The following is a 72,089-nucleotide window of genomic DNA, read 5'->3' as shown; positions in this document are numbered from 1 at the left end:
AACAGCAACAGTGCTAGCTCCTATTGATTAACAAGAGTAATGCCTATATTTTTATTGTTTCTTTGCAAGTCACTTTGAGAGCTTTGAATACATGTATACAATACATGCATAAATACATCTCTGCTTGTGAGCTTCTAGAGGCATCTGGCTGGTGGTCAATGTTAGAAAAAATGCTGGACTAGATACCCTTATGTGACCCAGCAAGGCAATTCTTACATCCGCCAAGCATCCCCAGGAGAGGTTTATGGGGTCTCCTACTATCATCACTGTAAAATAAATGAGGTCCCTTATAAAATACTGGCAGCTATAATGAATTCACAGGACTTTGCTAAGGGGTGAAAAGATAACGAGACTGTTCTCATGAGCAGCCAAGTCCGGGCTGCCCGCGGGAACTGCCAAGAGCCAACCTGCTCCCTGTGGCACCTTGGCGAAAAACCAAGAAGAAGCCGAGCTTTTAAATGAGATTAAGGGAGCAAGTGCTCCCTTAACCCCTTTTACCTGACTGTTTTGTTGGGAAGAGAAAGGAAGAGGAAGTGGCCAGGAAGTAAGTAAGTCCCTAAGAGTAGCAATCTACATACCAAAGAGATAGTGTCAGAGCAGTAGAGAAGGGATGACCAATGTCTTGACCTCTCTAGCCCCCTGACTCACTAGTCTGTCCCCCTCTGTCATTGAGACAGCGTGGTGTAGTGGTTAGAGTGCTGGACTAGGACTGGGGAGACCCAAGTTCAAATCCCCATTCAGCCATGATACTTGCTGGGTGACTCTGGGCCAGTCACTTCTCTCTCAGCCTAACTTACTTCACAGGGTTGTTGTGAGGAGAAACTCAAGTATGTAGTACACCGCTCTGGGCTCCTTGGAGGAAGAGCAGGATATAAATGTAAATAAATAAAAATAAATAAATAAAGTATTTCACTTCTAACACATTTGTCAGCTCCTGCTGCTTTTAGCCAGCACTGAAGCACTGATGGGCACCCGCCCATCACTTGGGAGATCCCCACAATACACTGCACACTTGTGTGGTGCATTGTGGGATTTTCAAGGGCTGGTTTGATGTATCCAGATCCTGCATCTCTGCACTGCCAGTGGCAGCCACAGACTGGTGCTCAATCCATGTGCCCGGACCCCCACCCAGATCACCTGTGGGGAAGGCAAGCTACTACTGCCTTCCCTGCCGCCTGCCCTCACCTTCCTCACTGCCCTCCCTCAGCCCTCTCTTGCGATCACGAGAAAGGGCTCGATGTTTTATTCCTTAGTGTGTCTAAGGAAAAGCTCTGAGTAACATGCGAGGTATCATGTTCTTACAACTGTAAGGTGCTTTGGACAAGGACCTGCTTGTTTCATGCTTTCATGCCCAGTAGCCTTGTGCATGTTGCATAAATAAATAACAGATGTTGTTCTTTTAAGAAATATCTCCTTAGCTGTGTTTTATCTCTTGGAGTTTCCCCCTCAGCCCAGAAGCACTTTTGTTTATTGCCCCAGGTTTAAGAAAAGGAAATCATGTCCCTAGTTTCTGAAAAGGTTATGAAGCATCTGATATAATCCTGTCCAGGAAAAATACAGCCATATCTTAAATCTGCCTGTGTTGTTAGATAGAGCAAATACATTGTTTTCTTTTCATAGTTTGACCTAGTTAATGGCAAGAGTTTTTAAAGGTATATAAAACTTGTACTTCAATAGTCCTGTACTCAAAAAATTCTGAAATATAGTTTTAAATTTTTTTCAAGACTTATATTTCAAGAAATGTTTTTTTGAGCCCATCTCTGATGGTATTAAAAGATAATCAAGCTAAAGCCATTTTAAGGATGCCTGGGAAACATGGTATAAAATTCTGCAGGTCTCTTTGGAATTCCAGATGAAAGTCACAGCAGGCTATTGGGTAAAAATAATTTCCTCTGCAATTTCTCAGAAGGGTTTCATGCATCTCAAGCTTATACGTAGCGGACTGCTTTGGCTTTCCTGATGAGTCTTCCCCAGTTCTTAGTTCTTATCGCCTTTTGCCTGCTCCCTGCCCTCCCTCCTTGGACAAAAACCTCTGCATTCACTTTGCCTTACCCCGAAACACATGTAATACAACTGTTGGTCTCCAGCGACCATGGGTTAAATTTCTTTCATTCAGCTAGCCTCCTGAGAGTTGTTTATCTGAAGATCCTTTTAAGGCCAGTATTATCAAACAATGTATATGTCCTAAAACCAAGCATCTAAATCAAATTTGCATAATTTAGGATCTAGCAATATGAACACAGCTCATTCACTCTGTCTTAGGACTGCATAACTGCGGCTCTCCAGCTGTTGTTGGACTACAATTCCCATCATCCCATCCCCTGTGGCTGGGGGTGATGGGAGTTGCAAGAACAGCTGGAGGGATGAAACTGTGTGGCCCTGTCTCAAATATCCGTGGCAAAAACCCTGTTGCAATCCCAGGCAGGCAGAAAAAGGCAGTGAGCTGTCTTTCATGGCTCATGGGTCGTGCTTGGTGGGTCCCAAATGCTTGGTGGTGGGTCCAAGTTCTGCTTGTCTGATCTAACCATTCATATCAAAGTCGAGGTTGGAACAAGCAAGAAGGTTGTGTTCACTGTTGTCAGTAACACTTATTTTCCACATCACGTTTTATTTCTTGGTTTGCTAGGACCATTACCATTATTCACACAACTGTTAACATTCAGAGCTGCTGTTGCTGCAAGCAATGCATTAGATGCTACTTAGATTTTTCTCAGATATACAGAAATTCTCTTCCACTTCATTTATGTTCATATTTTCTATAGGGGGTGGGGGGGAAGCCAGTGTGACAATTTACATTTCAAACATGGTTGAGCAGAAACTGAATGAAGCAGCCTTTCATTGAAAGAGGCAACCTGCTGTCTCTTATTTTGTAGAGCACACAATGACTAGGATAATCATCTTGCAAAGCTGGAGGGTTTGCTACCTACAACTTCTGCTGTTCTAATAACACTGTGACCCATTGCTGCCTCCCAGCAGGGCCCCTTGCGTTTCTTATCTAGCCAGTGCCCGTCAGTAGCAGAGCCCAGAAAACAGCTGCAGTGTGGTGTATGATTTGGAGCTATTTTATATTTCTATCCTGCCCTTCCTCTGAGTATATGCGGCTAACTTGTTATACTCACAGCAACCTTGGAAAGTAGGTTGAGTTACAGAGGTTTCCAAAATTCTCATCATCCAAATTTCTCCATTAGGAATTCCCCATTGTTCTGTTTTTTAATTTCTGAATTTTGTTCAAAGTTCCGTGTGGTGTGAGTGCAGCTTGCCATGGCATCCTCAGCATATGTATCTTTCCCTCTTCTCTGCATTACCAAAGAGCATTGCATATTGAGAAAACACTGCAAAAATGATGTGATCGTAAGTGTGATTGCATCAAGATTATTTTATTTTTGTGCAGTACTGTACAAGAATACTGTAGTATTCTAAGTATCCCTAGTATCTAGTATTAATATTCAATATTTAGTATAGTATCTAGTATTTAGTATTCTTTAGTATCCCTAAGTATCCCTAGCATTCTGTACAAGGCAAAGTGGATGTGATTGTGAATCTTTTGAGTGGTGTTTTACTGCATTGGAGCAGGATACATCCATTGACCTGTCCTAATCAAATGGGGAAGAAGTGTGGGCATGCACATTTCCCTACATTTGGTGGAATGATCCCTCTTTTGCAAAATATTCTATCTATCTATCTATCTATTTATTAATTACATTTATATCCTGCTCTTCCTCCAAGGAGCCCAGAGCGGTGTACTACATACTTAAGTTTCTCCTCACAACAATCCTGTGAAGGAGGTTAGGCTGAGAGAGAAGTGACTGGCCCAGAGTCACCCAGCAAGTATCATGGCTGAATGGGGATTTGAACTCGGGTCTCCCCGGTCCTAGTCCAGCACTCTAACCACTACACCACGCTGGCTCTCTATGCTGTTGGGGGCGGGGTGTTCACCCAAACCACTCCATTTTAAAATTAAATATACACATTGAGGGAAAGTTCAGACAACCTCCCACCAACCACATGATTAGGTGATAATAGGACAGTGCATCAGATGGGGGGAGGCATGCACATTCACGCTTCTCCTCTAAGTGAGAGCTGGTCAGAGTATCTCTCTGAACCAGTCCTTAGTTAAATAAGGATTCAGGTGGAGCAGACTATAGGGCATAGTGGCTGACATCCCAACAAACAAAGCAGGCACACTGTGAGGGACTGCAGGGACATGCTGGGAGGAGCTATTGCACGACTCCCCCAGTCGCGTCACATGCACACTATTGCACTAGAGCCCTTACCATTTGAAGCACTCTCAAGGGGCTCTGCAAGACTGGAAACAAGTTGTTGACCTTCAGATATGTGTTTCCAGTCTTACAAAGCCCTTCTAGAGTATGGGGACTGCTCTGAATTCCAAGGACTCTGGTGCAACAGTGTACATGCAGGGAGATGTTTTCCCTTTGCCAGCACTGGAACCGGCTCTGGCCCTTCTCCCATGGCCCAGTGAAAGATCCCATCCTCGTTTCTCCTCCTCACTTCAATCCAAAGATCTGTGGATTTGCTGCAAATGGTCTCTGGATTTGCTCATAAGAACATAAGAAAAGCCTTGCTGGATCAGGCCAAAGGCCTATCTAGTCCAGCATCCTGTTTCCCACAGTGTCCCACCAGATGCCTCTGAGAAGCCCACAGACAAGAGGTGAGGACACACCTTCTCTCCTGCTCTGGCATCTTGCCTCTGAGGCTGGAGATGGCCTATAGCCACCAGACTAGTAGCCCTGTTTAGGCCTCCATGCGGTAACTGCAAAGCGCACAGTGGGCTTCCACGCACACCCAGAGGCTATTGGAATATATATCCCGGTGCTCTTGTACAAGAGAGCTAGAGCTATCTATTCTAATGGCTTCCACGTGTGTGTGGAGGTGCAGTGCATACTCTGCAGTTACCACATGGAGGCCCGAACTGGGCCACAGCCACTAGCCCAGGCTCCTACTGGGGAGGCCAATGGGGGGTTTAGAGGAGCTCCCTCCTCCATCATCCCACCACAACTGGGAAGATAAGTTTCGCTCTCACCTCCCCGCTTTGGGAATCTCCCTTTGCTTGTAAAAGGGGATCCTCAGTGGATTCCTCTTTACATGCAGTGACCCAAACTGGTTTGGACTGGTTCTATTTAAACCAGGGCTGGTCCAATTCAAATTCAGACCGGTCAAACCAACCTGGTTTGACTCAAACTGGTTTGCACACCCCTACCCTAATAATCCTGTTTGCCCTCTTCTGCACCTTTCCCAGTTCTACATTGTCCTCAAGATACGGTGATCAGAACTGTATGCAGTACTTCAAATGTGACCACACCATAGATTTGTATAATGGCATCTCAACCACAAGTCTTCTCATGTTCTAATCTATCCATAATCTCTGAGCTGGGATCTGTATTTGGACCAGTGCCCTCAACTTATTCATAAATGATCTAGAAGTTGGAGTAAACAGTGAAGTGGTGAAATTTTCAGATGACATGAAACTATTTAGGGGTGTGAGATCCAAAACAAATTGTGAGGAGCTCCAAAAGGATCTCTCCAAGCTGTGGGAGTGGGCGACAAAATGGCAAAAGTGGTTCAGTGTAAGCAACTGTAAAGTGATTAATATTGGGGCAACACCTACCCACCCCATTCACATATACACTGATGGGGTCTGAGCTGACCAGGAGAGAGTTCTTGAGGTCATGGGGGACAGCTCATTAAAAGTGTCGACTCAGTGCGTGGCAGCTGTGAAAAAGGCAAATTCAATGCTAGGGATCATTAGGAAGGGGGTTCAAAATAAGACTGCTAATATTATTATGCACTTATACAAATCTATGGTGCGGCCACATTTGGAGTACTGTGTACAATTCTGGTCACCACATCTAAAAAAAGGACATTGTAGAACTGGAAAAGGTGCAGAAGATGGCAACCAAGATGATTAGGGGCCTAGAGCACCTTCCTTATGAGGCAAGGCTACAGCATCTGGGGCTCTTTAGTTTAGAAAAGAGGCGACCAAGGGGGGACATGTTAGAGGTGTATAAAATTATGCATGGAGTAGAGAGAGTGGACAGAAAGAAATGTTTCTTCCTCTCACACAACACTAGAACTAGGAGTCATCCCATGAAACTGATGGCCAGGAAATTTAGGACCAACAAAAGGAAGTACTTTTTCACACAGCACATAGTTAATCTATGAAATTATCTGCCACAAGATGTGGTGACTGCACACATCTTTAAAAGGGGCTTAGACAAATTCATGGATGACAGGTCTGTCAATGGCTACTAGTCTGATGTCTATGGGCTACCTCCAGACCCAGAGGCATGGGCCTTTGAATACCAATTGCAGGGGAGCAACAGCAAGAGAAGAGGGGCATGCACTCCCCTCTTGCATGTGGGCTTCCCAGAGGCATCTGATGGGCTACTGTGCGAAACAGAATGCTGGACTAGTTAGGCTTTGGGCCTGATCCAGCAGGGCTGTTCTTATGGGGCTGGAATCCTCAAAGAGAAAGGAACACAGAGGCTTGTCATATTATCCAGCTTTCGAATGGCTGGCAGCAAAACAGACCAATTCTAGAGTTCGATGCTGGAGTGTATAGTGTAGGCCATGGACATGTAGACAGATCAGGTCCAGAATGCAGGCTTTAGACACAGGCTCGACCCCATCTTCTCCTCCGCAGGACATGACCAAGTCTTGGTGGAGCTTTACCTAGCAGGGTGCTAGTAAATTCAGATGAGTTTGTAAACTCAATCTGCTCAACTGTCTGAGAGAGAAGTTCTCAGAGCAAGCTGTCTTCTGTCTTGTGGCCAGCCTTTTTATCCAGTTTTCAATCTTTGATCCGGCCATAAAGCTCTTTGATCCAAAGCATGTCTGTTATTGATCGCTCCAAATTGTCCTGAGCAATTTCAAATATGCCAATAGGTCTGGTCATAAGATACATATCTTACATACAGATTTAAAGAGGTGACAAGCATGTATTTTCTCATCACATATTACAGTGCTCCTGTTTCTTCCCCCAAATGTGTTTTCCCAGTAGTGAACAAACCTGCTCTAGTTGCAATCTCTTGCTAATTACCAGTTCCCAAGTGCCAATTTCTTCACAGGAAAAAGGGGTGAGAAAGGAGATGATTGGGATTCTTTCTCCTCTAAATATCAATATTCTCAAGGCCATCTAAATATCTAGCCTGCCAGCATACAATACTACATATAGGTTATATGGTAGATATTCTAAACAAGTTGTATCTCTAAAGGTACAACAATTCCATTCTCAGTAATGGTTTAGACATTTTACAGAGGAATACCTTTCTTTGAGAATGCAAGCAATACAACTGCAAAACAAGCTAAACTTTCAAAAGGGCAATAAAATAGAACTATGCCAGAAAAAACAAAGCAATAAAACCATAAACATTCTAGAGCTGCATCTTGCTGGTCAATTTTTTCCTGTTGCACCACAACAGGAGAAGGCAGTCCTTTAGGTACCGAGGTCCAAAACTGTTTAGGACATTAAAAGTAAGATCTAGCACTTTGAAATGAGCTTGGAAACAAGTAGGTTCCCAATGTAGAGCACATGGTTAGGGTAATATGATTCCATCTGTTAACAGTGGCGTAACTAGGGAAAACGGCGCCCAGGGCAAGCACTGAAATTGCGCCTCCCCCCCCCCCCCGCCACCCCCCCAACATACATCTGACTGACACACATATTTCAGAAAACTTTTATTTTAAAAATTTAAAAAATTACAAAAATTACAAATATCATACATGTGGTCAAGCTCCTATCTACCACTTCAGATTTATTTTTTAAAACTATCCAAATTGTGGGGCTATCATTAATTTATTTGGATAGCTCAGGTTAAAATGCTGGAAAACGACAAATTTCAGTATGCTGGGGCTCATGAAATACCCAAATATTATGCAGAGTTGTACTTGGAAAAACTAAAAGAAGTGCCTGTCTAATTCTCTGCTATGCATTGTAGCATCACTATTACATAAGTTTTAAAAATCAATGGAGAATTTGACTTTTCCCAGATACGCTGAAAATAATTAAATGATATGCAGAGTAAACTGTGTCACTGCGTGGAATATATTCTAGTATTTCAGAAAGACAGTAAAAATGAGAGAAAGAGCAAGAAAGTCCCAGTGGGCCTTAATACTAAGGATTTCACATTGATTCAAAGACAAACTGACCATTAATAGCCATATTATTAAGACATCACATTTAATTCACTTATCACAAGAAGCAAAGTAAGAGCAAATGGATACAATCTTAGCTCATAAACTTCAGCTCAGTATTCACAAGCCCTTATTCTCTGTACATAGTGCCAATCTGAATATGTGTACAGTGACATATTATATTAATATTTTTTTAAAAAAATTACCTGTAGCCCCTTTGGGGGACATCTTAAAGGCTGTGGGGGGTCTGCAAAGTTCCCCCCTCCTCCCACTGGCCTCTAGGGCCTCACAGGCACCATTTGAGCATGTGCGGTGGTCATTTTAAAAAATTTTTTTTAAAAAAATATGGCCGCTGAAAACAAAATGGCCACTGTGCATGCTCAAATGGCCTCTGCGAGGCGTGGCATGCCCTAGGGCCTCACAGAGGCCATTTGAGCATGCCCAGTGGCCATTTTGTTTTTGGTGGCCATTTTAAAAAAATTATTTAATTTTAAGAAATTGCGCCCCCCCCTTCGAGTGGCACCCGGGGCACGTGCCTCCCCTGCCCCCCCTATAGATACGCCCTTGTCTGTTACTAAGCAGGCTGCAGCACTTTGTACCTGTTTAAGTTTCCAGACTTTTCAACAGCAGGCCTGTGTAGAGTACATTGCAATTGTCTAATCAGGAGATGGCCAGAACATGGATAAGTGTGGCTAGATCACAGCTGCACGGAAGCCTGCAAATGGAAACCAGCCCAAAACCAGATAAAAGAAGCTCCTTGTCACCACTGCCACCTAGACCTCCAAAAGAAGCCCTGGATCAGAGAGCATCCCAACTGTGAACTTCATTTTATGGTAGAGGATATGTGTAGGCAACTATCATACTTTGGACACATTATGCAAAAACCCAGCTCCCTTAAGGAGTCCATAATGTTGGGAAAAGTTGAAGGAAAGAGAAGAAGAGGACGACCAGCAACAAGGTGGATGGACTCAATTACGATGACAACAAATGCACCATTGAGAGATCTTAAAGGCCAAGTTGAAGACAGATCATCCTGGAGAGAGTCCATCTATATGGTTGCTAATTGTTGACACCAACTTGATGGCACTTAATCAATCAATCAATCAATCAATCAATCAATGTGTAGGTAGAGGATATGTTTGTGTTATTTTCAGAGTATAAACTCATTGTCGTACAAGATAGTGCTCCATTCAGAAAACATATGAAATTTTGGTCTAGGTTGCCTAACTGAACTTTTCTTTTTCCTTACATATAATTCTAGCATCTTTCAGACAAAAATAAAGCCTAGCAGAAATGTGTTAGTGTTAAGGAGGTAATTTCATTTTCATTTTAGAGGCTGACATCCTGACCAATGGGGTGTGTGTGTACTTCTAACAAAAGCACGCACATAGTGCTAGCTTCCCTGCAAGAGTGCAACCCTCAGGGATGTGAGTAGTAGAGGTACATACCTGCTGTCAAAAGCCATGTGCTTTTGTTTACAAACAAATGCATGTGGCTGGAGGATGGTGTCATAGTGACGTCACGGGGGGCATGCAGCTGTCAAAATGCACTGACATCACCGGAAGTACATCACCGGATATGTGTCAGCAGAAATACATCAGTGGAAATGGCCAGAGGAGACCCCCACATGGCCGGAAAGGGTCAGAAGTAGGGGTACGCCCTCACCCCAGAAGTTTGGCCCCCACCCTTCCACTCCTACCCCCAGAATATGTCCAGACTTGTTCCCAAGGTGGACATGTGACCCCTCTATGAACACGCCTAACCAACCTGGACCAATGGGAACAGGTTTCAGACCCCGGAAAGGTCCGAGTGCGCAGGTGTGATAATGGTTGGGCGGCCATTTTGTGTAATTTTATTGGCTAAAATGGGGGTCAAGTGATCCCTCTATGAACAGGACGAGGGGTGGGATGTTTAGAGGGAAACCATTATACAGCTGTACAGAGATGATGGCTGATGCTAGGACTCCGCTGCGTCCAACTGGTCTATCAATGCCACAGGCACCCACGAAGATTAGGCTTATGCATCCGCAGAGTCTATCCTTCCCTCCTACTGGTATGAAAGCCCACCAGATGGCTGACCTTATTGCTGGTGAGGTTCCAGAAACTAACTTAGCAGCAGAGCCAATGGATGAGGATGGTAAACTAGAATGTGATTGCGGTCTCTGTAACACCAGCCTTGCAACCCCCATGGAAACTGAAGATGGAGAGCTTCCAGCTACTGCCTCCAAAGTGGGAAGCATGTGTTCATCAGATTCTGAAACAGAAGTGTCTGTGAAACAAAAGCAGCGTAGGAAAAAGAAAAAAATGGGTGAAGAGCAGACCCCAATATACATGGTGCGACGAGCATTGTGATAGTTCATGTGGAGAGTATACTTATTCAGAGGAGTGTGGCTGCGAATCTTACTTGTCATCCAGGCCAAGGGTATCCTATTGTGAGTATAAGTGCTGCAGGTTGAGCGAAGACTGGTCATCTTGTGATTGTCTGACCCCAAGCCCCGGCAACCCAAGGGATGCTTACTGTGGGGCTGTATGCTTTACCTCATCATCTGAAAGTGGGGAGGGGGAGGAAGCCATGGACAGCATTGTGCTTACAAAACCCGAAGAGCCAGACCCAGTTGTGGAAACTGACAAGCTGGTGAGTTGAAGGGGTTTTAATCTGCCTTGCTTTATTTGCCTGTGTTTTTACCCGTCAGTATTAAAATATTCCCCTCTTTTGTGCAGGTACGGGCCTTTGAGAATATGCACCTTGGGGATGTCAACGTGTCTTGCATTTCCTGTGCGTGTACTGATGGGGACCAATAAAAGAAATTTGTTTTAAATATGTGTGTTCATACCTGTGTTAAGCAGAACCATGGCAGGGCCTGAAGAAATTCCAAAGAAAATATATTACACCCCTGGGAGAGTGGGGAGTTTCAGTGGTGTAAACCCGCTATTTCAAGAGGCCAGGCAGCACAGTAAAGAGCTGAGTAAAAGGCATGTTGAGGCATGGCTTTCAGAGCAGGATGCTTACACTCTACACAGACCTGCAAGGATTTATTTTAAAAGAAACAAGACTGTTGTTTCAGGGGTGGATGCACAATGGCAGCCAGATTTAGTAGACATGCAACAGTATTGTAAATACAACAATGGCTACAAGTACATTTTGACAGTGGTGGATATTCTATCTAGATATGCCTGGGCTGTACCTCTAAAAGATAAAACAGGGGGAGAAGTGGCCGATGCTTTTAAAGCTATTTTCAGAGAAGGCCGAGAGCCTGGCAAGCTCCAGACAGATAGAAGGAGGGAATTTTTAAATAAGCCTGTAGGGGCACTGTTAAAGGAGCAAGGTATTCACCACTTTGTCACTAACAATGATGTCAAAGCAGCCCTTGTGGAGAGACTGAACCGAACCTTAAAAACACATATGTGGAGGTATTTTACTGTTCACAACAAATTCCGGTATATTGATGTCCTGCCTCAGCTCCTAAAGAGCTATAACAACAGATTTCACAGAACCATACAGTGCAGGCCCGTAGATGGTCACAACCAGCAACGACCGGTCTGTTTGGAGAAAAGTCTATGGCGGCAGTAGCCATTAAAAAGCCAAGTCTCCAGTGTTAAGAAAAGGAGATCATGTCAGGATTTCTAAAATTAAAGGGTTTTTTGAGAAAGGTTATGAACAGAACTACACCACAGAATTGTTTATAGTGGACCAATTCATCAGAAAAGCTGAATGGCCGGTCTATCTGCTAAAAGACTACATGGGTGAGCCAGTTCTCGGGAGCTTCTATCTTGAAGAATTACAGAAAGTTAGAGTGGGAGAGGACAAATTGTATAGGGTTGAAAAAATTCTAGCTACAAAAGGGCGTGGTAAAGTAAAATGACATTTAATGAAGTGGGCAGGGTGGCCTGACAAGTTCAATAGTTGGGTGCCTGCTTCAGACCTCCGCAATGGGTGATAGGGGGTTTTACACTATGCTCCCTAGTAATGCCAGCAAGAAGGCATTTCCACAGAACACTAGCTCAGACTTCACCATCCAACTAGCCAGGCTGCTGGATCTCCCCGGGAAGTGGGAAGTGGGGCTCTCGGAGATCCAGTACCCATACACTTGGGACACCATCATGGCAGATACCCCCCTTCAATATAGCAAGGGGTTAAAGAAATGGATCTTCTACTTACGAAAGGGGTATTACTCCTGCATTGCAGATTTGCTGCATGATATGAATGAAATCACCGGCACCCAGAATGCTCTAGAGGGGGCATCCCTGCTTTATGACCCTGTTACCAGAAATATTCAGTTTATGAGTCCTAACAATGCATTCACCTTTTCTGCAGAGGCAGAATTAGCACACATATTAGGGATTCTTCCTGACACCCCCCCAAAAGCGCTGTCTTGCCCATCAAGTATAGCTGGTGGGGTCAAAACTCTGTTTGTTCATGATACACCCAGCAAAGGATTCCCTTTCCCTGCTGACGTAACGGGGGTGGGTGGTGGGTTTCAACACTCTATTTGTTTATACAGACATTGTATAGTATCAGATAGTGGGAGATCACCATGTCCCCCTTTTGCGAAGTATTACCGTGAAGGGGAAGAACGGTGAGTGTGTTAACATTGTTTATGACAAGCCACATTGCATCTCTGGGAGCAAGCACCACATTGACACAATCACAGTCCAGATAAAGTTGGACCAGGACAAATGTGTGCCATTCTGTTTTGGCAAGGTGATTGTGAAGCTACACTTTCGCCCCAGGAGAGGACTATATCTTTAGAGAACAGAAAAAAGAAAAATGCCAATTCTGAAAAGTTATGGCGACCCTGTCCTTTACAAGAGCTATTACAGGGCCCAGGCTGGAAGCACCCTTCCTGGCTTCATGGGGCCCCCGGTCATGTATGGGGCTGGAATTGGTGGTATATTTCGGATCCTTTTCAGGAAAGCTTTCCCTCTTTTGAGATGGGGATTGGAAATCATTAAGCCACACACCAAAACAGCAGCGCGAGGCATTGCTAAAGACGTGGTGAGGCACGCCTCCCAGGCTGTTCTGAACAAGATGGATCATGCCTCTTCCTCACAAGGGGGGGGTCAGGACTGATGTATATCAAAAGAAAATGAAGAGCATCACGTGTGCAGCTATCAGGACCTCCCCAACCTTTTAAAAGAAAAGGGGTGAGCCTGAAAATGCCTCAGAAGCTTCAAAGGCATCCTAAGGGGAAGAGGAAACGTGCTCCTGGTGACATCTTTTAAGTCATAATGGCTTTTATACACTGCAGCTCTGAAGAATGCATGAAATCGCAACTGGACCTTTTCCAAATCGCACCAACACAAACAAGTATTGAGAGAAGCATATATGTTGAGGTGCCGCCGCTTACTGCACTAACAGACATGGCACCTCTGGACTTTTTCATTGCTGGGGCTGGAGATTTTTACCTGGATTTGAATAACACGCTTTTATATGTGTGTTGTAAAATTGTCAAGGAGGATGGAACCAACTTGGCACAGGATTCTGCTGTGAGGCTAGTGAACTACCCAATTGCTGCCATGTTTAGCCAGGTGGATGTGACCCTGGGAGACCATCTTGTCAGTCAGAGCAGTAGCACCTACCCCTACCAGGCTTTTATTGAAGCGATGATGAATTACAGTGAAGCCACTTTATCTACACAATTTTCAGCTGGCTTATTTTATAAGGACACCCCAGGGTTCCACGAGACAACAGTGTTAGATGGAGCGAACAATGGGTTTGCTGACAAAGCAGACTTTACATCTGAAAGTCAGAAGGTGGACCTGTTGGGACACCTACACACAGATCTTATGTTTCAAGAAAAACTGCTTTTAAATGGTGTAGATGTGAAAATTAAACTAACGCGTAACAAGGAGACATTCTGTCTGATGGCAGGTGGAGCTAACCCCCGCTACAGGCTGCAAATCTTGTCGGCATCCCTCTTTATCAAGAAATGCTCCCTGAACCCCGCTGTGTGATTAGCACATGCTGAAGCGTTGCTCACAGCCAATGCAAAATACCCGGTGGACCGTGTGAGTATGAAAGTGTTCAGTATCCCCACTGGAAGTCATGTCTGCAACCAGGAAAATTTGTATTTAGGACAGTTGCCAAAAACTGTCATCATTGGATTTGTGGATAACAATGCATTTAGTGGGTCATATACCAAAAATCCCTTTAATTTCAAGCATTATGACATTAACTTTGCCTGCCTCTATATGGATAGTACTCCAGTTCCCATGAAACCTTACCAGCCAGATTTTGCAGCGCATAATTATGTCCATGAGTATATGTGGCTGGTACAGGCCACTGGCAAGCACCTAGAAGACAGATCCCTGCTCATTAATAGGGAAGAATATGGGAAAGGCTACACACTGTTTGCATTTGATCTAACACCTGACCAAGAATGTGGGGGCCACTATTCCCTGATTAAAACAGGGAATCTGAGGGCCAAAATATGCTTTGCCAGACCTCAAGTGACCATCAATATGATTGTTTATGCGGTATTTGACAACCTCATCGAAATAAACCACAGGAGGGATGTACTGTTCAACTATATGTAATATGGATAGCATACAGTTAACATGCATACTGTCTGCAAGCCCCTGCACCCAAAAGACTTTCTTTGGAGTTTTCCCTAGTGACTGGTTACCTAGAAAGAGACTGCTACAAAGACCTGTGGGTCTTGTAGTGAATACACACACCCATAACCTCCTGGGAGAGCACTGGCTAGCCATCTACCTGACAGAGGACAACCTGGGAGAGTTTTTTTAAATTCTTATGGACACCCCACCCCCCAAATTGGGGATCTCCCAAGTGACAGGTTGTTTTTTTTTGTTTTTTTTTAAAATGTATATCTATCTATATCTATATCTATATCTATATCTATATCTATATCTATATCTATATCTATATCTATATCTATATCTATATATATCAGGTTACAACTGGAGCCAGTGAGTTCTCACGGGTATTTTAGAAGTCCTGGGTGTAGGAGTTAAGGGTAGAGGACTAGCTGCAGGGGTAGGGTTCTTCACATGCTTTAAAAACTCCCTGCTGGTATAGTTTCCTGCAACAGAGGTAGGGACATTTAACTCTGCCAAACTGCTCATGAACAGATACCAGACTTTAGGGAAGCGATTGGAATGCAGTGCATGAACTTGGGTGAATGCTTTGATCAGGTCCACCATGTTGGAACCCTCAACAGCGGTCCCCTTATAGATGAAACGACCCCTCTCATCCCACGCTGTAACTGTGGCATTCTGCCTCAAATCTTTGCAGAGTTCCTAGAGTGCACAGGCAAAGTATCCAAGATCTCTTGAAAGGAGGAGTCAGAGCTATGTGGAACTTCAGCAGCAGGCATCTCGGGTTGTGGTAGAAACAGGTTTAGTTTTCCCTTTTCAGCATCACCCAGTCGCACATGTGTTAAATATTTTTGAAATAGACCCTCATAAAGTTTAGCCTTTTCATATTCTGTTAAGTCAGACCTCTGAAGAACACCTTGCATTTCAGTGTCTAAAGCGTAGATTGTAGCCAATCTGATATTTTCCTCCTTAGGAGGAGGGTTCCCTTTTAGCAGATCTAGCTGGTGTTTGGGGACCAAGTACATCTTTTCCGCATACTCCATTATTGTTTGGTTAAAAGGCTTGTTATCAAAGGAATTGCAATGCTTAACAGCGGTGCAAGAGACCCTCCAGACTGCTTGACCAAAAGCTTCTTCTTTCTCAGCTTTTTAATTAATCCATGTTTTTTTCTTAGCACACGCACTTGGTGTAGAGACAATGGAACATTCCCTTTTAAGGTGTTCAGGGCAATCTCGGATATGGCTGGTATTAAGTCATCAGAAGCTGCATATAGTATGGCCTTCCTCTGACGTGGTGAGGCCTTAATACTGAGTTTTAAGAGGGCGAAGTTTCTCTTCACGCGGGTAGACATGTCTCAATGCAGTGGGTTAACAGGAATACCTGTGAAAGCATCAGTGTATGCCCCTTTTGTATCCCCCTGTGGTTTTTTCTTGATGTGTACAACAGGCCAGTCAGGAGGGAAAAGACCCGTTCTGACCCTATAATCCTCAGGAGTTCTAGGGTTTAGATCCACAGCTAAGTAGCCATAAGGTTCCCGTGTGGCATCGTGGTAGGCCTCTGTGAAATAGCTGACATTCCCGGAGAAAATCTGGTGTGCCAAATTAATGATCTGTAATTTATCCTTCGCGTTGTTAAAGAGCACCATAGACTTGGCATTAAGGCTTATGGTATGGGCAGATTTCCCTTTGTAGAAAACATTCTGTATGATGAAAAATACACTCAGATTCCTGTGGTGAACAAACTCTGTGAAAGCACATTCAATTTGTTGACTGTCAGATTAAGCACTCATCAGGTCATCCAGAACAAGAAAACAGATTTTATTTGGGGGTAACAACTCATCATCATCAATTTTCTCAGGCATACCTTCTACAAACGTTATCATAGGGTATTTACAGAGCATTTGTTTGTACAACGGCTGCCAACAAGAGTAACACCACACGATTTTTTCAGGCATCACAGATAGCACACTGTGTGCATTGTCCAGCCTTTTTTTAAAGAAAAAAAGTTTTACCACTGTTACTAGGTCCTGCAAGGATGGCAGAGAAGGAGTGTTGCCAGCGACCATCCATTTTTAATACTCATATGGTATAGTCTTAAAATCCTCAATGATGATGCGCTTATCAAATACTAGGGATGTGCGAACCGGTTCGGATCCGAACCGGTTCGGGTCCGAACCGGTTCCGGTTCGGAGGTTCGGATCGAACCGAACCACCCCTGGTTCGGTTCGAATCCGAACCGAACTGGGGGTGGTTCGTTTCGAACTGGTTCGGACCGGTTCGGATCGGTTCGGAAAGCTGAAAATTGGTCAGATAGTAGCTGGCACCCAGGGGTACCTGTCACCCAAACCCCAAAGCAATCGGACACTCGTACGATTTTTTATGAATTTTTGAAAAATATTTTTATTTTTCTCTCATAGGATATAATGGGACCCGAACCAGGCCATTATTTCTTATTGTGGAGCACTCATGGGTGCCAACAACCATGCAAACCCTGAAGCAATCAGACACCCCTATGATTTTTTATGAATATTTGAAATATTTTTAATTATTTTTCTCATTGAGTATAATGGAACCCGAACCAGTCCATATCCCCTGTTGTGGAGGACCTAGGAGCACAAAAGCAGGGTGGGTGGTAGACAGGCATGGGTGCCTACCACCCAAAAAATCTCAAGGCAATTGGACACTCCTCTGATTATTGGTGAATTGTTAAGTGTTTTTGAATTCCTCATAGAGAATAATTAGGATTGCAGCAAATGTATAGCTTCACGTCGGGGGGAAAGGGGTGTCGTAGAGTGCAGTGTGGTGGGTGGTAGTTCCTAGGGTGGGCAAGGAAGCTATCAGAATTATTTGAAAGGAATTGGGCAAAGAGGTGATTTTTAAGTGATTTTTGAAGTTTACGCGTCTTTAAGGTTTTTCCTCATAATAAGTTATAATGGAGCTTTCAGCAGCCCTATAAGTGCACATGGGGGTGCTGGGGTGGCCCAGAGCAAGTGGTGGTGTAGTGCACATAGGGTGCCAACCACCCCCATGGGTTTCTAACCCATGGGGTACAGGGATCTCTGGTAGGGGCACCCCCATGGGTACAGGGTTCTCTTGTTTCTGAGGTATTGAGTGTGGATTCTATGATAGCAAATGAGATTTTCAATGAGACACCATCAATCCACTCTAATATGCTATCATAGAATCCACACTCCGCCTCCTGCTTCTTCTCTGTGTGTGTGCTTAGTAGGGGTGTGCAATTTGGGATTTCGGGTGATTTGGCTCGGACCCGAACCGAATCACCCCTGTTCTGTTTTGTGCCCGAATCTGGGTCACCTGAATCACCCTTGATTTGGTTCGGATTTGGATTTAATCCGAATCTGAATCCGAATCGATTCGGGGGGGTAAAAAGGGGCCCAGGGGCAAAATTTTGGGGTGGGGTGGAAGTGCCCAATGGGTAGAGTCTACCACCCCAATTTCAGGGGGATTGGGCAAAGGGCTGATTTTTGGTGAATTTTTAAAGTTTTAGTGACTTTGGGGCAGTTTGGGGGCATAGCATGGGATCTGGGCAAAAGGAGTGGGGTGGGGTGGTAGTGCCTAATGGGTGCAGGCTACCCCCCCAATTTCAGGGGGATTGGGCAAAGGGCTGATTTTTGGTAAATTTCTGAAAATTTCATATCTTTGGGGCATATTGGGGCATATTCGGGCAGAAAGTGGGGCCTGGGGCAGAATAGTGGGGTGTGATGGTAGTGCCTAATGGGTGGAGGCTACCACCCCAATTTCAGGGGGTTTGGACAAAGGGGTGATTTTTTTAGAATTTTTGAAGTTTTAGTGACTTTGGGGCAGTTTGGGGGCAGAAAGTGGATCTGCCCCAAAATAGTGGGGTGGGGTGGTAGTGCCTCATGGGTGGAGGCTACCACACCAATTTCAGGGGGATTGGGTAGAGGGCTGATTTTTTGAGAATTTTTGAAGTTTGGGTGTCTTTGGGGCAGATTGGGGGCAGAAAGTGGATCTGCCCCAAAGGAGTGGGGTGGGCTGGTAGATAGTGCCTAATGGGTGGAGGCTACCACCCATCCCCAATTTAAGAGTGATTGGGCAGAGGGGTGAATTATGGTGAATTTATTTGTATGAGGTTTGTCTTCATAAGGTGAAGTGTGCTAAATTGATTACTTCCTCATATTATTCATAGTAAAGGAAAGTGTGAAAAAGTGAAAGTGGGGTCATGAGAGTTGTTTAATTGAAAAATATCTCATTTGCTATGATAGAATGAGAATTCACACCTTTTCTATTCACCATAATTCACCCCTCTGCCCAATCACTCTTAAATTGGGGATGGGTGGTAGCCTCCACCCATTAGGCACTATCTACCAGCCCACCCCACTCCTTTGGGGCAGATCCACTTTCTGCCCCCAATCTGCCCCAAAGACACCCAAACTTCAAAAATTCTCAAAAAATCAGCCCTCTGCCCAATCCCCCTGAAATGGGGGTGGTAGCCTCCACCCATGAGGCACTACCACCCCACCCCACTATTTTGGGGCAGATCCACTTTCTGCCCCCAAACTGCCCCAAAGTCACTAAAGCTTCAAAAATTCTCAAAAAATCACCCCTTTGTCCAAACCCCCTGAAATTGGGGTGGTAGCCTCCAACCATTAGGCACTACCACCACACCCCACTATTATGCCCCAGCCCCCACTTTCTGCCCCAATATGCCCCAATCTGCCCCAAAGACATGAAATTTTCAGAAATTTACCAAAAATCAGCCCTTTGCCCAATCCCCCTGAAATTGGTGTGGTAGCCTGCACCCATTAGGCACTACCACTCCACCCCACTCCTTTTGCCCAGATCCCATGCTATGCCCCCGAACTGCCCCAAAGTCACTAAAACTTTAAAAAATCGCCAAAAATCAGAGGAAGGTCCAATCGACTTGAAATTTGGGTGGCAGGTAGAACTCAAGGTCCCCTTTCAAACCAGCTATTTTTTGAGATCCGAACCGGTTCGGTTCGGATCCGAACCGGTTCGGATCCGAACCGAACCGGGGGGTGTTTCGGCAAAACCAAAACCGAACCACCCTGGTCCGGTTCGGACCCGGTTCGGATCCGAACCGAACCGGGAGAACCGGTTTTATGCACATCCCTATCAAATACCACTCTCTGTGTCTTCCTCAAAAGCCATGTTTCTATCTGCCACTTTTTCTTATTTCTAACTATACCGTTCTGCTGTACCACAATCTTGTGTGCAGGACCCTGTTCTGAAACATAGGCAAAAACCAGACCTTTAAGACTATCAAAGTTAATCTTTTGACAGATACTCACATTCAGAGTAATCCCCTTGACTTTTATACAGGATGCACTCCCAGACAGCTTGTGGCTGTAAGATTAAGGCCCTGTGCTCAAGAACTCTCTAATGTACTGGTCTGATGGTAGTTTGTTTGTCAGCTTCCCTAAAAAGTTTCCAAGGGGAGGGTTGTACTCCCCCTCATGAGACACATAGATCACAGAATCTGTGCCATGGTACAGGCATCGTTCCTCTAGTTTCTCCATGATAGAGTACAAATGCAGGTGTGCATATGATATTGTAAAACATTCTAGAAAAACATTTGTGTTACCTGGCGGAACTATACAATCTTTTGCATCTTTCCAAAACACACAACATGTATCACCAAGGAATTCACACATAGAGACCTCATAGCTATCTGAAAAGAGGTATTGGAAAAGCTCATCAGGTTTTTTCACTATGGAGGTCCTAGGGAGGTTTGTCCTCTGAGCAAATTTCCCCCACAAGGATTTTAAGAAAAGCTTGGCTATTCGGCGTTTAGCAGGGTTGGCTTCAATTAGCTCGGGGCGTAAACACACCCCTTCTTTTTTTATAATACTCATCAATGTATCTCTCTCTGTCTACCCTGCTAACATACTCTGCGGGATAGCCAGAAGACTCCTGCTTCAACCAGGGAAATATTTTGACGTACTCTGAAAAGAGTCTGGCAGACCTCCTTTCAAAATGCCAAACCTCATAGATCTATGCCACCCTGTACCCTTTAGCCACAGCAACCTCCAATTCCACTGTGCACCATGTGCCCACCAGCGCCCTTTCCTCATCATTGTGGCTACAGTGCTCCAACTGTTGTAAGTCTGCACAGAGGCTGTACAGGGGAAACATGAGCTTCCCGTTCACCTTGACAGAAAGGATGGGGAAAAAGAGACTGTGTGGTGGGTAAACCTTCTTCTTGGCAATTCCAAAATACTCAGAGAGTGGCCTAAAATTATAATAAATTACTTCAGGATGGCCTATAGGAAACTGGTGATTTCGCATAATAAAAAGATAGAGAGAGGTAAAGTCTGAGTAATGAATGTTTTCCCTCCTTAGCCTCATAATACAGACTCACACAACCAGTCCTGCCCAAACAGCACATCTCTAGCTTCCAGAGGTTCTGGAAACCCCCGCTGCTTCAGAAAATCTATCACCTTCTGATCCTCCTTGACCATATCAGTCCACTCATGTTCCCATATACAGTGGACTTCAAACCCCAATCATTTTAGGACATCTGTCTTCCTCTCACTAGCATTGTAGAGAAAACCATAGGTTTCTGACAACATAGGGTGCTGTCTGTGTGTGGGATAGCAGGTTAGACACCAGTAATAAAGACCTCTGTTAAATTCAAAGGCAAGTTTCTTTCCCCCATTCACATAATAGCCATCTAAATAATATGCCTTAACACCCCCCTGATGCCTCCTGCAGCTCCTGAGGAATATCAACCTTAAACTCACCCCCTTTCAGAGCATGCTGAATAGTGTATATTTTCCCTGTGGGCCATGTATTCCAACCACTGAATAGACGGAGTTGAGAATCTTTTGCACTGATGATGGTAATTATCTGGGGCCGGTATGGCGATCTCTTTATCCTTCAGATACTTGTAACGGTACATTCTTAAGCACACACTAGCAAGTATAGAGTATTGGAAGGGGTCAATACCCACCAGCACCCTGACCATTTTCTTCCCCTTAGGTTTATCAACTACATCCCATGTCATCTCAACCAATTCATGTCTATATTTTGTACAGGCCTGCATCAAGATGTCTACATCTTTCTGACAGTAATAGGCCAATTCCTTCTGCATGTCAAACGTCTTTGTTTTGTTTTCCTCATACCACTTCATGAATTCTTCCCTATCTGCAGGTTTCATAGTGTCCACAACATAGTACTTGGGTTCTGGCATATTCCCAATATATCTCTCATTTTCTTTTTTATTAAAGAAATGTGGGAAATAACCCTTACAACCCTTACAACCCATAGCTTTGGGGAGCTTTTCTAGAGCCATGGGTAGATGGCATAGGGAAAATATAAATTTTATGTTATTATTTTTTACTGTTATACATAGTAGTCCCCCCCCCAAGTGAGCAGATCTACATTGAGACCTTCTTTGATTAGCTCCTGCAAGATGAGAATTCCATCATAGTATCTCGAATTATAGGCTATAAAACTACAACCCTTAAAGCTACTGTCTGATGAAAATTTTATTACAAACTCTTGCAAACATGAGTCCCCCTTAAATTCCCAATCTTCCCCTTGGGGGCCCCACTTTTTCCAACCTTTCTGTCTCTCTTGATAGGCTTTAGCAGGCTCCACTATCTCCCCTTGAAAAGCCCTGGCATAAATATAGTTTGGCATGTGGACCCCATCCTGCCTGCCTGCATTCGCCGTCATAAAACACATATTTTATAGATAGCTCGGGGTACTGTAAACATGAAATGTAACACTCATGTTCTTCCCCATGGCAAAGGTACTCATAGCATACACGACACTGTTTTCCCCTAAAGGGGCATTCAACTTCATGATCTGCCTCGACATAATGGAAGCACTTATCACATAGTTCACGTGGGATGCATTCTACCCGCCCCACTGCAGAGAGCTTCTTATGCCTTCCTAGACATTCTTGTGATCTACGCTGCATCTTGCATTCAGGGCATCTGATTATTCACCCTGCACTTTTTACACATCCTGTTTCCAAACAGCGGTGGCACTTCATCAAGCAGTCATGACTGTGTGCATAGGGTGTGTAACAGACATAACAAAAATTTCTGGAGGCAAAAAACCCTTTGATGTTCTTAACCTCATAATAGTGAGCATTATGAAGTAACAGAAAACACGTTTTGAGGTATTTCTGTTCAGGAGTTTTTAAAACACTCCATCCAGAAGTTTCCCATTGTACAACCACAATATTGACCTTCATGTGAGTCTCTATGGTTTTCACATCTGCAAAAGACACTTCTTTTTGCTCACCCCACCCAAGATCCCTGTACAGTTTTTTTGCACCTTCTTTTATCTGTGTAGTGGTAGCTCTCTCATCTAGAACAGCCATGAGACTTGCTGAAAAGCAGAGTGCTGTATTAGGCATGGGTACATCTATCAGGTGCAGCCTCTTTTTCTGTATAATGCTGTTATAGGGTATTGATTTTATATGCCTGAGGCCGGCTCCTCGTGGGGGTGTAATGACAATCACAGACAGTGTTAATGCCCCATCAGCTAAAATTTGAGCATAACTTTGAAGCAAGTTAGACATAGCACTTAAGAAAGTTGCAGCATTCAGATGCCCTGCCTGCCTCCTTGCAGAGTAAAGGGGGTTTGAAATTCCTGGCCCTCACAATCTGAGCTGAACAAAGTCCCCTGGTTCTATATGGTTGTTTATATTGTCCAGAACCCTTTGAACAGCAGAATACATCCCCAATAATGCATCACGAAAGGAGTGTACTCTGTCCAAATTCACAAACCTGAATTCATAATACATTTCAATGCCATTAAAGCGTGCATAGTTCCTATTAGAATATCGAATAAACTGTAGATCCACGGGTGGGGGTTCTTCAGGACTGCCTGCTGATTCTTCAGAAGAGATTGGCTGGGAATCCACTACAGGGCCAGCATCAGATGCCATGCCTCCTTCTGAGGACCCATTGTGGGTACCACACTGCTCAGGGGCTGTAATCTGACAGCCGGCAACACTATGTGGCTCTACAGCGGGTTCAGACACCGTATCAGAATCAGGAGCATTCCTGGAACCCTCTTGTTGACTGGGTGACATGTTCCCTCCCCCCGCCTGTATGCAGACAGGGTAAGGTTGATCATTTTTATTTCTGTCTACAAAATCACACATTGTGGTTCCACATCTTATTAGAGCTTGCAGCTGATGTGTAATATCCCTAATCATGTCTTTTTCTTTTCAAATGATGCACGTTGCTTGTTCACGATGTTGCTCAGCCTCTGTCATGCGTTCTACGGCATCTGCCTTATCCCTTATTAATGTTTGCATGTATTCTGTAGCCTGCGCCATGCTGGCCAAGAACTCATTAGCATGGAGATTCAGCGCCTGCTCATCATGGACCCCAGGTTCATGTTCTGAAACAGATAAATCAGAGGCAGGGGTCATCAGGCATGTCTGGAGTAAAACTCACACTGCTAGGGGAGGTTTTGAACTCACAAACGTGTGTGTGTGTGTGTGTGTGTGTGATATGGTGTGGAAAGGACTTGCCAGGTTCTAGGCGGACCCTTCTGGGCTTCTTGTAGGGTGGCTGGCCCTCCACGTTGGAGCCTCCAGGTGTCTTGTTTTTGGGTTGCTGCTGTTCTTGGAATTCCACATCTGCAGACAAGGGAATCATATGGCATTATTAATATTTTTTTTTTTAAAAAAAATTATTTACAGTCATTGACCAAACAGAGAGTAAAAACCAGTAAACATTAAAATATGTGTATACATATATACAGTTTAAGATTGGGGTGATATCTCACTATACCTTTTAAAAGCAATATAACTAAACTTAGCTACAGGAATAGAAATTAAAGCATCTTTGTCTGAAAGCAGATGTTTTACAAGGTTAGCATCGGATTGATCTGCCAGTTTACATATTAGAGGAGCAATAAGGCGTTCCCTGGGATACAAATGAAGATTACAGTGGAGAAGGATATGTGCGACAGTTTCTGTATCTCCTGACCCACAACGGCAGTGTCGTTCTTCTAAAGGCACACCTTGAAACCTCCCAGCTAGAAGTGCGGATGGAAAGGAATTAACCCTTACTCTTGTGAATATCCATCGAAACTTAGAGAAAGTAATTGTCGACAGATATTTTGCGGGGGAAAGATCCATATTAGTTCTTATAGCTCTATCAAACTCTGGAAGCGCAGCCCAGTTTTCTTGGATCTCAATATCAACAAAGCGTTGTTTCACTACTCTTTTCGCGTTCACTAGACCCAATTCCAGCAGCTGGGCTGGGTCTAAGCCTAGAGAGGTGAGCTTCGTACTTACTGTAGTACACCATAATGGCTGGGGACTAACTGAAAGAAACTCAGGAATTAAACCAACTGGTTGCAGATGTATTTTCAACCAGAAATAAATAATCAATAGCCAGGCCTGAGATTCAATTTTTATGAAGCCAGCCTCTGTCCTTAAAGTCACATTTGCTGTACATTTTGGTGTACCAAATAAATTCCTCAAGAACCCTGATTGGGTTCTTTCCAAAGTGTCAAACCTTGAGTATGGACCTAGTTGTATGCCATACAATAATTGCGGAATGACCTTTGCAGTATAAAGCTTTAAGGCAGCTGGTAGGTAGCCTGCACCCTGAGTTCTGAAAAATCTTAAGATTGCTGCTGTGCTGCGTTTTGCCGAGTCTGTGACCATACTAATATGTGCTGATTTCCCAGCATTATGTTGAAAAATTACCCCCAGGTATTTTATTTGATTTACCTGTTCTAGTCGGTGTCCATCTAGCATCCATACAATTTTTTTAACTTTATTGGTGAAACACATGATTTTAGATTTGTCGTAATTAATCTGTAGATGCTCATCTCTGCAGTAAAGTGCTAAGGCATCTAACGCTCTTTTGAGCCCAACCCTGGTTTGAGATAGAATTACTGCGTCATTGGCATACATCAGGATTGGGATTTTCTTGTTGGCTAGTTTTGGTGTGTGTGTGTCAGATGTCTGCAAACACTTTATCAAATCGTTAATGCAAAGGTTGAATAGGTAAGGGGCTAGTACACACCCTTGTCGCACCCCTTTCCTAATGGGTACTAAGTTTGTAAGGTTACCAGCATGGTCTAAACGTACTCTTAAAAAGGAATTTTCGTGCATTTTGATGAGCAAGAGTAGAAGCCTTTGGTCCATAGAAGTAGCCGCCAATTTAGACCAAAGATGGCCTCTAGAAACTGTATCAAAAGCCATCTTAAGGTCTATAAAAGCGGCAAACAGGGGTCGCTTATTCCTTTTTACCTGTTTGTCCACAAGATGTTGTAATATTAGACAGTGGTCTAATCCAGATCTGTTAGCTCTAAATCCTGCCTGCTCATCCTCAATAATGCACTCCTGCTCCATCCAAGCACATAGTTTGACACATAAGTGCTTGGCATAAAGTTTACTTATGATATTTAAAAGGCTTATTGGTCTATAATTAAAGGGATCATCCCTTCTTTTCTTATGGATGGGAACCACAATCGCCATTCCCCAATCCTGGGGGAATTGTGCTGTTTGATCAATATGTGTGAAGAGAGCAGCCAGCACAGGAGCCCACCAATCTTTGTAGAGCTTCAGAAGTTCCAGTGGGATACAATCGTTTCCAGGTGCTTTCCCGCATTTCAGTTGCATGATTAATTGCTCTATCTCTTTAGTGGAGACCGGAGACCAGTGTGGTAATGAACCTATTTGAAGGGGGCCTTGGGGGGGAGATATCATTATAAAGTGCCCGAAAATGAGTTTCCCATAATTCTGGGGTTATTGAGCAGGCCTGAGTGGAGTGTATCTTATTATTTGCTATTGAAATTAGTCTCCAAAAGCTCATCGAGTCGTTGTTCTTCACTGCACTTATTAGAAGTGACCACTTCTTTTGTGTATCAGCCCTTTTTTTTAATCTAAGAAGGGCTTTATATTCCTTTTTCTTTTTCGATATTTCTATAACCAGGTCTGCAGAGGGATTAGAGCTAGCATGTTTTGAAAGAGTAACAAGATGTTTTTTAGCCCTAATACACTCATAATCGAACCATTTTTTAGGGCGGTAAGATTTTAGTTCTGATCTGACGTGGTCTGGTTTGGTTATTAAAGCTTTGATTGAGCAAATAAGGATCTCATAGTTCTTAGTGACACAATGGTCTCTATCCTGGTTGGTTAAAACACCGAGTAGATTCCTCCTAGTCACTTTGCCAGTCTCTGAGTTGATCCAATGAGAAAAGAGTTGATCCAATTTATAATTCCACCTAACTCTGCCACATTAATAAAATGATCCACAGAGCAAGTAAAAAGCTATACATAAATAAAATAAAAGAGTCAAAACATTTTTTATTTCTTTCTACTACCCTTACTCTTTGCTTTTCTCTTCAACCTATTTAGCCGTATGGGGGCAGATTCAGATACTTCTTTAGAAAAAAGTAGCGGGGGGAGATAGAATTAATCAGAGGTTTCCACATGCTGAGTTCATTTGCAAGGTTAGTTTAAAAAAAATTAAAATCTATTTTACTCTCTAGAGCATTCCCAGCAAGATTCTGCACCCCACCCTGGGTATTTGTCAGATCTACTGTGAACAACATAGGGCTGTATTAATCAATTTTAGGATGATATAGTACAGAGAGAGAGAAAAAAGCCCCTGTTCTTACCTATGTTATCATCACATCTCTGTCCTATGCCGCGTGCAATAGATAGATAGATAGATAGATATAGATAGTCTTACTCAGAAAATCCTTCAAACTATGTTCATCTAGATTTTATTTTTTTAAATGTATTTTACCAGGTACTGTGTTTCTAACTGCCTGAGTTGTGAGAACCTCCTCCTTTGGGATGAGATATGGGTCCAAAGCCTTTGAGAGCGAAAAAGTGGCTCTCCCAGCCTGACTGGGTTGAACAGGCCCTTCTGCAGAACATCAAATATAAATCAGACATGTATACATCTTCATAACATTTTTTCAAACAATCTAAAAAGAGAGAGAGTAGAAAATATTCATACCATTATCTTCAGAGGTCTCGAGGGCACTCAATTCTTCATCCCTAATGCTCATCATCTTTGGTGGAACCTCCTTCCTTCCTTCCTTCCTTCCTTCCTTCCTTCGGTGAGTGCTGTTGAATATACAAAAAGAGGCAAGGACATGTTCAGATAGATCCTCCCCAACCAGAACCATAAATGGCAACCAACGGAGTACCATCAAATTTATGCTCTGGCTAGGGAATGTATAGAACAGGCCTGTGGAAAACCAAAACCAGAGGGAATAGGCCCTTTGCTACTTAAAATGGAGGCCAATTTAAAGCCCCACATGGCTTCTCTACACCCTAACAGCCTGATAGATATTGAGAACTTTTTCACTGCCGTGATGGCTGCAGAATTTGAAGATGGAAAAATCAATAAGGGTAGACTTTTAACAATATTTCTCTTTGGTGGATTGCTTACAAAATGGCTATGAGCCTCAGTGAACCAGCAAATCAAGGACAGGATGGCCCTTTTTATTACAGATTATATTGTGAGGACTGGGTGGATTGAACATGTGTGCTGGGTGAGTGTATTTAATTTAAGCAAACATGATTGTGATTTGTGCATGCATGACCCTGTTTGTTTGTTTGTTTGTTTGTTTGTTTAGTTGCAGGAGAGTTGTTTTGCAGAGAACAGAATTCGCCCTCGGAATACTAGATTTCTACAGATCTTGAGGAATACATTAAAAATGCTATATATAATACCGCCTGTGTAAATATGTGCTTTAAGAATAAAATTTAAAAATAAAAATGTGAGTGCTTTAATTTTAAAAAGACCCTGTGGCTAAGATTTCCTACAGCTTGGGATGGTTGTGAATAGCTAACCCTTACCCATCAGAGAAAAAAATTAAGAAATTGCTAAAACTAGCAAAGAGGTTCAAATAGAAAAATAGATTTGCTTACATTGAAGAAGCACATAAACCTCCATTTAAAGAGGAAAAGAAATTGCTAAAACTAGCAAAGAATTTCAAATAGAAAAATATACAGTGGTCCCTCTACTTACGGAATTAATCCGTTCCGAATGCACATTTGTAAGTCGAAAAGTTCATAAGTCGAAAAGCGGTTTCCCATAGGAATGCATTGGGAACGGATTAATGCGTTCCGGAGCCTAGAAAAAAGACCCAGACCCCCAGTAAGGCTTGCAAACTGCACAGGAACATTTCTTTTCAAGAATAAACAGGCAGTAAACAGGCAGGCAAGTCAAGGAAACCGCATGTAAAATTCGTAAGTCAAGGAAACCGCATGTAAAATTCGTAAGTCGAGGAAACCCCATCTAAAAATTTGTAAGTCGAAAAAACCGCATCTAAAACCGGATCTAAAACTGCCGTTTGTAACTCAAAAAATACTTATGTCGAGTAGTTTGTAAGTCGAGGGACCACTGTATTTGCTTACATTGTAAAACCATATAAACCCTCCATTTAAACTATAAACAAGGGACCAATTTTAAATTAATACTTTCCATATTGTTTCTTTTTTAACTACAAATGGGAGTGTTATTCATACCTTGGCGTTCTTTTTCTGCTGCTCCTGCTGGAGTTTTCAGGATGAAAGAGGTGGATTTTCTGCCTCACAGTAATTTTATCAGTTTGACTCATGCATGGTCTCTGATTGCCTCATGCATGCTGATTGGCTCCTGCATGCTGGTGAGAGGTGGTGTCTGATCAACCCCTGCCTTATCTCTTCTGACTCATCTTTGCTTCTGCTGCCTTATCATCTGATGAACTCATCTTGCTGGATCAGGTCCCTCAGAAGAACCCCACCCTCCCTCCTTGTAAAATAAGATGGAAATAAGCTATCACCAACAAAAATAAATCAGACATTTATTTAGAGTCATGCCCGTTCTTATTTTTATGAAATGATACATAATAAAATAGCATTTAATAGAAAAACAGATGGAGTCTGAAGCTGTGTTTCTTCTGCATAGAGACCATGTTAAGGATGTGTTGACAAAAACAACACACCACAGGAATGCAGCTGTGTTAAATACTACATTTATACTTTTGCAAGGGAATTTATACAGCAACCTCCGGAACAAGAAATTGTCTGTACTCTCTTTTTTCGAGGACACAGTTCACAAAAGAGAGCATTCTGGAATCTTTCTGGTGTGGGATAGCTTCTAACACCACCTTCGGGTCATCAGAATCCTTAACACTGGTGATGAGATTTAGAATCTGATCAACTGTTTCACTAGTCAGCATTAGCATTTTCATACTATAACCAATTATAATGATTATGTGGAGCACTGCTTTCACACACATCCTTGAAGACAATATTCTAATGAATCTGGAAATATTTCTTTCAGTCCAGGTGACACATTCATGTGAGTCTTGACCCCCTGCTTGAACCATACACCCGTAGCATGAATCATGCATGTAATTCTTCAGACAGTATTTTAAAACTCCATATACCCCCACTCTCACGAGCCCCTTCATAGCAGACCTCCTTTTCCTTGCTGGTATGTAATCTGAATCATTCACTTGTAGTCCTAGGAAATTCTGCATAGTAACATGACTGGGTTGATGCATTCTCACAGCAGGAGGGTTCTGCAGGAGGGGAAGGTATGCTGTTATAACCTTTCTTTCTTTCTTTCTTTCTTTCTTTCTTTCTTTCTTTCTTTCTTTCGATATTCCGACCCAAATTCTTCATACGCACCCTGATATGCATGTTCTCGGGCTCTGTATAGTTCCACATTGCTAGAGGGTGTGTGTCAAGACATCGGTCCTCACCCTCCTGGAAAAAATAAAAGAACACAGTTTTAAGTTGCAGCCCTGAGGAACTCTCTCATACTCCCAGTCCTATAACACCAACACTCCTTATTTACCTGGGCTCCAAAAGGTTCTGCAGCTGCAGCCTCCAAGATTCCCTGCCAGATTTCATAAACTTCTTGGTCTTCTTCTTCAGGATGCTTGGCAGGTGGGAGTTTCTCATCATCAGAACTTGTTCTAATATACCGCTTTCTTAGGCTAGGCTTTACATCTGTTTGTTGTACAATAGTCTCCAAGGATCTCTCTGGGGAGCCCAAGGCAGGCGCGTAACAACAATCGGGCAAGGGGAGACAGTTGTCTGGGGGCCCCACTGCCTGGAGGGGCCCCCCAGAGGCACCTCACGTGACTCCCCATTGCCCCCTGCCCAGCCCCAAGGCCCCTCAGCCACTTGCCCTGTTCGCCGTCTCTCCAGCTTGTTCTCCTGGCTGGCAATCGAGGCAGCAGACAAGCTGCAAAGAGCTCCTTTTCTCCCGCCTCTCAGCTGATCAGTGGGTGGGCGGGGCTTCCACGGAGGCCTCCTGTAGGCCTCTGTGAAGCCTGAACTCCAGTAGGGCCCAAGCCAGCCAGGAAGAAGGAGGCAGCCAGAGTGGCCACCACTGTTCTCTGCAGCAGAACACCCCCTGCTGCCCTGCCGAACCCAGCATTTGCCAGGTAGAGTGTGAACTCCTTTTTGTGGTTTCCTCCCCCCCCCCGATATATAGGCATCTGCTTGCCATAGGGCTTTGATATGGGGGGGGGAGGGACTGAGAAGTCTCTGAATATTTATTTTTAAACAGCTTGGAAAATTTGCTGGCTTAAAAAAAACTATCTAAAAAGTCCTATAAGTGGCTTGTTTCATGGCAGAAAATTACAAAAACTTCTGGAACAAACAATATTATATTCATTCATTCATTCATTTATAAATGCACTTATGTTCAAGTTGTTTTGCAACCCAGAAGGTCTGAGTGAGAACTGTGAAGCATGTCTTGTGCTTTTATTTAATTTTATTTTTCTTGTGTGTGAACTGCTCCCCAATAACTTGCAGGGACTTCAGGGTAAATCTGGCCAACATGTGAATGCAGCACCTCTATTCCAGAGGAGATGTGTGTTAAAGGGCTTTAAAAGCCTCCTGTGAAAAACCTCCTGGAATCAAACTTGACTGAATTTGTTCAGAATTCTGAGAAAACAAACATAGGCTCACCCTGCATGGTTGAAAGTCTCCTTTGCTAATCTGCAGCGAGGGGGCCATTTTAATCATTCATCTTTCTAGTGTGTTCTAGGCATTAAAACTAAAACAAATGTATAGTACTCAATGTATATCACTATATATTGTGACGTGTGCGTGTGTGTATTCAGTGAAATATATTTCCAGGCAGCATACTTATTTTGGAATATCAGACTTAAATCCTTGGGGGCCTGGGGTGTGCGGAGGCCCTGGACTTTGAGTGGGGGGGGGCATTTTAAAATCTCGTCTCTGGGCCCACTCCAACCTTGCTACGCCCCTGGCCCAAGGATCTCTCTGGGGAGCCCATGGGGAGCTCAAACAGTGAGTCTGCAAAAAACAAAATGGCTCAGAGAGACACAGGCTATTCCTAAAGAATCAGGATGGCCAAGCATGTTCGTAGAGGGATCACTTGACCCCATTTCAGCCAATAAAGTTACACAAAATGGCTGCCCGACCATTATCACGCCTGCACACTTGGACCTTTCCAGGGTCTGAAACCTCTTCCCATTGGTCCAGGTTGGTTAGACATGTTCGTAGAGGGGTCACATGTCCACCTTGGGGACATGTCTGGACATATTCTGGGGGTAGGAGTGGAAGGGTGGGGGCCAAAATTCCAGGGTGAGGGTGTACCCCTACTTCTGACCCTTTCTTGCCATGTGGGGGGTCTCCTCTGACCATTTCCGCTGATGTATTTCTGCTGACGCATATCCGGTGATGTATTTCCGGTGACGTCAACGCATTTTGACAGCTGCATGCCCTGCTCCCTGTGACATCATTATGACGTCATCCTCCGGCCATGTACATTTGTTTGTAAACAAAAGCACATGGCTTTTGACAGCAGGTATGTACCTCTACTACTGATGTGTTTCCACTGTCAAAGAGCACTTCTGGATCTAGGGGAGAGTGGCAAAAATAGCTGCTGTCTTGCTTGGATGCGGGAAGGCGAGTGCATGGTTTTGTTAGAAGCACCCATGCACCATTAATCAGGATGTCAGCCAATGTTTTTTTTTTTTTAATTAATTTAGTTTTAGTTTTCCATTTTGAGAATAATCCAAGCTGGCTCTCTGATGTTTTCCCAGCCCCAAAAGATAATTACCAACTTTTTAGTAACTCCCATTCATTAGATTGGCATGCAGCAAGTGGACATAGCACAGAAGGCCTCTAGCACAAGCATCCAAAAAGAGTTAAAGGGAAGGCATCTAATGTCCTAAAAAGAACTGGTAGACAGTTATGTCTTCTTACTTTTCTGCCTGCCTGTTTGAGGAGAGATGAAGCTTGCATTTGAGAGGATGGGAGAGCAAGAAAGAGAATTAAGAAACATTGTCATTAAAGTATTTACCAACATGGCACCAAGACCAATCTCTCTCTTTCCTTCAGGTAGACAACAGCTTTAGAAGCACTGACCAGTTTCTCCCATGACACATCAGCATGAATGTGCTCAGTCTTTCTCCTTAGGCAGCATCTCTCTCTCTCTCTCTCTCTCTCTCTCTCTCTCTCTCTCTCTCTCTCTCTCTCTCTCTCAGCTGCACCACTTAGGGACAATGTTTTTCACAAACACAAGGCAGGCATATTCAAAGTATGTTTCCACAGTTTCTCTTATTGAGATTGGCATCAGCAGGGTGTGGACACAGTGACCACCAATGTCTCTCACATGGAAATGAACAACAGCATGTGGACAAAACAGCAGCAACTAAGCAGAAGAGGAGACACAGGAATACCTAAGTTATTATGAGTGTTTCTGTTTACAGTGAGTACCCCAGGGTGGTCTGGCACCAAAAGATGTAGAGATAATAGAGTTGGGCATAAGAGTGTTGGTAGCACCCCAGAGATGTTATGTTGGCAATTTAATCTGCTAGAAATGAGCACAGCTTGAGACAAACTGGCAAGCTTAAAGGTGGAAGAATTGTAGGCACTAGCATGATATTCGAGGTATAGTAGGGCTCTGCTTTCCATGGAAGTAGCAGATTAGGAAAGAGAGATCAGATGGCAGATATGCTATGAGAAAGAGAAGAAAGAAGATAAGGAAATTGACAGGGGGCAGCCAGCATTTGCACAGGAAGAACTGGGATCACAGTGCTAGTGTATGTGGAGCAGAATCTTCACCCTGGACTTGTCAGTGTGCCACTCATCCAAAGTCACAGGGCAGCTCAGACAGCCTCAACAATGTGGATTCTGTAGAATCCAGAGGAGAGAGTTGTGGTATGCAAGGGCAAGACAGTGGATTTGAATCAGGAATATTAACAGTTTAATGAGATAGATATTATTTACAGAGAGACGAGAGCAGTCTGCCTTCAGTTCTCTTACTGCTGTCTGTTTGTCAGCTCCACTTCTACTCCAGGACTGGAATAAAAGTAACTAAAGCACCATTCAAAATCTGGCCTGGATCAATGAACAGATTAACCAAAACACCGCAGACACTTACTAAGCATTGACTGGTCAAAGAAGCCTGGTGGTGGTCTGAGCTGTTAGAACTTGGTTATCAGTTCATTGAAATGATGATGAGCATACCTACTTGAGGCAAAGTGTTGAGAGTTCCAAAGGGATGGAAAAGCTGAATAGGATTAAGAATGTTCACATGTATAATTTAACATATTCCAGTAAACATTAGTAATATGCAGGAATCCAGACTTTCACCTATCATAAACCTCTGTATTTTGTTTCTCTCCCCACCCCCCAATGATTTTTCCTACCTGTTCCTTATCATTATAAATGCTGCATTGCAAAACCAAAACCTTTCAAAATAAAAAGTAACCCCTCCATACACAGAAAGAATGTTCATACTGGGGGGGAAGGAGGAAGTTAACTCCTAGAAGGATTCAGTGAGAAGAAAAATAGAGACATGCTTCTGAAATTCTTTTCATCCAAATTTATCCCTAGATGTCAGAATTCCAAATTACCTGGTCTCATTTCCAAAGCGGCACTGATGCATTAGGAATTCTTTCTTCCGTTTCATTTTTAGTTTGCATTTTGTACACAGCTCTGTGCATGTGCAATCTGCCAAAGCTTTTACCTCGTTTCTCTCCTCCCTCTGAGTTAACAATGTATACATGCACAAAAGCAATCCTTATGTGAATGCATGAGTGATTACTTCAATGTTCTTTTACTGACGTGCACATGCTTTTTGGGGCATGGATAAAACATCATCAAAAAGCAATCTGGGTGTTAATATATATGGTTATATCAAGAAAATTATTTGTGTGTGTTGTACTAACTTGCAGCAGTATGCTGGCCTATAACTAAAACACTTCACAAAAAGCATCTTGATGCAATCTCACACATGACCAAGATTTAAAACTGTTTCTGCCCCCTGCAGTGTTCTCAATGAACTTCAGTAATTTTGAGGAGGGGAAAAGTTGTAAATGAACTGAAGGAACTAAAAGCTATGGTAAACTGTGCATTCTTCAATTTAAAAGTTCTTCTAGTTCAAATGGAATTCAAGAGAACTGAAATATTGAGGAAAGTGAATTAGAGGAAAGGAAGAGAATGGGGAAATCCTCTCTTTCCTAAACAACAACAACAAGCATTTAGAAAAGCACTTCACAGTAGTGCAGACTAGGGATGTGCACAAACTAGTTTGTGCACTCCCAGGAGGCAGGGGGAGGGTTTCCTTTAAGGGGCAGGGAGGGTACCCTTACCTCTGTTGGGGGTCATTACTTATATAGCAGAGTATTTCAGGAGCTAACTCATTCCCATTACAGCAGATATTAACAGGGTCTCAGGGGCAACAACTTGTAGATGACAAGCATGGAGATTCATGTAAGGTTAAACGAATCTACTTTATTCAGAGTGCATGATGATAGAAAAGACCTATATCTAACAGCTGGCTACATGTTGGTCAGAGAGAAACCTATAGAAGCATAGTGCTGCTCACAGAAAGAGGAAGAAGCATTCTGGGGAGAAGAAGGAAATCACTCCCAGGAAGTTCCTGAGTACATTCTATCAATAGAGGAGTCATAGAGGCAGATATAAACAGGAAAGAGAAGGGACCCTAACTATCTCTACTCCCAATGCCCCTAGTGGTCATTAGGGTTACTGGTGTAAAAGGTTGATGCCATCTGGAGCTGAATCTGGAACAACCTCTCCAGCTTCTGAATCTGGAAAAACCTCTCCAGTGGCCGACATGAGTGCACATGGCACACATGTGCATGCACATTGGCCACCTCCAGTACAACACTGACCAGGGCTGCAAGGAGGAACGCTGCAGCTCTGCACTAGCGGTTTTCGGGAGAGCTCTAGTGGGGGGAAATCAGCAGGGGAGGTAAGGGCATCCTCCCTACCCCTTAAAGGAATCCCTGACTCCAAACTGGCTCAAATTCCAGACTTCCAAAATGGTTTGGCTCTCCCTAAAAGGAGCACTGAACCAATTTGCGCACATCCCTAGTGCAGACAGAAGAAAAGCTTGAGGAGCAACACCACAGGTACTTTTTGGGGGGTGGGAGAAAAGACACATTGAGGGGAGGAGATATGGGTTATTAAGTTTGATGGAGGTGGGAATTCAGTAAAATGAGTAGGGTACTCCTTAAATGTCTAGAGGGGGATCTGCACCCCTGGGACAATTGTGGGGTTTTTTTTGGGGGGGGGGTGTTTACTAATGGTTCATTGCCAGTTGACTGGAAGAAGCAGTTTGGGAGGAAATGCATGAAGGATGGAAGCCTAATTGGCAAACAGAAGCTGGAAGCAGCACCAGCTAATATTAGTCTTGCCAGAAGTTATGAGCACAGTGGCTTACAGATGTAGACCCTGCATGTCCCAGGGCCTTATCAAGGAAATGCCATCTAACTGTCAGGACTTGGTAGTGGCTTTATATTAATCAAGGCCGGACTATTAGAGGTGTTCATGAATCAGATTCTGCAATTCAATTTGAGTTCGAATCCAATAGCAGAATCACCAAATTGATTCTTTGAAAACAGCCCACTTGGCAAGCTCTCTCGATGAGGGAGTCACTCAGGCCTCACAGAGGCCAACTGCACTAGCACGGTGGCATCCAAAATGGCTGCCGTGCCTCAGTTTGAAGGCCCAAATGGGCTGCTGGCAGCAATAAGGGAGGCTGGCAGGGGGAGGGGGAACCTCCACGGACCCCCCACTGCCTCAAGGAACTCCTCTGAAGGGAGTAAATGATTTAATTTAAAAAAACTCACGACCCCCCCCGACCAAACCAAACCAAACCATGGGGCGGGGGGGGGGTGCCGGGCTGAAGTGGCTCGGTCAGGTTCGAGTCCAGTTTGGACTTGAACCGAACTGGGCCAGCCGGTTCCATGTACATCCCTACTACAGATTATCTTAAGTAGTAGATATTTGGAGGTGGAGTTTAAGAAATCTAGGAAGGTGCCTGAATCAGTGGTTGCTGGATATATTTATAGATATCTATTTTAATTTGCTCCTCCTCAACCAGCCTGAGCAGGCCCTGACTATTTTGGAGGGGCTGTGTTCATGATGGCATACTGATCTGCAATGCCATCTTCCTAGAATACCCCTCATCCAGTCTCCACTTCACTTGTATATTGGTCAGTACCCCAGCAAGGAAGAAGAAGAAATGAGAAACCAACACTTGATCTGTCGTAAACAGAGCTTGAATGAACCAAGGCAGTGTACATAGATATTAATTAATGCCTACATTGCTTTAGGCAGTGTCATGGGGCAACTTGAAAAGTTTGTTAATGAGATCAGGAAACTGGAAGCATATTGCTTGTCTCCCTTCCTAGATCTTTTGAAGGAGCCATATGTATGATAAGTAAGTTGACATTTTCGAGAGACTGCCTGGAATATTTATAACGAACTAGAGACACTGAATCCCAGACAGATCTCAGACAGCTGCTCACTTATTGATACAATAGTTTTAGCCACAAGTAATAAAAATTTCAGAAAACACTCAGCTACAGAAGGGTTTGCAATTACGTTTGACATTTCATTTTAGTTTATACCCCATGCCATGGACTTGCTTCTGTCAAACAGGCTTCTGAGAAAATTAGGGGGAAATAGATAAAATAAACCTTCAATTTCATGCCAAATGGTGGTGTGTTTGCATTTATTAGTTTAATAAATTAACCTAATTTAATTCAATTTATTAGGTTTAATAATTTAATAATTTACGTTATTACTTGCATGAACTGTCAAGTCTTGAAAGGTGGGGTGCACATTATTAAAATAAAATTAAACAATCTTCGAGACAAAGAAGAAATTTAGCATTCCCAAATAAAATGTCAAAAGAGATATTTAGAATTCCAAAATAAATTGTCAAAAGAGATATTTCCAAATCCAAACAGTAATAGCAAAATTCCTTAAACCTGGAGAGGTGTATTAACTTCAGTGGTATCACAACTGGATACTGAATGTAACAATATTAAAAGATCTAGTGAAGCCAGACTAGTGAAAGTATAGGGAATGGAAGGAACCAGGAAAAAATGAAGGACAATGCCGACTTCCTGCCTACCTGTAGAGGAGAGTAGACACAAACTGAGAGAGCTCTGTGAACATGTTTATCTTAAATAAAAAATATAAAGTTTGTTTGAAAGACACTGGCTGCCTTTGGACATAACTTCAAATTTCAGGCAAACTCACCTCAAGTTTGCCCCCTGTGTTGTTTGTGTAGGGGAGGAATGGTAGTTCAGTCCCCAAATAGCAAAGAAAAACCAGTTTGGTGAGGAAGCAGCAAAGCAAGAGGTCTTGAGACAGTTATTCAAGAACTACAGGGATTTGTTTAAAGAAAAGCTTACAAACACATGTGAAAGAGCCTGTAGCATATTTCAGCTGTAGCTCAGCTGTAACTCTTGTGGTCACTAGGACACATTGCAGCTGAGAGCGGATGCTGCCAGGGTCCTAGCTCCAATACGCCTTCTCATTGGCTCGTGCTGCTGTCTGTAGATCCTAACTTCTCCCTTGAGGTTTTGGAATGATCCCTTAGCTAGCACAGCTGCTATCATTTGTTCACTTGGACAATACATCAATTTTACAAGTCCCTTTTCTTGTGCATCCCACACATAATGATATTTTGTTTCAGTGTGTTTTGTTCTAAATTCAATTTTCTCCATATGTGAGATCTGGATGCCGCTTTGATTATCCTCAAACATCTCAGTGGGTTTTGGGAGGAGAGCTGGCCTTGTGGTAGCAAGCATGATTTGTCCCCTTAGCTAAGCAGGGTCTGCCCTGGTTGCATATGAAAGGGAGACTTGATGTGTGAGCACTGCAAGATATTCCCCTCAGGGGATGGAGCCGCTCTGGGAAGAGCAGAAGGTTTCAAGTTCCCTCCCTGGCTTCTCCAAGATAGGACTGAGAGAGATTCCTGCCTGAAACCTTGGAGAAGCCTCTGCCAGTCTGTGAAGGCAATACTGAGCTAGATAGACCAATGGTCTGACTCAGTATATGGCAGTTTCCTATGTTCCTATCTTGAAATTCAACATTAGCTTGTGCAGCCATGCAACCTGTTGACATGCTTGAGTGGCAGATACATATTCTGCCTCAGTAGATGAGAGAGCAACTATTGATTGCTTGCAGCTATGCCAACTGACTGCTCCACCACCATAAAAGAATATATAACTGGTTGACTTCTGATCTGTTTGATCCTCAGCCCAGTTTGCATCCATAAAACCTACTAATTTGTTTCTGCTTCTTGCAGGCAACTTTAATTTTAGATGGATTGTCCCTTTTAGATAGCTGCTTAGTCTCTTTACTGCAGACCAGTCATCATTGCTGGGTGTGCTTATTACTTTCCTACTCAAGATTCCCACAGATGCAGCTATATCTGGTCTTGTTATCATAGCTACATATAAAGGTTTTCCAATAGCTGACCTGTACTCACTTTTGTCTGGCAGTTCACTCTCCTCCTTCTGTTTTAGGTAACCTGTTTCCATAGGTGTAGTTGTTTCTTTGGTCTCTATAAGTCCCTCTGTAAGTCTTTGGCCTCTGTAAGTTACAGCTGAGCTACAGCTGAAATAAATACTCTAATAAATCATTTATTTTCTGTTTTTGGTTAAGCAAATAGTTTCCATCCTCTTCTCTCCCTATGTGTATCCCAAGACAGTGTCAGTCAGTCAGTCAGTCAATCTTTATTCGGTCAGTTGACCAGAAAAACAAACAAATAAATAAAACAGCACAAATTGCGAGATACATTCAAACAATCCCACAGATCCCACCACGCACCAGGGAACTCAGAATTCTACTAGCAATGTATGAGATACTAGAGTCTTTATCTTCAAGTAAGAAGTTCACTAACAAATCATTAGAAATACAAGAACAACCAAGACACCAGAGCACAGAGACAGCAAAGGTGCAATTAAACACTTCCTAACACCTTTATAGAATTCACAATAAAGTAAAACATGAGCAACCATCTCGATCTCATTAGCATTACAGGGGCATAATCGCTCCTCTATCAGCCACTGATGGAATCTGCCATAAAGTAAAACAGATGGCAAGGCATTAAAGTGAGCTCTAGAGAAGACCCAATGAAACTTAGAAAAGGTGTTAGTGGATAAATATGGGGCAGTAGAAAATCCTGTCCATGATTTTAAGGGCCTATATTATTATTATTATTATTATTATTATTATTATTATTATTAATTCAATTTCTATACCGCCCTTCCAAAAATGGCTCAGGGCGGTTTACACAGAAAGATAATACATGAATAGATGGCTTCCTGTCCCGAAAGGGCTCACATTCTTTAAAAAAAAAACACAAGATAGACACCAGCAACAGTCACTGGAGGTACTGTGCTGGAGGTAGATAGGGCCAGTTACTCTCCCCCTGCTAAATAAAGAGAATCACCATGGTAAAAGGTGCCTCTTTGCCCAGTTAGCAGGTCTATATAGGTTTGGAAGGAGACCTATCTTATTCTGTAGTTCAGTGTTGAGAAGGTGTTGGCATACCAGAGCCTTTGCTCTCCGAAGACCCAGCTCCAGCAGGTGTTCAGGATCTAAACCTGTTGGAAACAATTTATTAATTACCCCCTCAGACCAGGTAGGCTGGGGGAAAATAGAAAGGAAATAAGGTATTAGGCATGCCGACTGCAAGTGAATCTTCAACCAATAGTTAATGATCATCCTCCAGGCCCTGGTTTCCACCTTTGGAAGCCCTGCCTCTTGCCGCAGCACTGCATTAGCAGTATATTTGGGAGTATTAAACAGGGCTCTGAGAAAACCCGATTGAATTCTTTCTAAAATGGTACAATTATTATAAGGGCCCAATTGGGCTCCATAAGTGAGTTGTGACAGGGATTTAACTATTAACAATCTGATGGCCCCTGGGGTAAAACCACCATCTTTAGTTCTAAAGAATCTAAGTATAGCAGCAGAGCTCCTTTGAGCGGAATTAGCTGCTGATTGAATATGGGCAGTCAATTTCCCATTGTATTGGAAAACTACGCCCAGATACTTAAAACATTTCATCTGATCGATTTTATGACCATCAACCTGCCAAACTGAGCTTTTAAATCTGTTGTTAAAACACATTATTTTAGTTTTGGCATAACTGATAATCAAGCGCTCTTCATGGCAATGGTGGGCAAAGGTTCTTAGAGCTCATTTAAGTCTGATCTTAGTCTGTGATAAAATTGCCACATCATCTGCATACATAAGAATTGGTAGTTTCCCCCCTGCTAAATTAGGTGCATGAGTGTCTGTGAGCTGAAGGCATTTAATAAGTGAATCAATATAAATATTAAATAAAAAGGGAGCCAGAAGGCAACCTTGTTTCACACCTTTCTGTGCAGAAATTACATTTGACAGATGGCCTCATGGCTAAATCTTACTCGAAGACTTGTATTCTCATGAAGTTTACCCAAGACAGTGTGAAATAGGCCCAAATTCTTTTACTTCTCTCTCACTATTCAGATGCTTTATTATTTCAAGCCTGTCCTCTGTTTTCATAACAAATCATCAGATCATCAACAAAAGTAAGTATATCGGTCCATCTGTTGTCTTTGAGCCTCGAGTACAGGCAAGGGCCAGCCTTTCCTTGGGTAAATCCCTCATTGTCTAGCAACTGGTTTAATTTGACATTTCAAGCTCTTAAGCCTGCTTTAGTCCATAAATACTTTTTTGCAACTTACATACAAGTTTTTCTTTACCAAGTTCTAATTATCCTGGAGGCTATACTATATAAATATCTCTTTGATGTCTCCATGAAGAAATGCAGTTTTCATATCTATGTGATCCACTTGACTTTTCTTTGCTGCTGCAATGCTTAGGAGTGTCCTTACTGAGGCGTGTTTTTATAACGGGAGCAAATGTCTTGCCATAGTCTTCCCCATATATTTAAAAGAATCCTTTTGCCACCAGTCTCACTTTGTAATGCTGGACATCTCCTTCTGCATTTTGCTTAATTTTAAAAACCCACTTACACCCCACAGTCTTTCTTCCCTCAAGTAGCTCTGAGTGTCCATGTGCTATTTTTGTGCAATAATTCCATTTCTTCTTTTGCATCTCCTTTCAGTTTTGTGCTTCGGTTGCAGGTAAGTTATCAATTTCTTTCCACATGCTTGGTTCTTGAAACCTTTCTCCCACTGCAATGTAGGAAAGTTTCTTAGGCAGAACTCCTTTATTTTGTTGTGTTGAATACCACAACCTTTGTTTGGCATTAACATCCTCTTCTGCTGAATCACCGCCAGGTGTAAAACATACAATGGATCCTTCCTTTTAGTCATATTGCCTTGATTTCTTCTCCAGCTGAAAATTGGGCTCTATGTTTGGCACTTCACTAGTGGTTGGTATTTCATTTTCACTGAAGTATGCTATATTGCATATTTTAATTGTTTCTGTGGCAACATAAAAAACCTTATATCCATTAGCCAACAAGTATTCCTTCCTCAGATCTACAGCTGAGTTTGGTTCTTTTGGCTTTGGGTACATAGGTGTATGCTTTAGACCCAAACCTTCTTATATGACTCAAAGTGGACTTGTTGCCATGCCATAACTCATGTGGCGTTGTTCCTGTGGCCTTTATTGGCAATCTGCTTTTCAGGTAAGTAGCAGTCATCACTGCCTCTCCCCAGAATGTAGTAGCCAAACCAGCATCTACAAGCATGCATCTGATCATTTCCATAAGAGAATGGTTCTTTCTTTCCACCACTCTATTTGCTCTGGAGTATAAGGAACAGTATTAGAAAAAGGAGTTACAGTAGAAAAAGTATTGATGCTTTTGAATTTTGGTGCTGGAGAAGACTTTTGAGGATACCAGGGACAGCCAGGAAAACAAACAAATGGATCATAGAACAAATCAATCCAGAATTTTCACTCGAGGAGCAAATGATCAGGCTCAAACCATCATACTTCAGACACATTATGCAAAAACCCAGCTCCCTTGAGAGGCCCATAATGCTGGGAAAAGTTGAAGGAAAGAGAAGAGGATGACCAGCAACAAGGTGGATGGATTCAATTATGACAGCAATGAATGCTCCACTAAGAGACCTTAAAGGCCAAGTTGAAGACAGATCATCCTGGAGAGAATATATCTGTGTAGTCGCTAAGAGTTGACACCAACTTGACGGCACTTAATCAATCAATCAATCAATCAATCAGGAACAGTCTTTTGATGTTCAGTGCCCTCTTCTTTTAGGAATCGTATGACATCATTCTCAGTGTACTTGCCACCATTGTCAGTGCGGAGGATCTGGCTTTCTCCCAAACTTGTTGCTGACTCTTTCAACGTATTCTTTTAGTCTTTCTAGTACTTGTTCCTTTTAGGTATGTATATGTGTATCTAGAATAGTCATCAATGATAGTAAGAACATATTTATTCCCTCCTGATGTATCAACTTGCATAGGTCCACGAACATCACTATGAATCAGATCCAAAGGATGCTGTGTTTCTCTTTCTTTGCATGCAAGAAAAGCAGGCCGTGTTGCCTTTGCTCTTATACGGCATGTACACTTTGATTCAGTGCAGCATGGGGCTATTTTTAGAGCCTTCACCAAATCCAGCTTTTCAGCCTGACATATCGTTTTGGCATCTCTATGGCCTAACCTTCTGTGCCACAAATTCAGACATCCTTTGTGTGTGCATCCCTTCATAGTTTTGGTCTTTTCAGTCACAAATTCTACTTCAAACAATCCATCATCTTTCATAATCTATTCCTGTTTATGAGGAATGAAACAGTGCCTTCCTTTAAATTTTACTTGGCAGCCCCTTTCTGTAGCATACAGACATCAGACTTGTTTCTAGAGTAGGCACATACAAAGCTTCTTCAATCGTTAATCCAGTGGTTTTTCCTTTCTGCAGTTTGCAGAGCAACTGTGAAAATCCTTTCCCTTCTGCATACATCAGTCTTCCATCTGCCAAAGATATAGGGAATTTTATAACTTGTATCTAGGTTTATAAATCTCTCCCTGTCTCTAACCAGGTTGCTCATAGCACCTGAGTCAATGCACATGCCACAGCTTCATTTCTCAGACTTTGCTTCCAAAACTTTATCTGTCCTTGCAAGGTATATCTCTTGCTTATTAGCTGTAGTCCCTGATCACTTGTAAGTTCTGTACTCTATATTCCCAGATGACTCACTCTCTTTGCAACTTTGTTTTGCTTGCCTTTTTCCTACAAACTCTTTATTCTTGAGACATTTATTCTGCAAGTGTTTGGGGCTTCCAGAAATAAAGCATTTCTTATTTCTTTACAAGGTTCTAGATGCATTTTCTTCACTTTCTTTTGGTTGCCTATCATCCCTGTTGTGCAAAACAAAGTCTCTACAGTTACTTACAAATTGTAAGTCTGTATCCTCCTTGATTTCCAAGGCACTAGTCACACTATCAGAGTAATGTGGCAAACTAATCAACAGTGATCCTATCAAAACTGCATCTGTCATGATTACTTCTTGAGTTTGCAGTTGCCTGGATATTCTGACATTTCATTTATGTGCTTGGACAGAGTTTCTCTTTCTCCAAGTCTTTTATTGCTCAGTTTTCTTACTAGATGCACTTTGGAAACCACAGACTTCTTTTTATATAATCCCTTCACAATTTCCCATATATTGTTTGTATTTTCTTTGTCTCTTAGATGCACTAAGATTGGGTTACTCACCACCAAGCAAATCATTCCTGATGCCTTTTCATCTGCTTTGTCCCATTCTTTCTGCTCCATTCCTGCATCTGCAGGATGCTGGGTGTGCAGAACACTTCCAAGTCCATGACTTTTGAGGAGCATCTCCATCTTGAAAGACCAGAGCTCATACTTAGGACCTTGCAACTTTTCAATCATCTGGAATCCTTGTGCTGTCTCCATTTCCAAAGCTTTTCTCTTTGCTTTGCTTTCTATTTAATTCTCTTTGTAGAGAGTGTTGACCAGGCCTTGGGCTGATAAATTTGGTTTCTCTGTTGCAAATATTTATGAGAGCAAAATACAGCTATCAGTCTGAAGCTTCTAGAGAACAATTGTCTGGACAACATTTTCCCATCTTAAAAATCTCAAATGTGAAATTGTTCATCCTTTAGCTAAAAATTATTGTTAAGCTTCTTTTTTGGGCGGGGGGAGGGTTGTATTGTTGTACACTGCCTCACGTATCAGATGGAAAGATGGTAAATAAATTGTTGAAAAACAAATCTATAACCATTTTTCAAAAGGATCCAGGCAGGCAACAAAAATATCAATTGCCCAAACATGCAAAAACAAAAAAACCCAAGCAAAAATGCATGTTCTACATTGCACTTGGTGGTGTTTAGAATCTGAGACATGATCAAATTGACTACCTGTGAGACATTAAAGTAGGGATTTCTAAACTTTCTAAAGAAGTGCAGTGCTATTTCAAACCTTTAGCTCACCATAGAGTTTTTATGTATGTATGCATACATAAATTCAAATGTTACATTTATGAGAGAGGCTACTCCCATCACAGGCTTACATCCAGACTAAGTTACTCATGAGTATTCCCACTAAAATAAACTTTTTGAAGTAAACTTGTCCTATTAATTGCAAGTTTGCATATGAGCAGCATGGGGAGGCAGGAGGGGTATAAAACGTGCCTTTGGTATATTATCTGATTTCTGTAGGGAGGAATCCATTGAGGTCAATTATCACAAAACAAAAATCTTAGTGTTCGCCAAACATCCAAGATATCACAATTGGGTTATGCAGGAGCACAAAATCGAGCAGCTCAACTCGTGTAAATATCTTGGAGTTGTTTTCCAGTCTTCTGGCTCACATAATGCCACTTAAATTTGTCCATACAAAATGCTCAAATTTCTACAAATAAAATCAAATCATTACATTTTACAAGAGGGGCCTCATTTATCCCAGCGGCGATTAAGTTATTTGTTGCTAAAGTCTATCCTTTTTTTTTTATGGTGCCCAATTGAGGCCTCCTACTAATTTTGGCCTGCTGGAAGCTGTACAGTCTAAATTTATTAGAGCTATTCTTCAAGTTCCCCGGTGCCTTCCCAACTCTCTTACCAGACGGGAAGTTGGTCTCGCTAGGGTTGAATCGGGTTACTGGACCTGTATTATAAATTTTTGGTTAAAACTGGTTTTTGCCAATGTAGGCCTGGCTTCCTTGGTAATGATTGATGACTTTAATTATAAGTGGAAGACCTTGGTTAAAAAATAAACTTCTTCAATTTGGGTTCTCCCATGAGGAAATTCTTAGATTAGGACATGATCAGGCCTGGCAGGTTATTAAGCAGCGTATTGCTGATACAGAATTACAAGTGGATACAGCCTGTCTAAGGAGTGGTATTTATCTGGGGAAATAACTTTTTAATTTCAAACCAGCACCATATTTAGATAATATTCTTATCCCTAAATTTAGGCATCCATTTACTCTTGCCCGCCTAAACACCCTTCTGACGGCAGTTAGGGATGGTAGATATAAAGGGATTCCATTTAATTTAAGAATTTTTCCCCTGTGGAATAGGTGCTATAGAAACTACCCCTCATGTTATTTTATATTGTAAGTTTTATAGTGATGCTCGTTTAAAACTAATTTCTCCTCTTTTGGGGAAGTTTCCAGGTCACGCTGATGAATTTTATTTAGGGTTTTTGTTATCTAACTTTTGTAAAGAGATCACTTCCAATGTGGCTAGGTTTTGCTACATTGTATTATATGCTCTAGTCTTATGTAATGTCTATTGTTGTACAGTCTGATCTACGATCATAATAAAGTTTATCTATCTATCTACCCTCTGGGATTCTTTCAAGTACTGCTAGGAGTACTAATACCCCCTGTTCTGAACCCCAGCATTAAAGAAAGAAAGACAGATAGGTAGTTTGTTTCTATGGAAGTGGATTTATTTCGAATGTCTGGAATGATACAGGCTGACATCCTGACTATCAAAATGTATATTAGCAAAGGAGGCATGAGGGCTGTGTGACCCTCAAGGACAGATTTTGGGATGGCACAGAGTGCTTCAGTGGGAAGGGGATCTCAGCAAAAATCTCATCCCCCAGTGCAAGCACCCATGCTGCTTTAGTCTGGAATTCAGCACCTGCGTGCACATTTCCTTTGCTGCATGTGCACGGTTATCTGGGATGTTAGCTGTTGTACTGACAGTTTGTGGGCCTTATTGAAACTGTTATCAATTGTAGTAATTATGGTTTGCTTCATAATTTGCTTTATCATTGTTTTGTATTTTACAAGTATAAAAAAGGGGGGAGTTCAGTTTTGTATTCTTTTTTAAAAATTTCCACTATTTTTTAATTATGTCTATATATTTCTTTTCGTGACCTCTCATTTAGTACTTGAAATGGTAATCCATCATATCTTAGACTTGTTTTTCTTGTGATGTATTTTTTGCTTTATGTATTTTCTTTTGCAGGTTCTGTCACAAACATCTGGATGATGCCTATATCATTTGCCATTAGTAATGTTTGCCAAGACTGACTGCAGTCAGCATCTAAATAGGATGCTTCTCATTAGTTTCCTTCCATGTTTCCATTCAAATATAATTAAACTTTTAATCCTAAAGTGCTCCGACCATTAGTGGAATGATTTATAATGAATGCTACTACTGCTGTTTTTAATGTGATGTTCCTAGCTGCCTTCCTAGTATTTGAATATTAAACGGGGGTGGGAGGGGGAAGGGTGGCCTCAAGGGAATAAGAGAGCACTGGGAATTCATAATAATAAGAAATAATAAGAAATATAGAATTCATCTATATTCTCTGTCTAGCTTACTACTTTCAAAATATTGACGCAAACTGGAAGTTGCAGATTATGCATTTGTAAAATTGATCATGCATATATCAGTGGGATAAATAGAATTGAAATTATGTGAAGAGGCAGGAGTGTTTGTGTGTGTGTGTGTGTGTGTGTGTATTTATGTAACATTAGAGATGTAACAGAAGTCCTACCTACAGTCTTTGAACCCTGTCTGAAAAATGCATCTAAATTCTGAAGGAGAACATGAACATGGAGAATCATGAAATACTGAATATTTGTTTGCTTTTATACCAAATGGGAGGAAAGATATAAATATGTATCTCAAAATCTTAGCAACTACATGGAAGTCACTCCCATGGCCCTGAAAAAAGTACAGGCTTTGCTAAGGTGTTTCTGATCTAACCTTGTGAGGTAGACTTCTATTATTGCAGTGTTAACAGATGCGGAAATGAGGCTGAGAGACTTATTTGTCCAATACTGCATTGCTGAGTTTGAACATGGGATGTTAGGGATTCAGTTCAGAACTTGATGCAGAAATCACCATAGCTCACTGTATTGCTAGCCTTCAAGGTGGATAGCAAGGTGATATGGAGAGAGAAGGGGAATGACACGGTATAGTCAGAAAGGTACTGCAAAGTTCAAAGTCATTTATCAGGAAACTTACCAGAGTGGTTTAGGGCACTGATACTGAAACCAGGGCCAACCAAAAGTGGCCCTCCATATTTTGCTGCCCCATTGTGGTTGGAGAAATGGAGGGATTTCAGCAATTTTTAGTGTGTAACTTACCAAATGGTTCCAGTTCTCCTCCTGACAACTGGCTACCATTTTTCCCCTGGAATGCCCCTCAGGAGGATGCTATATGATGACACAGCATCCTCCTGGGTACATTCTGGGGTTGGGGAGTGGGAATGCAGCTGTCTGGAGCTAGGTGGATTTAGGTAGTTGCCTAGGACACCAATTCTTAGGGGTTTGGACAGACACTGCCCTCTGCCCCACCCCTGCAGTGAATTGTGGCTGGGGCAGTAGTGGATGGGATTGCTTTCCTCTGGGTCCCCCCTTCTCCAGCCAACACTAGCTGCTAAGTATGATTTTGCCCTTGCATTCAGTTAAACTATACTCTTAAGTTATAGCATATAATTTTAACTGAATGGGGTGCTGGTCAAACTTCACCTAAGGTAATGGTAATGTGTTCCATCAAGTCGATTTCGACTCCTGGCACCCACAGAGCCCTTTGGTTTTCTTTTGGTAGAATACAGGAGGGGGTTACCATTGCTTCCTCCTGCACAGTATGAGATGATGCCTTTCAGCATCTTCCTATATCGCTGCTGCTGAATATACTGTAGTACCAGCGCGGATTCAAACCGGCAACCTTCTACTTGTTCAGAAAAACCTTAGGACCGACCCTGCCCCAAATGCAGTTGAAAGTTCTTTTGGGGGAACTTTCAGTCCATCCTTAATGTATTTTAAACTATGTTCCTTGGGGTTCCTTGGACTGTTAATATTCTTCAGTAAAAAGATCAGTAGTGATAGAAAATCCTGAAAAAATATCCTGCCTGCCAACTAAAACTGATCTTCTCCTGCAATACACAATACTTTCAGTTTGTGCAGGGCAACTGTGAAGCCAAACAGACCTGGCTTCTATTCTGTATCCTAGATGTACTACATGAAATCTGCATTCTAGAAGATATTCCAGGATCCACTGTTATGCGTTGGATTTTTGTAGCAGATGGCCAAGGGTTCTTTGATTTGTTTTCCAATCTCACAAGAGTTTGCTGTAGTTAGAAAATTTGAAACCACAGATTTAAGGAAATGCCTATATACTAGGAAGCTCATTCCTGGCATCATACATTTATATGGATCTAAATCAGAATTCAAATAAATTGTTCATCCAGTTTGTTGAAGAGCAGTACTGATCTCTCCTCAGCTGATCAAAAATAGCAAGAAAACTGATGATGAACCTTAGAGTTGATACTTATAGTTGATGATGAACAAGCTATTTGTTGCTAACTAGAACCATCCTTTAAAGATCCATAATGAATATTTTATTTCTTAGTTAAATAAATCTTATAGAAGAGAAAATCTCAAGTGATATTAAATAGTTTGCTTTGGGGATTTTTTTTAAGCAGGAATTTTGAATTTCAGTGTCTGAAGTTTGACACATTATTGAACATTTTGTCATGAGCTACAAAATATATTCATCATTTTAGTTTCTGAATATAGCATGAATATGACTTTTACTCTAAATATGTAGTTATCAAAAGACTAGAACAGAGGTGCAGAAAGCAAAGTTTTTCTACTCATGTATGTATGTAGCAAATTTATATGCCACCCAGAACTTGTCTCTGAATGGTCTCTCATATAGCTGACAGAGCAATAACTTCTGTCTGTTGCACTTTGAGGCTCCTTCTTTTTGCGCACAAGCTTCAAAACGCCAGCTCCAGTAATAGTCCATGCAGCAGACCCAACATTATCACCAGCAGTGATGAACACTGTGGATAGTGACTTCTGGCAAGGTCCACATTCCAAAAGATGGGTGGGGGGTGGTAGAGTAGCAGCACTCACACAGTTTTGTAAATCCATTTGTTTTGGATTTGAATAGAATATCCATTCATTTACTGAGTTCAGTGGGGACCTACCCGATGACACTGATTTCAGTGTCTTCTAACGAGCTTTTATGAAGAAAATTCAAGCATTGCACTTCCTATTTATTTATTTATTTATTTATTTAATACATTTCTATACCACTCAAAATGCAAGTTCTCTGGGCGGCTTACAAAACAATAAAAACAGCCAATACAAGATTAAAACATTTCAACAATTAAAATTAAAAAGTTAAAACTATTAAAACACAATTAAAACAGTATCTAATTAAAAGCCTGGGTGAACAAATGCATCTTGACTGCCCTTTAAAAAGTTGTAAGAGATGGGGAGGCTCTTATTTCAACAGGAAGTATGTTCCAAAGCCTTGGGATGGCAATGGAGAAGGCCCATCCACGAGTAGCGACCATATGAGCTGGTGGCAACTGCAGACTATTTGGCATCATACCCGCCAAATTTCAGAGAAATTCGATACAGGGAGCCCATTTAAACACACATTAGGATAATATTTCCATTGATTTTGAGGAGACACTCAGGAGCGTATAAACATATATAAATTTGTGTGAAAGAAAGTCATACTTCCTGATGACCACAGCTACCAAATTTTCATACACAATCCTGCCACTAAAATTAGCTAAATGCATTATTTTTACATCCAAGTATGCTCAGTGAAAGTTTCATTTTTTAAATTTTTCGATATTCTGAATATCATGCTTCCTGATGACCTACAGTTACCAAATTTTGCATGAACAGTCTTGTCACTTAAATTAGCTAAATGCATAACTTTTTATACCAGAATGTGCTTGGGAGAAGGTTTATTTATTTATTTATTTATTTATTTATTTATTTATTTATAAGAAATTCTGAATATAATCATATTTAACTGTGATTCTTCTCAACAGATTTTTAACACTCAATAATCATATCAGTAATTCCAAAACAACATCAAGAAACAATCTTTCCCAAATGCAACTTTACTATCATTCAAATTTACCAGATATGGTAATTCAATAAAATGAGTACAGTTTGAAGTTGAAATCCTACAAATTTGAAAGCCTTTTCTACTGAATATCTTTAACTTATTGAACATTTCTGTAAGTGTAATCTATGCAAAATGATTTTTCCCAGTCAACAATGGGCCTCGTCTATGTGTGTGTGTGTAGGCAATTAAATAGTGTATACACACATTTTCAAACTGCAATCATAGAGGGAGCCGCACAGATGTGCCCGGGATTGCACCCATTCCATGCTGCAGTGCTTCTTGCTGGCCTCCTCTCTGAACAGCAGCCCAGCCTCTCCTGTCTCTGATCCAGCAATGCAGTTGCCCAGCAACAGGAATGCTGCCACATTCCATCCCAGGCTTGTCAGCCTGTCAAGCAGCACAGTCACATAGGGGCATTCTCTCTTCCCACCCTGTCCCTTGCTCATAAGTGGAACTGGGCGGGCAGGCAGGGCACGTGCCCTAGGCGCCACTGAGGTGGGGGCACCACGCCAGTTCCTGCCACCCCCACCCCATTGCCCACCTGCCCACCTGCCCAGCCCCAGGGCCCCGCAGCCACTTGCCTCCATGATCGGCCAGGCCTAGGGTCGGCAAGGCCTGCAAACTGCAGAGCTCTTCTCTCCCCGCCTCTCAGCTGATCGGCGGGTGGGCGGGGCTTCCAGAGAAGCCTCTGAGTAGGCCTCCCTGAAGCCTGTACTCGGCAGGCCAAGCAAGCCAAGAAGGAGGAAGCAGGCAGAGTTCTCTGCAGCAGCAGCAGACCCTCTGCCCAGACCATCCAGCACAGCTTTTGCCAGGTAGGCTGTGAATTCCTTTTTGTGGTCCCCCAACCCTATAGGAATCTGCTTGCCATAGGGCTTTGATATGGGGGGTGGAGCGAGACTGAGAAGCCTCTGAATATTTAATTTAAAACAGACTGGAAAATGTGCTGGCTTTAAAAACAAAAACTATCTAAAAAGGCCTATAAGTGGCTTGTTTCAGGGCAGAAAATTACAAAAACTTCTGGAACAAGTATATTTTATTTATTTTCATTCATTCATTCATAAATGCACTTATGTTCAAATTGTTTTGCAACCCAGAAGGTCTGAGTGAGAACTGTGAAGCATGTGTTGTGCTTTTATTTCATTTTATTTCATTTTATTTTATTTTATTTTTCTTGTGTGTGAACTGCTCACCAATAACTTGCTGGGACTTCAGGGTAAATCTGGCCAACATGTGAATGCAGCACCTCCATTCCAGAGGAGATGTGTGTTAAAGCGCTTTAAAAGACTTGTGTGAAAAACCTCCTGGAATCAAACTTTACTGAATTTGTTCAGAATTCTGAGAAAACAAACATAGGCTCACCCTGCATGGTTGAAAGTCTCCTTTGCTAATCTGCAGTGAGGGGGCCATTTTAATAATTAGCATTGCTAGTGTGTTCTAGGCATTAAAAGTAGCACAAATATATAGTACTCAGTGTATATCTCTATATACTGTGAAGTGTGCATGTGTGTATTCAGTGAAATATATTTCCAGGCAGCATACTTATTTTGAAATATCAGACTTAAATCCTTGGGTGTCTGGGGTGTGTGGAGGCCCTGGACTTTGAGGGGCTGGGGGCCCATTTTAAAATCTCATCTTGTCCCATTCCAACCTTGCTATGCCCCCGGCGGTCACTACACATGGGTTTCTGCACAGCACCTGCACAGAAGAAACTTACATGTAGAAAATGTGTCTCTTGTTAATTAATTTTCCATCCATGACTGGGATATCTGAGAGTTACAGTCAATAATAAAAGAACAGCACACTGCTTGTGACAGGAAGGGGCAAATTACAATGATTTCTTAGTCTGGCAGGGGCTGGTTTTGGCCCTGGCAGAACTTGGCTGTCTGCTCCTGTTGCAAATGCCTCTATCTAGTGTGGCAAACTAATGTATCCTCCTCCCTCTTGGTGTCAAAGTAAGCACTAGTGTGTTGAATGCACATATACCCCATCATGAGCTAACAGTCATCATAGGACAAAGGCTGGCAGAAATCATTCACTGGTTTATACACACACACACACACCACCACCACCACCACCACCTTCTTCCCCTATTTTGCTAGTGGCTATTTGGGCAGGTGATCCTCTAGGACAAAGTCATGTTTTTTAAAGAATGAGATGAGACATAGAAAATGACACTTGGAATCCTCACATAACTCCTGACTGTTGATCTAAGTCTTTTACAGAGATGGCTCATGTTTTCAGGTTTTGATCAACAACCATGTCTAGATGGTACAGTGTTCCTTTTAACAGAGATTTCCAGATATTCTTGACTACAAGTCCCATCATTCCTGTTTGGACAGAGGCACAATTTCAGTGCTTGCCCTAGGCGCTATTTTCCCTAGTTACGCCTCTGGCCTTGCTCCCTCCTCCTGGCAAGTAGAGGAAAAGGGGACCAAATGACAGTGATGGGCACTAAGTGCTTTGCTCTCAAGAAGGAATCATCAAACACTCCAGGTGGCAACAAAAAGCAGGGCATCCCATCACAGCTTTTGGAGTGGAACATTTGGCAGGGGTGTGTGCCAGGGATTGGGTAGAAAAGGCAGCTCCAAGCAGGGATTCTCCAGCAGCTAAGTCCTATTTTTTTCATAGAACGTTTGGGGCAGTGGAGGCCCAGCCCCTTCCACTTTGGAGTTTGTGCTCCCTAGACTTACTCATGAGCAGAGCTGGTCAGCAGGGTCAGCAGTGCTCTAGTCAGAGTGCCCAGAGACAGCAGCAGAACAGGCTCAAGAGAGTGCCAGGCCGTGGGGACACCCCCTTCTCAGAAGGGAGGGAGAGACTTGCTGAACAAAATCTCTAATGATCCCTGACAGCAAAACATCCCTTTCTCCCATGGACCGCTCTCTCACAAGAGGCCATTTGGGCTGTATATTGAGCCAGGTTGCTGTATGGAGGAAAGCCATGGGGACAGATACCCCAAGTCTTCCTGTCTTGGTGACAGCTGCGAAGTAACTGTCAAAGCGTGCCCCCTGCCAGCCCGTCCACCCATATGGACATGTGAACCTTTGATTGTGTCCCCAAACTATGACCCTGCTCGCCCAGGGTCACTGGAAATCAGGGCTCCCCTTTCTCGTGATTCATCACACCATCAGATCTGCATACGGCATGATGCCAGACAGAGCCCAGGAATTTTACGTGGTTTTTAAAGATCCATCCATGTACCTGGCTGTGCACCTGATCTGGCTCTGACACATGGAGTGTCAAAATCTCCATGGACTGCTTTGAAGGGCTGATCCCTCACCACAGCATCCCTGGTCACAGAGAAACAGACGCCCCCCCCAGCATCTTTTGCCCTTCCTCATATACGTACATATCCTCTCCTAGGAAGTCTCCAGGTTCCCTTCCCTTTCCAGAGTAACAGGGAAATCGTGCCCCAACCAGCCCCCACCCCCACCATCGATTGTACTTCTGACGGACTATTTTAGTGCAGGGCTCTTTGGGGGGGGGGGTAGTGCCAATGCTTTCAGAAGAAGTGCTGGCATGGCATGGAATTTAGAGGGATTTATATGCCCTTTCCTGCTGAGGGTGGGTGGTCCATGTGAAAAATGCACGATCACGCTCAGCATGCCCCATTTGAGATCGTGGCCAATTGCATCTGCTCCGCTGATGTGCTAACGCTTTGCCCACAGTCTGGCTGTGGGGCTTGCTGGGATTATCCTCAGTGATCAAGCAGCAGGCTTTGGTGAACGTCTGCAGAGCTATTTACCTCTGGTTTCATGTTATGTCTGAATCCAGCCGAAGTTTGATTGAGTTGCTGAGGCAGAGCTTGACAGTTCTGATTGTAGAATTGAAATAGAAGAGAAGAAATGCTTCAGCAATCCATTTGGAAAGGTAGCATTTAGAGTTTAGATTTTCAGGTGGAATACTTGCTAACAGACTTAAATCACAAAGAGCTGTCTTAAATGGCGATTGAGGAAATGATTTGATCTTTCTGTAGAAATTGCCTTGGCTTTCATGCCCTTCACCTGTAGATTAGGGTCATGAGCATATGCAGCCATCTCATCCATTTGGGCCAAGTTTCTAAATCCAGCAAGTGCTGCATTTGTCATGGCTCTTAGTGTGTTTTTCTTAATTAATACATCATTCTTTTCATTCTGAATTATACAGTTTGATACATCTTCTTGTTAAAACAGTGTGTGTGTTAGATCTTGGGCCAACCAACTCATTCCCTGTTTTTATTAGGATTGCAGTGATAATGAATTGATCAATTAAAAATCCTTCAAAACAAAAACAAAAAACCAGCTCTGTTTCATCAGGCCAACCCATCCCAGACCTCTGTCAGTTCTCTGCAGCCAGTGCCTCAACAAGCTTGGCTGGCAATGATATGCTGAACTTTCGTGGAGCCCCTAGCATGCTTAAAGAGGCATGTGCAGATGCAGTGGTAGGACAGCAGCACTTTGAAGAGCTTGTTGAGGTCCCTCTTATTGTGCAATAGATGGAGAGAAGGGGACTTGGATGGGAAGATGATGGAAGAAGTCTGGTACATGTTTCAATTTTGCTCAGCCTCATGTCAGCAGACCAGTTGTCTTTGCAAGGCTGCTTGACCATTTTCTGCATGTGTGCTCATAGGGTGGATTGGCTGCATGTGTATGTTTTTGCATGTGGGTGGGTGATTGATACATAGTGGTGTTTATCAGCTATATGTATATGTCACTCTGTGTGACTTTATGTGCCAGTGTTTGGATGGAGTGGGAGGCCTGATCATGTGCCTCAAAGCCCTGCTCTCTCTCTTTGATATTGTTTATTTTACTCATGTTGTTAATGCATTTTCTCTTTTCTTGCCAGGAAAATATGCCTAAGTAAATATGCATTTTATTGAAATGTTTATTCTATTCATATTCCAATTTAATTAATAGATTACAAATCTCATAACATTTAAATTTATTTAATTGGGCTGTGGTTCTAGGTTTCAATTCTAAGTGGCTCTTGTGTGGAAGACACTTCTGTTTCTGCAAGGGGGTGATTTCTGCGAATCCCCCTTTCTCTGCCACCCTCCATGGCCCCTATGGGTCTGAGTGCTCCCTCCACCCTTAGGAGTGGATTTTCAGGGGGGTGCAGATGGCTGCTCTGCTGAGGAAGATTTGGGAAAGTTTGTTTCCATGAACTTCCTTCAACTCATGCTCCTTAGAATCCAACTCCTAGTTTTTACCTACCTGAACTAGAGGTGTAGATGTGGTCAGGTGTTGACATTTGGAACTGCCTGCCCTCTGTTGTGAATGATATAGAATTTGGTGGCCAGCTGGTCACACTGTGCAAGGGGAGCTCTTGGTGATGTCCATGGTATTTCATTGTATTACAGGAACTCCAGCATTAGTTCCTTAATCAGTATCCTGGCAAGCATCCCGGGCATGTTCAGAGCTTGATTATTAATCACCTGACTTTTATTTTATTAATCAATCTGATGTTTAAATAAATTTGCATATTCTTAAAATTTGGTAAAATTGCCTGATAGAGATATTTAAGAAAGTGGCTGACATGCCGAATAAAATCATGCATGTGGAAGACTGTTCCGCGTGTGCAATGGGGGAGGAGGATGCCAAGCCCCTCTTTCATCTGCAGACGCCTATGCTTCCCAAAAATATGTTCCTGAGGACCCCACAACCCCCAGAGACATAATTTTGGGAGGCATAGAGGGAAGGGAGATCAGTAAAAAATTTCCCTCTCCCCACTGCACACAGAAAACACTCTTCCTCATGCACTCTGTTAGTCTGAAAGTCAGCCACTGTGAATGAACTTACCACTGTGTAAATACAAATAACTGACAATGAATTGTGATTAAATGTACAATTAAACATGGTTATAGTGTAAAACAAGTAGCTAAGAGATTGATTTATGAATCAAGAAGTACCTGGTTTCCATATCACTTCTATGATGAACTTACAAGGGGACTTTATGTAAGCCATTCGCTTTCAGCTTCAACCCCCAATCTGCAATATGAGGATACTATGTTTAATACCAGTGCTGGGTAGTAAATATATTTACTATATATTTACTACCAGCCACCACAGGGTAGTTCAAAGTCAAGACTATGAGGAATTCATCTATGTTAGCTGGTTTATATAGTAATGTTGATGTAATGTTAATGGGATGTGCACAATACCAGTTAGCCCAGTTCAGTTTGAGTCCGGACTGGACTTGAGCCAGGCTGGACTAGTTCAGTTTTGCACCCCTTCAAACCCCCTGGTTCGGTTCAGGGGGTTCAAAGTACCGGTTTGGGGGGTTTGAACAAACTGGACGATTTCTGGCAATAATGTTAGGCAGGCAGGGGAGGTGAACCTCTGGAGACCCTGCATGGCCATGGCAGTGCCCCCAGGAGGAGGTAAGTTGATTAGAAATTTTTAAAAAACTTTGAACCCTCTGAACAGGTCAGAGGATTCAGCTCGATGCCAAACTGGGGAGGATTTGGCTCGTCATCAAGCCGTCAAACCGAATCAGTTTGATGTCAAACCGGTTTGGTTCCGAACCAGTTTGCACATCCCTAATGTTTGGTTGCAATAAGATATGGACCTGTGTGTTCTACTGAGGCATACATGTTTTTATGAGTGAAGGTTCTGTTTACTTTGCTGGCTTGTTGTATCGTTATTTGTTTAGACAGTAGTCTTAACAAAACTGAAGACAGTTTTAACATCCTAAACTGTCTAAAAAGAAACCCAACAGATAAAGTTCTTGATTAAATTAAATCAAATCAGAGGAATCTCTGCAGGTGGAGGCGTCAGCCAATTAATGTTAGATGATATCTGGGATAAGATTGTTCAGCTGTACCTGAACATTCTGAGGAGTGGAGTATAAAAGTGGGTCTGAGAAGGCTCACAGAGAGAGACAGCTGGGGAGTTGGACAGAGAACTCTGAAGGAGCAAAAGGAAGAAGCCAGCCCAGGGAGGTGAGCAGTGTTCCTTCTAACAGGGATTCCCAGATGTTGTTGACTACAATTCCCAGAATTCCCCACTGCAATAGCTTTTGCTTTGGGATTCTGGGAGTTGTAGTCAATAGCATCTGGGAATCCATGTTAGAGGTGTTGGAAAATTCTCTGTGGTGAGAGAATCCCTTTTTCAATATAGCAGAGTGCACAGAGGCACAAACACAGCGGATTTAGTTAGGCATGCGTGTGTGCTAAGAGTAAAGTAACTTGGAGCCAATTGCTAGTTTCAAATCAATATAAAAGGCATTTATTAAGGAACTCCATTCTAGATAGGAAAGTGAGGATTTAGGATCTCTAATCTATCTATCTAAATGGATGCAGATGGATTCACCATCTTCTCTGCACATATGGTGCAGGGCAAGAGACTTGCCATGTTGCAAGGTCAACAGCCAGGTAGCAAGAGAGAGAGAGAGAAGGAGGAAGGAAGTTGAATCCCCTAAGATTAGCAATCTACATTTCAAAGGGATAGCATCAGAGCAGCGGGAAGTGATGACCAAATGTCTTTGACCTTCTAGCCCTCTGACTTACTAGTCTGTCCTCCACTGTCTGAGGCAAAGAGACAGCGCAAAGTCCTTTACTTCCAACAAGAGGGAACACTGCAAGAGGGCAGACACTGAAGAAGAAGGCATGAGGAAGATTGAGGGGTAATAGGAAGGTTGTGTTTGCCCACGGTATCTTCAAAAGAATTGAGTGTCTGTCCTGAGTACCTCATGAAAGGAGCTTTGCCCCTGCACCTTCAGGAAGCTTAACAGCAAAAGGAGCAGCTGGCTTGTGAATATACCTCATCTTCCAGGAGACTAGCAGGCAGTTAACTGTCCATCAACAGAGTGGAGGACCAGACTGAAGACAGCAGACAAAGTGAAGATCCAGATAGCAGTTGGCCAGCTGCAGCAGAACTCTCGGGGCCCAACGTTCCAAACCCACCTGCCTCAACAGCCATCAGAGGTTAGGGAAGGAAAAAAAATGTTCCTTTTGTTATGGAGCTTGTGTCACTAAATTGCCTCAGTGGGTTAGAGGAACAGGTTAATAAGAATAAGAATAAGAATAAGAATAAGAATAAGAATAAGAATAAGAATAAGAATAAGAATAAGAAGTGCTGTGTTAAAAATGAACAGAGGAAAAATAACAAAAACAGAAAGAATAGAACTGCTCAATGGAAGCAACATCAAGAACCTGGAAGAGAAAGAACATTACAAATACTTGGGCATCCTCCAGGCTGATAACAGCACACACATTTAAAGTTAAAAGAAAAATTGGAAGTGAATACATCAGGAGAGTTAGAAAAATCCTCAAGTCCAAACTCAATGGCGGGAACACCACACAAGCCATAAACACCTGGGCTATACCTGTTATCAGATACACTGCAGGAATAATAGACTGGACCCAGGCAGAGTTAGAGACGCTAGATCATAAGACCAGGAAAATAATGACCATCAATCATGCTCTGCACCCCCACAGTGATGTAGATAGGCTATACTGCCCTCGCAGCTCAGGTGGAAGAGGAATGCTGCAAGTCCATCAAACAGTAGAGGAGGAGAAAAGAGGCCTTGGAGAATATATCAAGGACAGTGAAGAAGATGCACTTAAAATGGTCAATAACGCGAAACTATTCAACACGAATGAAACCAAGCAGGCCTACAAGAAAGAACAAGTCAAGAACCGAGCAGAAAAATGGAAAAATAAGCCACTGCATGGTCAATATTTGCACAGTATAAGTGGAAAATCAGACATCACCAACACCTGGCAATGGCTTAAGAATGGCAACTTGAAGAAAGAAACAGAGGGTTTAATACTGGCTGCACAAGAACAGGCACTAAGAACAAATGCAATAAGAGCCAAAGTCAAAAAAATCAACAACGAACAGCAAGTGCTGCCTTTGTAAAGAAGCAGATGAAACAGTGGACCACCTAATCAGCTGTTGTAAAAAGATCGCACAGACTGACTACAAAGAAAGGCATGACAAGGTAGCAGGGATGATCCACTGGAACATCTGCAAAAATTCAAGCTACATGTAGCAAAAAATTGGTGGGACCATAAAATGGAAAAAGTTGTAGAAAATGAAGGTGCAAAAATATTATGGGACTTCCGACTACAAACAAACATCTGCCACACAATACACCAGATATAACTGTAGTCGAGAAGAAAGAAAAACAAGTGAAAATAATCGACACAGCAATACCAGGTGACAGCAGAAGAGAAGAAAAAGAAAATAGAAAAAATCACCAAATACAAAGATCTACAAATTTGAATTGAAAGGCTGTGGCAGAAAAAGACCAAAATAATCCCAGTGGTAATTGGTGCCCTGGGTGCAGTTCCAAAAGACCTTGAAGAGCACCTCAACACCATAGGGGCTACAGAAATCACCATCAGCCAATTACAAAAAGCAACTTTACTGGGAACAGCCTATATTCTGCGACGATATCTATAATAATAACAGCAACAACATTGATAATAAAATTCAGCCATCCCAGGTCCTTGGGAAGGACTCGATGTCTGGATAAAACAAACCAGTCAATAACACCTCTCTGACTGTGTAAACAACAACAACAACAATTATACATGCTACCTATATGCCACTTTTCAACAAAATGTGATATGAGAAAGGAGCGATGTGTGACTGTGCTGCTAGTTTTATATAGTACTTTCAAATTTGTGTTAAGCTGTTCTATGTAGAACTTTTAATTCTTATTATTAAAATATCTATCTATCTATCTATCACTTTTGTACACCACCCCAAACTTTCATCTCTGGGCGGTTAACAATAACATAAAACAAGTTAATACATACATAACAATCTTAAAACAATTTCAGCAATCTAAAAATTAAAAACAGGTTAAAACTTAAAAATTAAAAAAGCTGAAAAAGCTTGGCTGCAGTGGTGGGTTTTCAAATGCAAATTAAAAATGGTCAGAGATGGGGAGGAATGTATTGGGAGTGCATTCCACAGTCTCGGGGCAGCAACTGAGAAGGCCTGTCCCCGTGTGGCCACCAGCCGAGCTGGTGGGAACTGGAGATGGACCTCTCCAGACAACCTCAATGAGTGGCGGGGCTCATAATGAAGAAGACATTCTCTTAAATACCTAGGGCCTAAGCCATTTAGGGATTTACAGGTTATAACCAGCACTTTGCATTTTGCCTGGAAACCTATTGGTAGCCAGTGTAGATCTATCAACAAAGGAGTGATGTGGTCTCTCTGAGATGACCCAGAGAGACAACAACCCTGGTTGTTACATTCTGTACCAATTGGAGTTTCCGGACTATGTACAAAGGCAGCCCCACATAGAGCACATTGCAGAAGTCAAGTATGGAGGCTACCAATGTATGTACTACTCTTTTGAGGTCATTCATCTCAAGAAACGGGCACAGTTGGTGTATCAGTCGAAGCTGATAGAAAGCCCCTCTGGCCACCACCTCAACCTGAGATACCAGGAAGAGGTGTGGATCCAGAAGCACTCCTAGACTGCATACTTGTTCCTTTTGGGGAAGCGTGACCCCATCTAGCACAGGTAGATTCTGTTTAGATTCTACCTGCACAATAAGTACCTCCATCTTATCTGGATGGTAAGATAAGCCCTGCACCAAATCCCCTGATGATCTCTCCTAGTGGTTTCATGTAGATGTTAAAGAGCATTGCAGACAGTATGGAGCCCTTAGCGACGCCACACATAAGCTTAGATTTCGAAGAGCAGCAGTCTCCAATCGACACCATCTGGAATCTGTCTGAGAGGTAGGAGCGGAACCTCTGCAAGACAGTGCCCCCACTCCCAACTCTTCCAGACATTCCAGAAGGATACTATGGTCAATAGTATCAAAAACTGCTGAGAGATCCAAAAGGACCAACAGAGTCACACTTCCTCTGTGAATTCCCAATGGGAGATCATCCATCTAAGGCAGTCTCCACCCCATAGCCTGCCCGAAGGCTAGTTGGAAATGGGTCTAGATAATCAGTTTCCTTCATGACCATCTGGAGATGAGAGGCCACCACCACCAAATACCCATCCATATTCATAGCTTTTAGAGATATATACATTACAGCCTAGTATCATATTAGTCTTTTTCCTGATCGTTAATGTTGTTTTGATGGCTGTTGATAGTCATGTCCATGCTTTTTTCAGCTGTGGCACTGAAACACTCAGATGCATGCAAAGGGAACTGAGGTAGCTGAGGCATTTCAGCATTCACTTATGCACTCTTTTCTAGTTTCCCCACCATTGGTCTCTCTGTTTTATACAGAGCTTTGAGGGCTGTGGTGCATGCCCTCTTTCCTGCAGTTGCTGGAATCTCACTGCAAACAGAAACTGAACTTGTTTCTGCCTCACCCATCAAGAGATCCTTGACTTGCTGAAACCTCCAGCTAACACATCAACCACTGTTCTTCCCTTCACCATTGCTCTTCCTCCCATTGGATTCGATTGCAGTGGGGAATGGTGGGGACAGGAAAAATAATTGGAGGAGCACGTTTCTTGAACTGGACTGGAAGAGTAAAGACCAAAAAGGGAAAATTGTGCTTGAAGGTTAAAAATGAAAATAACTTCACCCCTCCCCACCCTCCTTGGTTGCTACCCAGAGAAGGTAATTGCTCTACCTAGGCCCCCCTGCAACAACCCATTGACAGTGTCTACAAGCTGCAACCTAACATGTGCGAAAAGTCCTCGTGTGCTCAACACAGCAAAAAAGGGGTTCCCTCCCACCTTTTTACAGATTTGGGGGTAATCGTGGTAGAAAAGTGAGGAATAGGATATACATCATTTATACAGGAAGCAAAATTTTCTGCAGAAATCAGCAATGAGGTTGATACAATTTATTGTCTAGAACAGGGATTCTCAACGTTGGGTCCCCAGATGTTTTTGGACTTCAACTCCCATAATCCCCAGTCCCAGTGGCCTTTGATTGGGGATTATGGGAGTTGAAGTCCAAAAACATCTGAGGACCCAACGTTGAGAATCCCTGGTCTAGAACACCTCAGTGTCATTATGTCAAGTTATCATCCACTAAAGAAGAAATGGGTACTTCTAAAAGTACTTCCAATTCTGTCTCCTATGGCTTGTAAAAGATGTTGCACCCCAGATCTTTGATTCCCTCCCTCCTGTCACAGGAACTCACTGGAGCCAAAGTGGATTAAAACAATAAACAAGCTTAAATTACAGCCCACTTCAGTTAAACATTTGTTCTCGCTAATTAGAATTATCCAGACTAATCAACTAAAGCTTTAATTGATTAACCTGCTAATGCAGCTCTGGTATGGATGTTAAGTGTTTAGCTGAAATATAGCTGGCAAATAAGTGAGCACAACATACAGAGGACGTTGGCAGTAAATGTGTCTCCTGGTTTTTATGAATAGTCATTATGTTTGGAATAACAAATATTAGCAGCATTTCAAGCTGTTTCTCTTGAGAATTGTAAATTCAAATGCAGAGGCTAGTGACCCTGATCTGAGCTGAATTTGAGACTTGCCAAAACATCACTATTCAGATTCTGCATGTGGAACGTTATATCAAAAGTTGACTCTGAGTTGCAGGTAGCTCTCTTGATGGTTTTTGATTTTGGCAAGTTTTGAATATGAAATCCGGCAATGGTCAACTACTAAATATCATTACATAATTTAATATTGCTGTCATTAATTAATTTATTATATTTTACCCTGCTTTACAGACACATTTTCTCTCTCCCAACCTATCTTACAGCAATTAGTATTCAATATATAATGCCTCTAGTGGGCTCTATACAAAGAGGAGAGTAAGGCACAGGCCCTACCCTCACACTTACAAAAAGGCAGGATGCACAAGGGAAGTGGTATGGAGAGGAAAGATAAATGTTATCCATTGCATGCCACTTCACATATTGTCATATCAACTATACAAATATCAAATACAAGAAACAAATAGTGTCAGATACTATAATATAATCAAATATTCTGTGAATATCCAGCAAATATCTGAATATTCTGAAATATCCAGTGAAAATTCAGTATCAAAATCCATACATAAGTAATTTGTGGAGAAATTTGGGAGTAAATTCTTTTCTGTTCTAATCCAGATCTATTTTTCTAAACCGATGGAGGTGGTACATATTTTTGTACTGCTGTGAAGCTTTGAATTCCTTCTAATGAATAGATATTTATTTAGAAAAGTGTCGTACTGAAAGTTATTTCCATTTTTATTCATGATTTTTACTTGATCAAGTAAACTGGTCCAGACTCAGCATGTTTCATTACATTTGGCAGTGTAACACTTTTAATGAGGCAAGGCACTGATAGCAATAAGAAAGTTAAAACTGCAGGAACATATATGAGCTAGTAAGCATTTTGTGTTGCACAGTGCCTGAGACAACCCAGTATCACACTGTTTTGCTAGGCAGCACAAACGTAGGCTTAGTATTATTTGTTACTGTTCTACTAATTGGGAAGAACAGAAAATGATCTGATTTGAGATATATGTTCCCTATTATTGTGCGCTTTGCTAATTAAGGTTGCTGGAAAGTTTACGACTTAGCAGAATTTTCTACCAAGATCATTTTTATTATTGGGAGAAAAAAGGAACATGCATTAAAATGCTGAGTTTTGCACATGCTGACAAAAGCAGGAATTTAAAAATTATGGATTCCATGGTAGATAGGATTCTTTTATTGTAAACATTCTAACTACATATGCTACAACAGTTTTGTATGTTAACTTTGAAATATATTTTGAATCCCCCCCCCCAATTGTCATTTCAGGGTACTTTTAATGTGCATTTTTAGAATATGCATGCAGCATTGCCAACTTTTGATTTAATAACTCTGGTATACTGGATGGGAGCACTGGCTAGGAAAAGCAGAGTCAAGACAGAATCTGGCAGTTTAAGGACATATTGACAAGAAAGCAGGGAATGGGAAGGTAGAAAAAAGGGGGGAAAGTAACTCAATAAAATACATTAGGAAAGACATGTATTAAAAATCCTGTATGAATACCAAAGGATAACACTAAAATACTAAATACTAAAACAGATCAGATAGTAGGAATACAATGTAAAACCTCCAAATACTATACAGAGGGAGAAATCCAGAATGTATGTACAAAAACAAGCCTCATGCTCCTGAACAATTTGTCAAGATGTTACTACATATCATTGAGAGCCACTTAATGGTGCAGTGGGGAAATAGCTTGACTTAGCAAGCCAGAGGTTGCTGGTTTGAATTCCTGCTGATATGTTTCCCAGGCCATGGGAAACACCTATATCCGGCAGCAGTGATATAGGAAGATGCTGAAAGGCATAATCTCATACTGTGCAGGAGGAGGCAATGGTAAACCCCTACTGCATTCTATGAAATACAATCACAGGGCTCTGTGGTCGCCAGGAGTCGACACCAACTCAAAGGCACACTTTACCTTTACTACATATTATAGGGGAGAGAGACTGTAGCAGGCACTCATAATTTGAAAGGACTCTAACAGGTGAAACCCATGTTAGGAAAACAGTTCTGTAACTTAGATAAGTTGCATGATCAACTTAGTCAAGAGCTCTCTTCAGACATCATCCTAAAGCACCACTGTAACCATGTACAGTAGCACAAATGGGTCTGTGATTGTGAGGCTGGATCGCTCCAGTCTCGGGATCACAGGGGCACCCACCACCATGTATAGGGTGCTTCCTTGTTCAGACAATCCCCACTCTAAGCATGTTTTGTAATTATTATTATTATTATTTATCTAAATATGTTCCCCTGTTGTGATTTAAGTCCAAACGTAATGGCCATCATGGTGGGTTTGAGGATGACTGATGGGTCAAGGGCAGGACTTCCAACCTGTTTGCAACACTGTACAAGTTTACAGCAGCACTTTAGGATAATTTCTGAAGAGGTCTATTGACTTCTTGAAGAAACTACCAATCTATAGATGCAGAAAGTCCTTGTTGAATAAGAAAGTATGGTGTGGAAATTTATGCCACAGCATTGGTCTAGATTCTAGAAAAGTGAGTCTAGAAGTTTATAATGTGATATTCATTGACGACCACATCTGTACCACACTCCTGTGCATGTTTACTTGCAAGTAACATTACTTCACTGTGTTCAATAGGATTTACTCCCAGGTAAATGTACAAAGGATTGCAGCCTTAATTTAATGTTTATAGCACTGCATTGTTACTTTTAGCAGAACTGTGAAAATGTCAGCCATTACTTTGGGTCTTAAATAACAAGGAAAAATAATCAATACAAAACATTTTTAGAGCTGAAATGAAGTTTCTGCCCAATTCTCCTCTGTTGATTTTATAGTAATTATTCTTTTACTTTGTGAGCATTTTATATTTTATATTCAGTATCCACATTCTGCATGTGGTGATTTTTCAGTAGCAATAATTGTTTGAAAGCAGCTGCATGCAGTAAGGGTATCTAATGTGCAGAAGCCATTAGTACTAGACAGTATCTGATGTGCAACAGTAAGTAATTCTTGACAGCTGATGTCTAACAGCATTTAGTAAATGTTGTACAAACTTCATTCATTCATATAACCAGGCAGTAAACATCTCCTTGAATAGATGGAAAACAGGTGTGGTGGGGTGGGTGGGGTGGAGGGTGGGGCAGGTGAGCACAGAACCAGCTGCGCTGCCTCTCTCCTCTCTCCCCTCCCCTTCTCCCTCTCCTTTGCACACTGTGGCTGCTTCTTGCGGTCTATCTTCTCAATCCATCCAACCCATGTGTGGGGTTGATTCACTTGGTGAATGACCAGCCACCACTGCTCCATTTAAAGCTGAGGTAAGAAGAAAGAGAGGAAGAGGCAGCTACAGTGGGGTGGGAAGAGAGGGATAGAGAGAGTGGGAGAGAAAGAGCGAGAGAGCTGTGACTGGTTCTGCACCTGACCGCCCCTCTCCCACTCCTGCCCTCTATCATCCCCCCTGCCCTCAGCCTTACAGACCACACCTGATGGACAATTGAAACCAGTCAAATTTAAACATCAAAATCCAACCTGTTAAATTGGAAAAATTGGCAAATTTCTCCCCCCACACACATCCTTTTTAGTCTTGTTTTAGCTTTAGGACATTTCCTTGCTGAAGGGAAATCTGAGAGAAAATATTGGCAAGAGTGCCTTTGCTACTATAGTGCCTGCCACAACTTCTCTGTTTTCTTTGTTTGGAGGGTTTGGCAGACTGCTGTTTCTGTCAGCAGTAGTGTTCCTTAGAAACAAAACATATTTGCAAGGTTGACAGCCTGTTGATAACCTCAAATTTTCTTCATATGTCTTAGTTGCCATGGACTTTAGCTGATGCCATACTGCCAAAAAACAGAAATGGATAACTAGATTATAACATATTAAATGAATAGAATTGCAAATGTCTTCATTAAAATTATCGGCTGAGGATTTGCCACAGGGCATGCATATAATAATTACTGATTTACACTGTAAAAATCCACAGCCCGCCTTGCACATAATGGCAAACTGAAGGCAAATGTGCCAGAGGTTAAAAACCGTGGTCGTGTGAATGCAGAAAACCATGGTTTCATTACAGAACCGCATGTCAGTGTTAGTCCCCAAATTGCGATGTGTACCTTAGGTTTGCAGTGAATTTCACCATCGAGATCTGAGGTTTGAAGGCATCATCATGTCATCATGTCAAGGTTGACTCAGCCTTCCATCCTTCCGAGGTCGGTAAAATGAGTACCCAGAATGTTGGGGGCAATATGCTAAATCATTGTAAACCGCTTAGAGAGCTCCGGCTATAGAAAGGTATATAAATGTAAGTGCTATTGCTATTGCTATCCGCATTCCACCGTCATGTTCTAAATGGAGGAGTATAGGAAGCTCCTCCCCCTCTCCTAATGAATTGGCTGACATGACTGTCCTTCATGCCACACATGCAGCCAATGCCTCCCCCTTTGCAATCTCCCAGACTGCATATCAAATCATCTGGGAGTGCGTGGAGGAGAATGGAGGCAAACTGCAGGTCCAATGGACCCATTGTTTGCCATATTGTGCAAATATGGCCACAGTGTAATAGTCACACCCTTATGTGCATGATTGGGAGGCGGTTCCCACAATCAGTGGGAGCCGCCTGGAGAGGGGTTGTGGGGAGAGTGGGATAAGCACGCTCTCCCCGCAGACTAGCAGTCAGTCTGCTCCAGGCAGCTGCAGTGGCCACCCACACAACTGCCGGCTCTGTCATGGAGCTGGCGGGGGTATGGCCCCCGGAAGCTCCAGCATGCCCTGCGGGAGTGCACAGGGCATGCTGAAGAGACCTCCAAGCTGGGAAGCTGATTTTCAGCCTCCTGGTCAAGGGTCTACTTGTGAGTTGCCACGGTGTGGAGCTGCAGCGCAGCAACACACGATTAAAGGAACTGGGTTTGCGGAGCACACGTGGAGCACTCGAGCACTTGTGGTTCTCACAATGGGAGAAGATCAGGCTAGCCTCCGCTAGCCCGGTTTTCTCCCATTGTGTGAATAGCCTCTAGGTCTGTTACTAGCACTGTGAATGGCAATTTGGTTCAAAGAAGTTGTGTACCTAAGTGGCTTACCAGATATTGTCTGTCTGCCAATAACTTAGAGATTTTCTCTAAATTGAAATTGAGATTGAAATTGAGATTGAAATAGCAAAGTCAGGACAATTATGGTAGGATGGACTAATAATGATGGGCAAAGATGTTTCCTCCTGGGAAAATTTAGAAGTCCACCCAGTTTTGGGGGGAAATTGTGTACCAATGTTTGCACCCAAACTGAAAGGTGCCCTACTATTTCAAAGATAGTTATGAAAACCTAATGGTAGCTGTGGCTATATAGAAGAATATATAGCAAATTATCTTCATCTGCAGACTCTTCTCCTTATGCTAATATGACCCCTCCCTTTTAATTAAGGATGTGCATGAATCAGTTTTTTTTATTCAATTTGTACCTGACTTGAATTGCCCCCGATTTGTTTTGGTTCCCAATCTGCCCCCCCCCCCATCACCCTGGATTCCATTCAGATCCAAATTAATCAAATCCAAATCTGAATCAATTTGGGGCAAAAAGGGGGTTCCAGGGCAGAAGAGTGGGGTGGGTGGTAGTGCCCCAATGGGTGGCAACTACCAAAAAGATTGCAGAGTAATTGGCCGAAGGGTTGTTTTTTAAAACAACAACAAATTTTTAAAGTCTGTGCATTTTTAAGGTCCCCACCCATAGGGCATAATGGGGACTTCAGTGGCCCCATAACTGCACTTGGATAGTGCCAGAGTGGGCCAGAGCAGGTTGTGGCATAGTGCAGGTGAGGTGCCAGACCACCCCACAAACCACAAACCCATGGGTTACTGGGTTTTACTATTATTTTCAATATTAGGGGACACCCTGTTCATTCATTCATTTTGTACCAAGATTATGAATGAAGAGTTCATGAACCCTGTGAGTTCATGAACTCTTCATTCATAAATGAAGCCCCCATTATTCCCTATGGGGGGACCCCTTAAAGACACCACCTATTGGGGCACTACCACCCACACAACTCTTCTGCCAATTACTCTGAAATTCTTTTGGTAGCTACCACCCATTAGGGCAATACCACCCGACCCACTGAGGCACTCCTAGGAGGCACCTACAGGTGGAAATGGACACTGTCTGTCCCCATTGTCCCCTATGGGTGGATGCAGCACACATCACCAACAATAACAAAATTTTACAAAGAAGATTTCCAAAGATCCCACATACCACATCCACTGTGTCCCCCCACCCCCCACAACAAAAGTGATCTACACTACAGTGTGAAACATCAATGAAATGCACTGTTCATTAGGGATGTGCGAAACGTTTCGGGTACAGAACGATCTGTACCTGAAACTGCCGATTTCGGGTGATTCGGATCCAAAATGAATCACCCTTGAAGCCCCCCGAAATTATTTGGATCTGAAACGAATCACCCCTGTTTCAGATCCGGAATATTTGTTGTTTCAGCCCTCCATTTTGTGGCCAATAAATGCCTTCTTCTTCCCCCTCCATTTTAAGCAATGACATCAATTTGAATTTCCCGCCTTTTTGCCTCCCATTGACTTCAATGCAAAAAGGTCTGATGTGATGTCTATTTGAATTTCAGGTCTCAGGGCCAAAAGAGTGGGGTGGGGTGGTAGTGTCTAATGGGTGGAGGCTACCACCCCAATTGCAGAGGGATTGGCCAAAGGGCTGTTTTTTGGTGAATTTCTGAAGTTTTAGTGTCTTTGGGGCAGATTGGGGGCATAACATTGGATCTGGGGCAGAAGAGTGGGGTGGGGTGGTAGTGCCTAATTGGTGGAGGCTACCACCCCAATTGCAGAGTGATTGGGCAAAGGGCTGATTTTTGGTGAATTGTTGAAGTTTACGCGTCTTTAAGGTTTTTCCCCATTAGGTATAATGGAGGGTGTATCGCTTCACATCGGGGGTGGGGAAAGGGGTGACCCAGAGCTGTGTGGGGTTGGTGGTAGTGCAAGATAGGGGCAAGGAAGCTACCTGAATTTTTTCAAAGGATTTAGGCAGAGGGCTGATTTTTGGTGAATTGTTGAAGTTTACACGTCTTTAAGGTTTTCCCTCATAAGGTATAATGGAGGTTTCAGCTGCCCCATAAGTGCACTTGGGGGGTGCTGGGGTGGCCCAGAGCGAGTGGCGGTGTAGTGCACATAGGGTGCCAACCACCCCCATGGGTTTCTAACCCATGGGGTAAAAGGTTCTGTTGTTTCTTCGATGTTTTGAGTGTAGATTCTATGATAGCAAATGAGAGTGGATTCATGGTGTCTCATTGAAAATCTCATTTGCTATCATAGAATCCACACTCAGAACACCTCAGAAGCAACAACATTCCAACAAATGAAATCACCAAAAATCAGCCCTCTGCCCAAATCCTTTGAAAAAATTCAGGTAGCTTCCTTGCCCCTAACCTGCACTACCACCAACCCCACACCACTCTAGGCCACCCCTTTCCCCCCGACGTGAAGCTATACACCCTCCATTATACCTAATGGGGGGAAACCTTAAAAATGCGTAAACTTCAGAAATTCGCCAAAAATCAGCCCTCTGCCCAATCACTCTGCAATTGGGGTGGTAGCCTCCACCCATTGGGAACTACCACCCCACCCCACTCTTTTGGCCTAGATCCCACGTTATGCCCCCAATGTGCCCAAAAGACACTAAAACTTCAGAAATTCACGAAAAACCAGCCCTTTGGCCAATCCCTCTGCAATTTGGGTGGTAGCCTCCACCCATTAGGCACTACCACCCCACCCCACTATTTTCCCCCGGACCCATATTTTAATCCAAATCAATTCAGATTCAGATTCAGATTTGGATTAATTCGGATCCGAATCGAATTGGGGGTGATTCGGATTGGCCAGATTCGGATCCAAAACAGAACGGGGTTGTTTCGATTCGAATTTGAATCAAAACACCAAAAATCCGAATTGCACACCCCTACTGTTCATGCCCCCACCCCTCCGTCTGATGCAGGATAACAGCAGTGGCCAGCAACCAGGAACAAGCAAGTGTGATATCGCAGATGCAGACTAGGGCCAACATCAAATGCCCTCCATCCCCCAAGCATTTCATCAACAAGCAACTAAGACAGCTACATCAGTGGCACCTGGCCATAAGTGGGTTAAGTAAGTTAAGAATGATGCAAAACAGGGCTGGCAGTGGTACAGCAAGGTTACTGCCCCCTCCCTCCTACACAAGTAGAAGAGTGATGATGACAACAGCACACATTTTAACAATTTTTTTAAACCACTAGGCTAGGCTACTCTTCCCTTTCCTAACCACCTAAGTACCTAGCTAATACGGGGATCCCTCCCACAGACAGAACTCCTGTTCAAACTTCTTTTAAATTAAACACACACCTTTTAAAAATGCAAACCCTTAAAAACCAAGTCAA

At 42.6% G+C, this 72,089-nt stretch overlaps 1 protein-coding gene across 4 annotated transcripts; it reads right to left on the bottom strand.

Annotated features, from left to right (window-relative positions):
• Window positions 1-23,790: 23,790 nt before the first annotated feature.
• On the bottom strand, window positions 23,791-59,078 carry LOC128324144 (uncharacterized). Of its 4 annotated transcripts, XM_053248348.1 has the most exons (7): window positions 59,042-59,058; window positions 57,190-57,268; window positions 55,048-55,116; window positions 27,664-27,773; window positions 27,448-27,570; window positions 24,207-24,314; window positions 23,791-24,073 (listed from the first exon to the last, which is right to left on the bottom strand). In XM_053248348.1, the coding sequence occupies exons 4-7, from the start codon at window positions 27,716-27,718 to the stop codon at window positions 23,898-23,900; spliced, it is 462 nt and encodes a 153-aa protein (XP_053104323.1). In that variant the 5' UTR covers window positions 27,719-27,773; window positions 55,048-55,116; window positions 57,190-57,268; window positions 59,042-59,058; the 3' UTR covers window positions 23,791-23,897. The 4 variants fall into 4 exon arrangements, with proteins under 4 accessions (XP_053104323.1, XP_053104321.1, XP_053104320.1 ...); XM_053248346.1 differs by lacking the exon at window positions 55,048-55,116 and having other exon boundaries at window positions 59,042-59,078; XM_053248345.1 differs by lacking the exons at window positions 55,048-55,116; window positions 57,190-57,268; window positions 59,042-59,058 and having other exon boundaries at window positions 27,664-28,501.
• Window positions 59,079-72,089: the final 13,011 nt, after the last annotated feature.

Source organism: Hemicordylus capensis, chromosome 4 (genome assembly GCF_027244095.1).
Source record: "Hemicordylus capensis ecotype Gifberg chromosome 4, rHemCap1.1.pri, whole genome shotgun sequence".
Classification (NCBI taxonomy): Eukaryota; Metazoa; Chordata; class Lepidosauria; order Squamata; family Cordylidae; genus Hemicordylus; species Hemicordylus capensis.
This window is presented reverse-complemented; position numbering and strand designations above follow the sequence as displayed.

What these genes read in the sequence shown, in the direction of transcription:
- LOC128324144 (XM_053248345.1), bottom strand. Translation starts at nt 27,859, where the DNA reads ATGGTACTCCGTTGGTTGCCATTTATGGTTCTGGTTGGGGAGGATCTA. An exon ending in AGTTAGAAACACAGTACCTG is followed by an intron (nt 24,315 to 27,447) that starts GTAAAATACATT and finishes CCTTGTCTGCAG; the next exon opens with ATGTGGAATTCCAAGAACAG. An exon ending in AAGGGTCCGCCTAGAACCTG is followed by an intron (nt 24,074 to 24,206) that starts GCAAGTCCTTTC and finishes TATCTGTTTCAG; the next exon opens with AACATGAACCTGGGGTCCAT.